At 42.1% G+C, this 72089-nt stretch overlaps 1 protein-coding gene and 1 long non-coding RNA gene across 2 annotated transcripts; both read left to right on the plus strand.

The window, feature by feature from the left end:
* The first annotated feature begins 10479 nt into the window (after positions 1-10479).
* LOC141166247 (uncharacterized) lies at positions 10480-11327 on the plus strand. Its single transcript, XR_012251267.1, has 2 exons — positions 10480-10539; positions 11193-11327. It is a non-coding gene; the product is annotated as an uncharacterized lncRNA (long non-coding RNA).
* A 1932-nt stretch (positions 11328-13259) lies between these two features.
* Positions 13260-48998, plus strand: LOC141252834 (annexin A1-like). Its single transcript, XM_073670594.1, has 13 exons — positions 13260-13405; positions 20253-20331; positions 23148-23247; positions 23486-23580; positions 26331-26444; positions 26796-26886; positions 29190-29269; positions 37394-37450; positions 37560-37653; positions 38866-38961; positions 45123-45181; positions 47947-48069; positions 48747-48998. Exons 2-13 carry the CDS (start codon positions 20257-20259, stop codon positions 48804-48806), a joined length of 1044 nt encoding a protein of 347 aa, XP_073526695.1. The 5' UTR covers positions 13260-13405; positions 20253-20256; the 3' UTR covers positions 48807-48998.
* The last annotated feature ends 23091 nt before the right edge of the window (positions 48999-72089 follow it).

Here is a 72089-nt window from a genome sequence, read left to right on the forward strand (position 1 = left end):
CTGGACCATCCTCCGGTCCAAATCCTCCAGCCCAGCCCGGAGGAATTCACGGTCCTCTCCGGGGAGCTGGGCCATCAGCTCCATGAGGCTGCACGGAGCTGCTTCGGCCTGCAGCAGGTCACTGGTAAGGGTACTGGGTCTGGCGCTCCCCGCCATCTCCGGGTGTGGTCTGCCAAGACTGATCCAAACCACACCCTGCCCTTCGGTATTCTTTCCCTTCTGCCCCTGTTTGGGGTGGTCCCGGGGCAACCTGCTGGCAATCACTCTCAGGGGCAGCCCCCCCACATTGATGGACATCTCTACAGCCTCACTCATGGCCATTGGGGGTGGGCTCCGCCTTTGGCGCCATTTTGGGACCTGGCCCACGATGGGAGGTGGCTTCTTGTTGTCTTTTGGCGCGCACATAATGGCGCCCGTTCTTCTGGGGCGGGCGCCACATTCAATACAGTGAAACAGTCTCTAGGCACACAATACCCGATGATAACGGGTTGGTTTCGAATCCTGCCGACTACGCCAAAGTTGACGTGTCCCCTGGGCCGTGTGTGGGGGAGTACCTGGAGCCGGGTCTCTGTGTAATGCTAGGGGTTGTAGTCTCTGTGGCGGCGACCCGGTCCCGTGGCTCAGGGTGGTCAAACCAGTGGCGGATCTGTTTATTTGGTTTTTAATGTTTAAATGTTCGACTACGCTACCCGTGGATTGCGGTCACTGAGAACCGCCGCTGCGGGGCAGACCGCTGAGGCTGATGTTGTGTGCGCAGCAGAGGGTGGTATAACTCCCCACGGGAGGAGTATAGCCTCAGGGCAGTGAGTGCAGATGGTGGGGGTGATGGTGCACGGGAGCAACAGTAATGACTCAGAGTCCAGTGATGCAGTCCAGGGTCTTTACTCACAGTTTTACACTCCAAGCCACTTCTGCAGGTAATGGCTGCCCACGTCGTACTGTGCTCACCAGGTGAGGGGCTCGGCCAACTCCCAGGTACCTTTGGAATGCTTTTCAGGACCCCCTTCATGTGTCCTTTCTCTGGCCCGTCGTACCCCACAATTGACCACGTTTCTGTCCAGTTGCCTCGGGCCTTGGCGGGCAAACGTATGTTCCGTTTCCCTGGGCCCTATATGGTGCCTTCCTAATGGGTGCAGTGAGGGGCCGTAACACGTGCAATGCCATGGCCTCTGGTTACTAGCTGAGGGTAGTTTCTCTCCTCCACTAGATGAGGTATCCGGTTACCTTTCTTGGCCTGACCCCCCTACTCTGGTAGCGGCGGGCGTACGGTGGCGACTGGCCGGTCCACACCCCTGGGGTCCCTTCACTAGACTCCTGGAGCCTCCTCCGTTCCTCTCCTCTCTGACTGCACTCAGCAGCTCTTCTCTTCTCTAGGCTCAGGCCTTGAGACTTGTCCTCCCTGCGGAGCAGAGCCCGTACAGTGCCCCTGCTCCCAGTCTTCTTCTCTCTTTTTTCTCTCTTCTCCCTGGCTCCAAGATGGTGCCCACCTTATATACTCCTCCTTCCAGTGCACCCTGGATCTACTCTCCCCACCCACACACTACCGGGTTCCCCCTTTCTAGGTGTAGTGCATGTGGGTGTTATGGTCCTGAGCCACACTCCATCCTTACCTGGAAGTGAGATATCACACCTCTGGGTGAGATGCAATACCTCTGTAGTGACCGAACCCTCGGGGCACTACATTTGTCACACAAAAAAATAATTTTTGGACTGAAAGCAGGTGAAGTTCAACGCCACTAAAATAGTATCTGGCTTTTAGCAGACTGGATCACCTTTGCCACACTAAAAAAACTTTTGTGGACTCTGCCTGCCGACCAAAAAAATATATTTGTTTTTTGCATTTCACTCAGCCAAAAAAGGAAAAACTGGGCTAACACAGCTTGCACTATCACATTAGCAAGAGAAAAAAAAAGGTTTTTGTGCTCGGCAATCAGAAGCTCTGCAGACTCTGCATAGAGCAGAATTTCAAACCCACAAAATGAAAAGGTGGGCTGCGCTTGCTTGCTTGATCACATTAGCGAGTGCAAGAATAGATTGAAAGTATACTCAAGCATGGAACTCAATACAAGCGGTACACAATACTATTGAATGGCATGGGCCCTCTCTTTCTGTATAAATCTCAGTACTTGCACAAGAAAACAAAAAATGTGCTGAACCATTGATTGAACAGGTACACAGGCCAGCAATTATCTACACTATCTGACTTCCACATAAGCGCCCATCTAGCTAGCTAATATCTGTCATTACACAGGAGAACACTGAGCTGCGTCTGTCTCCCCAGCATTTACATGGATAGAATGGCGCTGAGGGAACATGGCCGGTTTTAATATGGAGAGGACGTGATTTCAGCAGCCAATTGCACAAGCCCATTTGTCTGGACAGTGTGGATGCTTCCTGTGCTCTGATTGGCTGGCCGCGCTTTCCTGACTTGAAGTTGCAGCCTACCGGAAAAAAAAAAAAGCGCCCCGCTGATCTGACCTGTTCTAAGCCCTCCACAGCCCCCACACTCACCTACAACGTCTCCCCGCTCAACATACACTTGCACTATGCTACCAAAACTGTTCAAAACTCTGTGGTTGCCCCGTATTCGTGTTACCTTGCTTATTCGTCGAACAATTTCAGATTTTAAGAAATTTCGCTCGCCTTTCCGATTACAAATCTGAATGGGCCATATTCGTGTCGAATTTGAAACTTTAGAACATTCGTCGAGCAAATTCGCTCATAGTTTTTTTACTTTACAGTTGCATTCCCTTAACAGTTTTCCCACTGCAAAGAAAAAAACTTAAAGGGGATGCAGTTATAAAGCTCTCATCAAAACAGTGATATCCTAACGATATGCCCTCACTTTCTTTGCTGTGTAAAGCCCTTTATTTAATGAAAGAAAAAAAAAAACATGGAAGAACATAATAAAAAATAAATACCTAGAAAATCCCATATCACATCAACCCAATGACACTAATTGGAACACTGTTGTAAATGTAAGTAATTCTTAATAACATTTCAACCCAGAATATTTTTAGACATTTGAACAAAGAGCCAAGTATAAATTTATTTAGTTTAGGACTTTCCAGCCTTTTAACTTTTTGTCTCCCACAATTTGACGTAACTGTATGTCTGGACTGCAAGTAGATTACCACAATCTTCTATATAATTAAGTCTCTCAAATGGCATAGGCAAAGGAGTTGTATCGGCAGCATGAGCCAAGTTGTATAGACAGCTAAGCTCCTCATGCATGTGTTGGGACTGGTCCTAGCTTCGACTATAGCACATTAACCCCTCAATAGTGATAGCGCCATGTGACAAGTTTGACAGAAAGAAATTGCTCCTTCTTCCAGCCAATCGGCACCCCTGCAGCATGATCGCGGGTTGCCAATGTTTTCTATGGCAACAAAGAGGCTTAACAATAGCCTCCATATCTGTCATATCCCTCAGCCTAAGCTCCTGCTGAAGAAAGGGTATAATAGATGACCTGTTAGTCACTTACAGGTTATTTAATGCACTGCACTACATAAGGAGTACTTGTAGTATCACATATTACTGTATGTTCAAGTCTACCTGAGGGGTTAGAAAGTTTTGAAAGAAAAAAAATGTAAGTGTAAAACAAAATATAAACAAAACACAATCCAAATCCCAGTTTTGATAATAATTTACTTGTGAATAAAAATAACACACATTTGTTATTGAGACATTCATAATGAACTATACAAATATAATTATATTATTATTTATCAAAATGGTGTAAAAAAAGAAAAAGAAAAACAACACCAGAATTACTGATTTTGCTGATCTTGTCTCACAAAAAAAATGAAATGAATAAGTGATCAAAATGTCATATGTATCTCAAAATGGTGCCAATAAAAACTTCTGCTCTTTATACAACAAACAAGTCATCATACAACTGCATACATGCAGCTCCAAACAAAAACATGAAAAAGTTAGATTTCTCAAAATATGACAACCAAAAATAAGTGTTTTTTTAACAGCTTTCTTGTTCAAAAATAATAATACATATAAATACGAGAGTAGTATTTAAATTGGGTGTGAAACCTCAAAATAACGTTAACATGTAAATTACGCTGTACACAAAAGCATAAAGCTAAAAACTATTTATACTTCAGTTTTTTGTTTGTGCCTCCTACCAAAATATGAATTAAACAGTGATTAAAAAATATGTAGGTTCCTATAAAACGCTGTCCGCAAAAACTTTTAAAAAAAACGGTTTCTTCTAAAAATAAAAAAGTTACGGGTAACAGAATATGGTGAGCAAAAAGAATTGTAAAACTTGCTAGGACATCAACTAAAGAATTTTCAGAATGCTAAAAACAATGTGGAAATACTTCCTGAACAATTACAGAAATACGGTTGCTGAAATCAGGAGTTATTTTAGGTGTTCCTTTATTGTTTCTTAGTTCCACCCATAATCTCACAACCCCAAATAAATGGCATTATTGCAGATTAGAACTTCATTTTTGAAACTGGTTCTTAAAAACTCTTAGGAAGTAGAAATTTGCAGGGTTTCTATATATACCTTATTGGAAGATTAGAAATATTAAATTTCATTTACAGCTGCAGTCCTGCTCATCGGTATTGGCACCCATGAAGTTTCAGTACATAATGTGGAATATCTCCTGAAAAAAATGAATCAATTTAAACAGTATTTTTGTATAGAGCACTCGTGTTAAATACAAGAGAGCAAATAATAAACAATAATTTAAAACGAAAAACAATGGGAGGGAAAACTAGAAAAACATAAAGCTTGCTGTGTCACTGGTATTGGCACCCTTTGCATTAATTAGTATGGAAACACATTTTGACTAGCCTGTGGTAAATCACAAAAGAGATTTTCCTGTGATTAGTTGTTGGTGCCCATGTGACATGAATTAACCAATGAATGATGATTTCAGTGTTTTACAAAGCCACATGGTAGGCCCTGTTCCTTTGTCACAATGGTGAAGACAAAGAAGCTGTCTGAGGACATCAGAACTGCTATTATTAGCAAACACAAGACTTCCAAAGGGTATAAGGCCATCTCCAAAGACCTTGGTATCCCAGTTTCCTTCAGCATTACGCAATGTTATTAAGACGTTTGCTAAGCATGGAACCGTCAAGAACCTCCCTGGACATGGGGTAAAGAGGAAAATTGACAAGAGATGTCTTCGAAGGTTGGTGCAAATGGTGGAAAAAATACCATGTCAAACATCCAAAGAACTCAAGGTCAACTTGGAACAGTCTTGGGTCATGGTTTCAACTAGTACCATACACCGCACACTAAACCAAGCAGAGCTTTAAGAACAAAGGCCAAGGAAGAAACCATTGCTAAAGAAAAGACATAAAAAAGAACGACTGATCTTTGCCAAAGAGTACCTTGACAAACCACAATTCTTCTGGGAAAATGTTCTGTGGACAGATGAAACAGAAATAGAGCTTTTTGGCAATGCAAAGCAATAGTTTGTTTACAGACTATAAAATATTATCCCCATTCACTACAATAGCGATGAGTTACTGTAACACAAATAACCTAAACACAGGTGTGGCGCTGTTTTTGGAATGTTTTTCTAATCTAGTTCTCAACAAATTAAAATGTTTCCTTCTTTCTGTAAATAAGTTAACATGGATGTCATAAGAGCGGGAGCTCCATGAGCACAAGCAGGAAGAGTTATTTGTAGGGGGTACACACTGCTTTGTTTACAAATTTCAGATGGGTGTAATGAACATTAAATAATGTGCTCTATCAGTGTTTTGGGCATTTAATGCTTGGATTCAATGTAGGTTTCGGCCCTATTTCATTAAGACCGGCAATTTTTTTTCCAGTCTTGATAAGGAGGTGTATTAGAGTCAGATACATTGAGAAGTGATTGCTTAAGAGGTGTACATAGTAATACATATAAATAGTATTCAAATTGGGTATCAAACCACAGAATCAAGTTAACATGTCCTTTAAAGGTATGCATGCAGCTCACCAGGTTGGCCACACCTGGATGTTGTTTCTCCCCCATGCGTTATGTAACATACCTGGCGGCGTCCTTGCATAGTGGTCCATCTCCCACTGTGCAATAGCGCGCACTTGATCTCCAGTTCAGAATGTCTCTTTGGCTTCCCTCCATGCTGTCTGTTTGTGTCTGTTTCTGCTGCTTAAGGGCGGCGCCCGATCACTTCCTGCTTTTTGTACCTGCTGCAGGCACACCCCTTGTGCGTCCTCAGCCTATTGCTGTCTGTCACCTGGTATTTAAACCAGCTGCTCCAATTAACCCATGCCTGAGCATCTTGCCCTGTCAGTTGGCTTTTGTCTCTGACATGCCAGGTCCTGTCTATGTTACCTGTCTTGCAGTATCTGTTCCCATGTCTGTACTGTGTCCTATCTGTGTACCTTAACCTGCAGTCTGTACTCGTTCCTTGCCTGTTCGTTCCGCCTTCCTGGAGGCTGTATTTCCAGGCCAGTCTGAACACGCTCCTTGCCTGTTCGTCCCGCCTCTCTGGGGGCCGTAATCCCAGACCCGCTCCTGTATCCCGCTGCAGTGTCGGTCTCCTCCGTACACTCAGTTCCAGTCTGAACTCTCTCCTATCTTTTACCTGTTTTTTCTCTATGTCCGTTCCTTTCCTTTTTCTGCAGAGTCTGAACTCGTACCTACTCCTGCTCGTTGTCACTGTACTTTCGTTTGTGAGTTTGTGGTCCACTCGCTACTTCTTTGCAAGTACCCTGTGGGTATCTGGTTCTGCCTTTCCCTTCTAGTCTGTTCCGTGTGAACAGAGCCCTGTTCCCTCCGCGTCTGCGCTTTTCGCTTTGCTCAGCTCAGTCCACCGCGTCTGCGGTTTTCGCTTTGCTCTGCTCTGTCCGCCGCGTCTGCGGTTTTCGCTTTGCTCAGCTCTGTCCGCCGCGTCTGCGGTTTTCTCTTTGCTCAGCTCTGTCCGCCGCGTCTGCGGTTTTCGCTTTGCTCAGCTCTGTCCGCCGCGTCTGCGGTTTTCGCTTTGCTCAGCTCTGTCCGCCGCGTCTGCGGTTTTCGCTTTGCTCAGCTCTGTCCGCCGCGTCTGCGGTTTTCGCTTTGCTCAGCTCTGTCCACCGCGTCTGCGGTTTTCGCTTTGCTCAGCTCTGTCCACCGCGTTGCGGTTTTCGCTTTGCTCAGCTTTGTCCACCGCGTCTGCGGTTTTCGCTTTGCTCAGCTCTGTCCACCGCGTCTGCGGTTTTCGCTTTGCTCAGCTCTGTCCACCGCGTCTGCGGTTTTCGCTTTGCTCAGCTCTGTCCACCGCGTCTGCGGTTTTCGCTTTGCTCAGCTCTGTCTACCGCGTCTGCGGTTTCGAATTTGTCTCCCAGTCTGTACTGGACCCTACCCAGCCTGTGCTCTAGTCTGCCTGTTCCTGTTTTCCCCGGTGTGGGTCAACAGCCGTGTCCGGAGTCTGACCTGGAGTAGACCCTGGTTCCTCTGCTCGGTTCCTCCCTGGTGCACTGGCGTCGTATGCCGTCGTGCAACCTTGGTCGGATCGGGCAGATACTTAGTTACGCCCCTCCAGGCACTCTCCGGTTCATGGCACAGTGGAATCACTACATAAACACGCACACGCCAGTCAGTCCGGGCGTGTGCATTACAGCATGCTCAGGCCCTTTGCTCGCTGCTCCGGCAGCCTCGTTCTGCTCTGACTCTTTGCTCTGCTCCTGGCGGCCTCGTCTTGCTCTCAACCTGCTGTGTTTGTATACCGCTTCTGCGGTTCTGTTCCAGAAGTCCCAGTCTGTACTGGGTTCTATCCTCTCTGTGCTCCAACCTGTTGTACCTGCCAGTACCTCCCCGTCTGCATACCAGTGTGCCAGCCTAAACCTTCCAGTTCCTGTATTCCCCGGTGTGGGCCAACAGCCGTGTCCGGAGTCTGACCTGGAGTAGACCCTGGTACCTCTGCTCGGTTCCTCCCTGGTGCACTGGCGTCGTATGCCGTCGTGCGATCTTGGTCGGATCGGGCAGACACTTAGTTACGCCCCTCCAGGCACTCTCCGGTACGGTACAGTGGAATCACTACAATCACACGCACACGCCGCTCAGCCCGGGCGTGTGCATTACACGTTATATGGAATTGTGCTCTAAATTGCACAATCACACTAGTTTTTCATATTTTTCTCTCTTGATTTTCACTTTTTATCTATTTACCATTACTATGCTCAGATAGCGCTGCTATGTCTCCCCCTTTTTTCCTAAGGAAAATCTCTCCTCATATTGACTAAGAGATTATTGTGAAGATGCACACCAAGATATCATTTCAACAGAGGGATAAACAAGTATTTATCAGATTGAAAGAGCTGTTTCTCTGTCTTTACATTAAGATGCTGGTATAGTGCAACTATTGTTTAATTGCATTTTGGACCTTTAGTTGCTGTATAATGTTCATATTGAACTGTATATCTGAGACAATTACCTATTACATAAAAGTAGAAGTTTTGTTAGAACGATCAGGTAGATTGCAAAATAAGAAAACTGTGAGTTCTGTGTTTGTGTAACTTTTTTATGACTAGCAATTAGTCATTTTTATGTGGGTCTAAAGACTCTGAAAAATTGGCAGAAAAAAAAAGTTTTGAGACAGACGTCAGTGTAAAAGTCCAACCAAAGGTCTTCTGACCCTAAATTGACAGACTGATAGGAATATATGAGACTGTCAAAGTCAAATCAGGAGACCAGCTACCAGTTGGTGTATCATGGTCCTTACACGGACATCTAAATGAGGCTTAAAACAGAATCTCTTTTATAGACGTTCTTATATAAAGGAGTCTACAAATGAATTCGATAAGGTGGTAAATAATAGATGTATAATATTAATAATTTTGCATCAATGTACATTTTGTTACTACTACTTGCAGTGTTTGACTGGAGTACTACAGGCCCAGTAAAGTTAATGTTTCAAAGGCCCAAATTCTATTTATACAGAATATATGCACATTAGCTTTTACAAACACTGAGCACACAGAATGTATTATCAATGAGGTCAAATACAGTTGTGATAAAAAATTATTCAGCCCCACAGTGCATTTACATTTTGTAGTTTTTTTTAGTAACTGAGAATCATAACAAAACCTTGCATAATTCTGCTTCATTTTGGGCCACACCTGTTTCACGATGAGTGGATATTGATTCACCTCTGATTTAAACAATACTATCCATTGAATGTTTCCATTTCCTGTATTTCTAATGATAGTCTTTATCAATTCTGATGTAACAATCAAAATATTTTTTAGGACAAACTTGATATCTTAGCCTTTAAATGAAACCTGTCACCATGAAAATGCAGTATAATCTGCAGGCATCATGTTATAAAGCAGAGGGAGCTCAGCAGATTGATGTATAGTGTTGTGAGAAAAAACTAGGTATAACCTGTATTTTCATCATTTAATCCTCTGCTGTTTCTGGAATTTTTGGTCCAGTGGGCGGGGCTATCAATAACTGACAGCTATCTTTATATAAGTGTGTATACAGAAATAACTGTCAGTCTCTGATAGGACCGCCCACTGGACCGGAAATACCAGAAATACCAGAGGTACAATGGGGAAAAAAAAGTATTTAGTCAAACACCAATTGTGCAAGTTCTCCCACTTAAAAAGATGAGAGAGGCCTGTAATTGATATCATAGGTAGACCTCAACTATGAGAGACAAAATGAAAAATCAAATCCTGAATTATATTTATCTGAAAATGTACAAACTTTCTGCTATTTGCAATAAGCTAATTAAACAAGAACAATTTAAGGAATTCAGCACACCTAATATAACAAGTGGGTTCTCCAAATTAAATACAAAATGTCACTTTTAATGACTTCTGCAGTCTCAAAATTATAAGTGTATTTAGTGCTTAGTAGAATACCGTTTGGCTGTTATGACCTGCTGCAAACATCATGCATAGCCATACACCAGATTTTAGCAGCGTTCCTTAGGAATCTTAGTCCATTCCTCATGGGCAATCGCCTCCAGTACACTAATATTCTTGGGTTGTCAAGAGTAGTTTAAAAGTTATGAGAAGAGATAATTTCCTTACGCAAAGAAGGAAAAGGATATAAAAGAATAGCAAAGGCATTGAATGTTCCTAGAAGTACAGTTGCAAGTTGGCTAAAATATATTAAAAAACACATAAATAAACCAGAGAACTTTTGGGATGCTGTCCTGTGGAGTAATAAAAATAACTAGAATTTTCAGGCCTGCCAATCAGCAGAATGGCTGGTGTAGGAATAATGAATTATACTCAGATATGGAGACGAAGACACAGGAATTCTATTGGAGAGAGTGTGAAGAGATGACAATATTGGGGGGAGTAGGTAAATGTGTGAAGAGACAACAGTATGTGGGGGAGTGGGTAAATATGGGAGGAGACAACAGTATGGGGGGAGTGGCTATATGTGCCAGGAGATGACAGTATGGGGGGGAATTGGTAAATATGTGGGGAGATTACAGTATGGGGAGGGGGTAAATGTGTGAGGAGATGAGAGTATGGGGGAAGGGTAAATGTGTGAGTAAATGACAGTATCGGTGGTAAATGTGAGAGAAGGTGACAGTGTGAGTCGAGTTGGTCAATATGTGAGGAGACAGTATGGTGAGCAGGGGTAGGATGGGGGAAATGTGTGAGGAGACAATATGTGGAGTGGGGGGGTGGAATATGTGAGGAGACAAGACAAGGAATGTGTGCAAAAACAGTATGAGGAGTGGGGGGATAATGTGTGATAAGACAGTATGGGGAGCAAGGGGTAATGTGTGAAGAAACAGTATGGGAAGGGAGGAAGAAATGGGTGAGTAGACAGTATGTGGAAAGAGAGGAAAAATGTGTGAGTAGATAATATAGGAAAGGTGGGGGTAATGTGTGAGGTAACAGTAGGGGGGAGAAATGCATGAGGTGTTAGTAGGGCAAAGCATGAGAATACAGTATGTGAGAGAAATGTGTGAGGGGATAGTATGGGGAAAAAAAGTGTGAAAGGGCACAGTATAGTAACTGTGTAGTGTGAAGGTCAGTAAAGAGAGGGGGAAGCATGGGACAGTGTTATGGCACAGTATACATGGGACAGTATGTAAGGGGGTGGAATGTTAGGAGGGGTATAGTACACAGACTGGACAGTAAAGTGGTACATAGTGTGAGGGGAAAGTTTGAGGAGGGGGCCCAGTATGAAAAGGAAAGGACAGTGTGTAGGGCAGATATTTTAATTCAGGAGCATTATAATCACCCTGTTATTTTTAAGGGCACTCTGTCGAGATGTCCTTCAGAGGACTGGAGAAGATAAAAGCCTGCAGAAATGAGCTGTAGATATGAAAAGCACATCATGGTGGCTGGTCAAGATGGTGAAGAAAATTAAGAGATTGATGTCACATATAAGGTACCTGAATATAAATGTTTATTTGTGGAATTGCCTGCGTCTCGGCAATACTGTGGTTCCTGTTTAGTCTGCAGCCTGATGATGGCTGGTAACAACAATTCCCAGTATTTCTTTACCATTGTTAAGGACATTCTGGGAATTATAGGTTTATGCATTACAATTGTAAGTTTAATTATGTAGTCAAGTACTGATGGTGGTTCTGGTGCTGTATTCTTATACTGATTGTGGTTCTGATGATATATTTCTGTAATGATTGTGGATCTGGTGATGTATTCCTGTACTGGTGATGGTTATGATGATGTATATCTATACTAATGGGTATTTTGGTGATGTTTTTCTGTATTAATGGTTGTTCAGGTGATATATTTCTTTACTAATGGTGGTTTTGGTGATGTATCTCTTTACTGATAGTAGTTCTGTACCATGTACTGATGGTGGTTCTATTGATGCATTTCTGTATTGATGATGATTCTGATTATGTGTTTCTGTATTGATGGTGATTATTTATGTATTTATGTTGTGATAGTGGTTCTGGTGATGTATTTCTGTACTGATGTTGGTCCTGGTGCTGTATTCTTGTGCTGTTATTGGTTCTAATTCTGTACACATGTAGCAAGCCATAACTTGTAAGAGTACATCATACATGGCCATGTTGATAAATTTTTGTGTTTTCTGACAAATTAAGGTTTATTACATTTGTATTTTTGTTGGGAGCATTAAAGGGGTTGTCCAAATTTGTGATAAAAGTCTGCGCATGCTGGCACAGAATTTAAATAAGGAAGAAAATAGACAGCAGAGAGGATATGGCAGAGCCAAAAACCCTACCCACAGTCCTGTCCTGATTCACGGAGACCAAAACTGATTTTATTAAAACCAGGCTATGGATTTCTTCACTGAAAGTTTATATTAAAGATGTATAGTATAATGGCTCCCACATTAGATGTCCCCATATTAGCTCCTGTACTGTATAAAAGGCCCCACATTAGCCCCCAAACTATATAATGTGCCGCACTTTAGGTCCTATACTGGATAATGGGCCCTCATTAGCTCCTGTACTGTATAATGGGCCCCACATTTGCCCCCAAACTAAATAATAGGCCCCACACTTTATGAGGGCCCTCAAAGTACTCCTTATAATGTATGAGGGCCCTGCTCTACTGGGGTGATTAACTGTATAGGTGCACTGCGGACACCAATACAGTTAAGGGTAGCATAGCTCCGGGTAGGCTCCTCTGAGCGCAGTGCCTGGGGAGACTGCACCCTCTGCCTCCCCCCAGTAGCTACACTACTGCCTACCAACATAGCTCATCGTCAATCCTCTGCTGTCTTCCTATGTTGCTGGTGCCAGTTAAGCCTCAATGTATGTTATGATATCATGACATGCGCTACCAATGTCATTGCATGGGCACATTAGGAGATTGTTACCTCAGAATGTAAGTCAAGGCCTAGCCAGTGCCTCAATTGTAAGGAAATATGAATAGGAGTTTAGCACCGGATGAAGGTAAGCAGAAAACCTATGGGGAACTGTTGCAGTAGAGAAAGGTGAGAGGATAGGTAAGAATAATATTTTATTGTTTTTTTAACCCCCATATGAATCCAGAGAAATGGTGCCCGGCTAGCTACCTTGTTTCCAAAAATTCTGATTCACTTGAATCCATTAATTTTGAGAAATTCTGAACAAACTCAATTAGTAAAGAATGAGTTTAATCATCTGTAGCCAACGGGCATATAGTGGAAAATTAAAATCTATTCTTCTCAATTAAATGTTCATTTAGCGCACTTTCATGTAATGCATTTATATACACACACAACATTACGTTTATTTAATTTTAGAAGATATCTACAACAAAAAATGCCTACAGGTAAGAACCACTTCAGTTGATCTACTCTTCCAGTGTTACAGCAAACAATAGGAATTGGCACTTTTCTGCTCGAACATGTTTTCTACCATGTGTTATTACTAAAGCATCATAGGTGTGGCTCATAAAAGTTATAAAAACTCAGCTCTTCACAGAATGCCATAACATTTGTCCAGCTGACACCTAACACAGAAGACAGAAGCCTACTGTTATAGAAAGGTTGGTTTAATGCATGTATTACCATAAGATTAGTTCATTTTTGATGTTTTTAAATGGATTAGGTATTTACAACCCTTTTCTTGGTAATTGTATATTGATACACTAACAATGGATTCATTAGTATTAAACATAGTGTAAGAAATACATTACTGGATAGGACCTTACCTACCAAGCAGCCAAGTATCTTGTGTTTTCTAGGAGCCTTCTGTTGAGAATCGCCAAAATTACAGGAGTAAGCATGGTTACGTTACCCTTTCAGAAGGAATTGGGAGGTTTCTTGGATTACACAGGGTTTGGGGACATTTTTTCACTGATTTTCATAAGGTTAAAAGGTTAAAGACAAATGGAATATGTGAACTTTTCTAATTTGTGAATATTTTCCAATATACCTAATATTATGGTTAGCAATTTTGTATGTAAATAATGTATCTTCAGGGTTTGGACAGTGACAGCTAAGGACCAAAGCGTGAATTACAGTAGCTCAACTGTGACCATCCTTCATTTTTATTTATTGGAAAATATAGAGGAAAGAGGTTCTGAGTCTTCATCACATCTCCCCTACTTTCCCTTTATTTTTATTTTTTTTTACTTTCAAATGACATATGTTGTCAAATCTAGTCATTCAGTAAAGTAGTGAGATTATTTTTTCATATTTCATAGGTATATGAAATTAAGAAATATATATAGATATTGATATACTGTATATCTTAATTTATATTTATATATGTCTATATATAAATTGTAATATGTGTGATGCAAAATAAAATAAAAAATATTAAATGAAACAAGGGAAAAGTTGAGTAGTAATGCTTAAAAAGTGAATTAAGACTGAAGTGACTCATGCTGGGGTGTAGTGGATAAAATCACATAATTACTTGTGCAATATATTTTGCATCATACTTTACATATAATGGAGCTTATAGAACTTCAAAGAAAGCTTGTATTATACAGAAAACAGGTTCTGGGAATATCTTGTGTAGGTGACTAGATTAACGTGCGCTTTAGGGTGGCAATAAAAGCTACTAGAGACGCCTCAACAAGCTAATGCATGATGTGTCTTTGTGTTTGTTAAAGAAAAAACTAATTAGGGGGATGTCCATTCTATCTTTATTTTAAACCCTTCACTACGGGGCCAATTTCCGCTTTTGCGTTTCCGTTTTTTTCCTCCCCTTCTTCTCAGAGCAATAACTCATTTATTTTTCTGTCTACATAGACATACGAATGGTAAAATGACCTGGCAATATGATTCTCCTCATCAATATGATTATGGCAATACCCAATGCGTCCAGATTTTTTTATTATTTTAGTGGTGAAAAAATAAATCAGAGAAGTTTGCAAATTTTTTCGGGTTGTGTTGACATTTTCCACGACCGGTAACAGTTTTATTTTTCGGGTGATGGAGCTGTGTGATGGCTTATTTTTTTGCAGGGTGTGAGAATGTTTTTATTAATACTATTTTTGGATAGATGTGAACTTTTGATCGCTTATTGCAACCTTTTTTGTTGAATTGCAGTGACCAAAAAAACGTAATTTTGTCATTCTTGAATTTTTTTCATTTACAGTGTTTACCGATAAGGGTTAATTATTTTCATATTTTGATAGATCAGACTTTTCTGAACATGGCAATGCCACATATGTATATTTTTTAATACAATCCAAGAAAATGGAAGCAGCACGCCATCTCAAAAGATGAAAAAATTACCTTTTAATAGCCCATTTTGACAAAGTTTCAGCTCTAGATGTGAGCCTGTCTCAAGTATCCACCTAGAACCAAAACATCACCAGCGCTGTCAGAGATTGACAGGCTGTTAACAGGTTAACATCGCTCCCCCACGATTGTTAGCGGCAGGTCATGGCTCTATTACACAACCATCACCTGCTACGTAAGGGGCAGGATCATTGGGTGCGCCCGCTACAAGCACCCTGTTAAGGGGACGGTTGCAAACAACTTTATTAAATAATGGAAAGCAACCGAACTCAGGGTCCGCGATGCAGCCTAGAGGACAGCGGCCGAACACCTTCCGGGTAAGAAGGTAAAGCAACCAACTAATGCATAAATCCCTCCAGTGTTACTTCACTCCGGGAAGGGAAAAGGAATTCGCACTATCTCCACTAACTGCACGAGAGATGTGCGACAAATAACGTAGCCGTAGCCCTGTTAACTGCACAGCTACGCAGCAGGCGCTAGGAAGTGTGTGTGACTCACGCCGGCGTGTACGTGCTCCCAGCCGGTGTGCGACCGGACTGCGGAGTAACTCTCCAGGTGACTAACAGGCGGTACCAGGGATATGGAGCCCGCAGTCTGCTCGGGATGTATAGCGACCCCCTTGAAGGAGCCAGACTGTCAAATGGAAACTACCTGCCTTCCTCCAACTAAGACTGCCTATCCCCAGCTAAACTTGCCTGTCCGAAGCTAGGCCTGCCTAAGCGACCTGTGCTAAACAGCCAAGCGAACTCTGGCATCGGCAGGTCACGGAGAGAGCAGCTAGAGAGCACTTGGAGCCGAAACAGACAAGCGTCCACACAGGAACACAACCTTAGCTCAATGATCAGAGCGCGCTGCCATGCTTGTGGGCGGTCTATTTAAAGACTAAGCCCTGCCCACTGTCGCATTATTGGTCGCACTACTGATGACCTCACCCGGGGCCAATCAGGCGGTGCCAGGTCACCGGATCAGCTGACACCAAAGCACCAATCACGGTCCGCCATGTCACGGGCATGCTCAGTGCAGTGCATCCTGGACTTAGGCTGTAGCAGCCCTTGTTCCCCTCCGCAACCTATGCTTAACACTACTAGGAACAAAGACACAAGAGACAGCCTGTACTTCTTGTGCACTGGCTAGGTGTTGGGACTGATTGTGATGCTAAGCAGCATCCACCCTGGCTGGACTAGAATGAGAGACCACACATGATTCTGACCCAATTTCAGGTCCAGCAACCACCTGATGCCTAACTCACCCATTTCCAACTTGTGCTGTACATATATGGCGGATGTTGTGAAGGAGTTAAGAAATATATTGTGGACATTCTTTTGTGTCACTTACTAATATATAATTACTACAGATTCTCCTCCTGTAATTCTTAATGCTGTTTCCTCTCACCTGTCCACAAAATGAGTGTTGGTGGAGGAACATGTGACCAGATCTGTCCATCAATCTCCTCCAATTGAAAAACACCTCACATGAGAAAGTTGTTTTTCAAATGGAGGAGGCTGATGGACTTGTCTGGTCACATGCTCTCCCGCTACCCATTATCTGGACAGGAGAGCTGTGGGTGTGTGCGGGAAAACTGCACAAACATGTGGAGGAGGAGAACCTGTAATAGGTATATATTAGTAAAGTGACACAAAACAATGTTCCTAACATATTTCCTAAACTAAATATAAAGTGAACAACTCTTTTTATTTATTCCTTTAAATATTCCTTTTGCTTTCGTGTTGTGTTTTTTATTGCATGATAGGGACACCACACCACTGTTTTTTTTATTGCAGCGCTGGAGTGGTGCTACTAATCTAAGTTCCCCAACACTAGTATTATATTTAAAAGCTGTCGTCTTCAGGTCTTCCAAGCACCGCTCTGGTCTCAGTCCACCATCTTGTGACCACAACTTCTGACTGACCAGAAGTCAGAGGTAACTGTCACAGGCTCTCAATGTAAGCCTATGAGAGCCTTGTTCAGGCCTCGTTCTGACCTCATTCTGGCCTCGTTCTGACCTTGTTCAGGCTCTTATAGATGTACATTGAGTTGTTACTTCTGGATCATGCCAATAAAAAGATGTAGTGATCTGGCAGGTGACAAACTGCTGGAGACCGACCGGAGAGGTGCCAATAACAGAATAAGATGGCGGCTGATGAGTATGAGACTAAGACTAGCATCACTCCAGTGCTGCAGTAAAAAATGCTGGACTGGTGCTTTAAGGCGTTAACAATGATATAACAAAAAAGAAAGGAAAAATATACCAGACAAAGAAATAGAAAACAAACCTTTATTACATTATATATGAAAAGATTATAATTATAATAAAAAAGGACACCATAAATATACCAGGCGTATGAAAAATGTATCTGGTTGGGTAAATAGAGTAAATAGCTCTCATAATACAGAAAAAAACATAAGATGCATGTGACATAGAGACTATCAAAAATAGTAATAAAGGACTGAATCTCCAAACTAGTTACTCCCACCCCTCCAAAAAAAATATGCACCATTCAGCAATTGCCAGTAAAGTAGCTGTCATGATGGAAATCATAGAAAGGGATCCAAGCACATGTGAAGCGAATAGTGAAGTAGTAATAGTCTAAAGATCCACAGTTGCTTTACTACACATGTACACATGGGTATATAAGGGGCATGATCAAAAAATGAAATAGCATTAATATTGTTTAGTTCAGTGAGTTATTAAAATATGGAAAACTCAGCAACCAAAAGGAAGATAATGAAAATGTTTACGGATAGAAAATGTATCCACACCAAATATTATACATATACCCACCTAGGAAAAACACACCCGACGCTCAGTTTGCTGAGGCTTTGTCTTCGTCTATTCATGTCATGATACACACAGTTTTCTCCAGAACAGGGAGATCCATATTCTTATTGATTGAGAAGTACAAATTCATGCCTTTGGCAGAAATTGCATCATTTATACAAATTTTCCACCATGGGGCTATACATTTACTATCCATAGTCACTATACCTAATGTCCTCTGTTCTGCTGGCTATGTTTGTCAGATTGGTGCTCTGCTATCCTGATCTATAACATGTCCACAACATGGGGAGCACTGTGGAAACTCTGAACCATGCCTCCCCTGATTTTTAATATAAAATGGACCAGCTGCAATAATTACTGTGCTGCATCCATCCAAGGGCAGAAAATGGAATGGAAGGCGTATTTGAGACCTTTGACAGTGCTCCTCATGCCTCTGTGGCAACTATTTTGGAGGCAAAGAAAACAGGCTACTTGTTTGATAGGTATGGTGATTATACAGGGGAAACTGTATAGTCACATTTATTACAAGCGGTGAGAAGTCACTTTAATCCCTTAAGGACCAGGCAATTTTTCATTTTTGCTTTCGTTCCCACCCTCCCCCTTTATTTCAAGAGCCATAACTTTTATATTTTTCCATCAACATAGCCGTCTAAGAACTTGCTTTTTGCGAGATGAGTTGTACTTTTGAATGACACCATCCATTTTATCATTCGATGTACTGGAAAGAGGGAAAAAAATTCCAAGTTTGGCAAAATTTTGTAATTGTTCTTTTTTTTATTATTTATATCATTCATTTCATGGTAAAAATTACCTGACAGCATGATATTCTGGGTCAGTACGATTATGGAGATACCAAACATGCATAGTTTCTTTTTATTTAGGTGGTGAAAAAAATTCAGAAATCACAAATTTGTAAAACAAAAAAAAAAATTTGCTTGTAATGCCAATTTCTGAGAGCCGTAATGTTTTCAATTCCCGGGATATGAAACTGTGTGAGGGCTTGTTTTTTTGTGCACAGAACCAATATTTTTATTGCTATCACTTTGGGGTACATACAATGTTTTGATTGCCTCTTATTAAATTTTTTTGTGTTGTTGTGGCAACTGAAAAAACTAAATTCTGGCGTTTTGAGTTTTTTTCTTGTTCAGCCATTTATCGATCAGATTAATTTTTTTTTATTTTGATAGATTGAACTTTTACAAACAGAACGATATCAAATATGTGTATTTTTGAACGTTTATATTTTTTTCAGATTTTTTAAAACATTTTTTTTTACTTTTTACTGTATTTGTTTATGCCCTCAGGGGACTTGAACCTGCAATCATCCGATCTCTTGTACTGAATACAGCAATACTACAGTATTGCTGTGTATAGCAAAAATCAAAGTCTCCTATGAATGCCAGCCACGGGCTGGCTTTCACAAGAGTACAGTCATGACAAACACAGGGATCTTCAGCAGGCCCCTGGCTATCAGGGCAACCCATCGGCGACCTGTGACCACATCACAAATGTGCCGATGGGAGCATAGAACAGCACGGCTTCTTCCCGGCACACTGTAAACACAATCGGCAACAGCGGCATTTCACAGGTTGACAACAGTGGGCGCAACTGTGCTCCGCCAACAGCTCTTGTAGGCTGATGATGGCTGATTATCACAAAGGAAAATGTTAAAAAATTACAGACTAATGGTATAAAAGCATGTCTGCTATCCTGAGGCATTAAACAAAATTAAAATGGACAATTCTAAATGCAGCAAATGTATTAAGGGTCAGAGATCTTTTAGGGTATGGGCACACGATCCGTATTTGCAGTGTTTTCGATGCAGATCACCTGCGCAGTTTCCAAAATGCTGCATTCTACATTATAAACACAGTGGATGGGATTTATAGAAATCCCATTCCCACTGTGCTTCTATTTGATGCTGCGCAAACTCACCCATGGCACGGCTTTACAAGCCACAGCTTGCCAATTTCACAACAGAAATTTCCCCAATAGAATATATTGGATGCGTTAACTCCGCATGTGTTCAATGAACACATACGGATTTACCTGCATGATCGGACACAGCGATTTGAACGTAGCGGAAATACACTGGGTCCAAAGTGCTGCTATAGCCTGACTGTGCTCACATACCCTTAAATTCTCTGGGACTCTGACTTTGAATTGTAATTATGCCTCCCTTCCTGTAAAAGAGCGATTGAGGTTAATTAAATTGTTAAACTAGATTGGCCTGAATGTTTGGCTTTTTTTCTCTTTGTTGTGGTGTTATGTTTTGACATGTCTCTATGTTATAATTTTTGTAATTATATGATATCCTAATACAAACACTAATAAATGTTAAATATTTTTTGCTACTTTAGAAAAATGGAGGAACAAAAGTATTCTATAGTTCAACAAATGCTGCAAGCGGCCCAGCAGACATCACAGGAGAGCTGTACTGTAAGTTTTATTATAACACACTACACTTTTACTACAAAGATTTCAAAAGTAATAATAAAAGCTACTACTTGCTTTACTTTAAAATTAATCTGTCACCAGATTATTACTTGAACAAATTACTATATACAGTGGGGAAAATAAATATTTGATACACTGCCGATTTAGCAAGTTTATCCACCTAGATAAATGGAGAGATCTGTAATTTTTATCGTAGGTACACTTCAGGTGTGACAGACAGAATCTAAAAAAAATCCAGAGAATCACATTGCATGATTTTTACATAATTAATTTGCATTTTTTTGCATGAAATAAGTATTTGATTCTGGTCATTGTCATGCTGGAAGACCCAACCACGACCCATCTTCAATGCTCTTACTGAGGGAAGGAGGCTGTAGGTCAAAATCTCCCGATACATGACTCCATCCATCCTCCTTTCAATACGATGCAGTTTTCCTGTCCCCTTTGCAGAAAAGCACCCCAAATTATGATGTTTCCCCCACCATGCCTCACGGTTGTGACATTGTTCTTGGGGTTGTACTCGTCTTTCTACTTCCTCTAAACATGGTGAGTGGAGTTGACACCAAAAGGTTCTATATTGGTCTCATCTGACCAAATGACAGGGTCTTATGATCGGCAGGGTCCTCTTTCCCTTTTCTGTAGAGGATAAGCTCTTATGGTCAGTAGGGTTCTCTCTCTTGTAAAGTGTATGCTATTATGGTCAGCAGGGTTCTCTCTCTCTACTCTCCCCCACTTGTTTTTTACGAGTAATTACAAGATTTCCAATACTGAGATTTGAGCAAATTTATTCGCCCTGAATCGATTTTTGGCGAAAATTCGACTAAGTCGGTTAATTCGAATTTAAAAAGATCTGATTATGACGTGCTCTCTAGGTATCTGACCCTAGAACATTTGACTACACTGCCTCACGGCTTGTCCATGAGTAGTGATTAGCGTCACATTACTACTGGCCATATACTTTTTTTTCCCCACAAATGGATCCAGTTAGTACACTCTGTGATTACATGGCAAATCTGACCCAGATGGTCCAGGATTTGGCCAGGGAGCACCAGAAGATAGAATCTCACAGTCCCAGCTGCAGGGTAAGTTTTCTAGTACTATGGGTGTTTCCCAAAGCTCTAGGCTAGGTAGGCAGAGATTGAGTTTAAACTACCGCAAAGGATTATTCATTTTTCTAACATGATTTTTTTTAAGTAAATACATCAGCCTCATCAGGGTTAAGAGATACTATTTGTTTATATATGCAGTTTGTACTGTAAAATCTACTGATAGATCCACTTTAAAGCTATCTTGCAGTTCACAATATCAATTTCAATACAAATAAAAACTACCCAGTTTCTGTCCCTGCCTCTTTCTCTTAATTTCTGTAAAATAACAATGTCTTTGACTACTCTCTATATATTGTGTTTTACATTTCCCCCTGTTCTTGAATGCATTGGCTGAGAGCGGGGAAAAGTGTTTCAGACTACCAAAGACTACTAAAGCACAATGTGCAGAGAGAAGTCTGAGAAGTTGGAAGCTATTTTACAGGAATAAAAATGGGAAGAACCACGCCAGAAAGCTTAAAGGGAGTCTGTCACACTAAAAATCATTATTAAATGATTTACACAGTCTTGTAGTGGACATGGCCCTTGTAATAATCATACTAGGACTGTACCTGTTAGTGATTCCGTGCCTGGGAAAAATACTTGTAATTCCCATACAAATAAGGGGGCTTGGGACACCATTGGCATGGCCAAGAGCTCGGTGCACTATTACACCCTCTCATTTTACATGTTGATGGCTTTCGCCTCCACTTCTAATTGACAATACTAGCTTGCCAAAGTGAGCACTCAGCCCATATGTGTGCGCATGTGCACTGTCATGATCATGAGTGTGGCTGCGCACACAGTCACGGTGCTTTTCCCCTCCTTTGCTTCTCTTTACCGAAGATTAGTGAGTGACATATGCAAAGAAGAGCCCAGGAGGAGAACGTACCCACCCTCACTGTGTGCGTACCAGCGCTGCAACTGTGTACATGGCCAGGCTCAGGCAGATTACTGTGCATAGGAAAAAAGACTCCAGTTCACCGTTAATAGTTCCAGTGCTGTTTAGAGTACGGAGCCTGAATATTTATCCTTCCTTGCAGTCTAGTGCGCATGCACACACACCAGCTGAGTTCCGACTGGGCTCACTCTGGGATGCAAGCACTGACAATCAGAAGATAGGGAAGGCCCTCTACATGCAAAATGAGGGAGAGTAACATTGCATCAAGCTCTTGGCTGCATCAATGGTGCACCAAAGCCGCCTCATTTGCATGCACATTAAAAGTATTTTTCTCATGCACTGTAAAATAACATCTACAGTGCTAGAATAATTATTATAGGGGCTTGATTTTGGGGTTGACAGACTCAACTTAAAAAGGACAGCATCATGTAGTTTTGCTATGCATTATTCATTTAAAGTATAATTTTCATTGTCAACCAGTGGGTTGTCTTAAAGTGCTTCAGAAGTTATTCAGTACCATGGAGTACCATGTCAAAAAACTTCTAAAAAATACCTAAACCCACTGAAAGCCATGTTGAAAAAATATCCCATATGTCCTAAATGTAAAATGATTTGAAGTGTGTGTGAAAATAACAATAAAAGTAAAAATCAAATGTCGTTCATGGGTATATCCTACACCACAAAAACAGATGCAGGTTTATTTTATTCCTTTTTCATGTAAACTTTATTTAAAAATAAACATCATTACAAGATATGTCTATTATTTTATTTAGCAAAACTGATGTTTGTATGTATTATATGTATATTCTTAGGAAGCCACAGGAGTACAAGGAGGAGCAGATTTGAAACCTCGTCCAAGGTTTAACTCTGCAGATGATGTAAATGCTTTGGAAAAGGCTATAACTGCAAAAGGTATGAGGATAATATTCATGATAATGTAATTATTCACTGATAAAGGTCTGTTGTAGAATGTTAATATTGAATTTATGATGATAAGTAGAATAGATATTAATTTCTGTGGATATTTCCCATGAACACATATTTACCATAGTTAATTTCTATGATCTTGTCCTTGAAATAATCTGACAGTTTATTATATGTGCTACCATAGTAAAATACAGATGTCATTTGTAATAATTTTGTCCCTTAGAAATTGATGAAGGAACTATTATCGATATCCTAACTAAGAGAAACAATGGACAGCGCCAGGAGATAAAAGCAGCTTATCAAAAACAAACAGGAAAGGTAAGAACATTTTGTTACATTTTTTTTCATAGACACTTTGGTTTTGACAGGGTGTGGTTTCTCATGGTTAGTTATGTGTGAGGTTTGTTGGGCCATGACTTACCGTGTAGATGGGTGAATACACATTTTTTCATGAAAATTTCCCGAGGAAGATAACCTCAAAAATTCAAACTCCAGATCAGACTCCATAATTCGGACCTTCAGGTCATTCCCCTGATTAGATCCCAATAGTCAAACCTCAGACCCGATAATACAGTCTTCAGACCAAATGCAAATATTCAGACCTTTGATTATGTACCCTAAAATACTAACTCCAGATCTCACAATTTATACCCCACATTTCAAGAATTCAGATCCCAGATCAGATTAATTTAAATACTTACATCTTCTATTTCGAAGCATCTTTTTTGGAGACAAGGCTGCTGATCAGGTCCAGGTGCAACATGATGTTCTCACAATCGTCAGGATCAGAATATCAAGCATTCTACTATGCACAATGCTCCTGACTCCAGCCAGCTTTGGATGTCATGTGCAGTGATACCTGAAGCCAAATAGGAGCCAGGCCTGCAGAGAAGGAGCAAGGCCTGCAGAGAAGAAGCCAGGAGGAAGGAGACAGTAATGGTTGAATTAAAGAAATTCCATTTCCATATTTGATGAACAATGGTTAGAAGAAATATTTAAATTGCCCTTAAAAAACAGGGACAGCCTTGACAACTTATAGACTGCTGGAAATTGCATATATATGAATCTCTGAGTAATCTTTGTGTATGTAGTACATACTGGTTTTTTTACATAAATTATATGTGAATCTAAAGAAACAATTTTAAAAAACATCTATTTTTATACTGAACAGAACTGAGAAGGTCTCACAAAATGATTTTTACATCGCATGTTAGTAGTTACTTTTAGTTAATAAAAGTTTACGAAAAAAAAATCAGTTTGCAATCCTCCGTCATTCATTTTACATTCTTTTATTCATTCATTCATTTTTAGACCTTATAGACCTCATATGATATTTGCATCTTTATCCAAGTTTCAGATTTTTCTGTTGTAAAGTATCCCTCCTAGTAAAATAGGCTTGATGTGGCTCTTTGTCTAGGGAGTTGCCCATATATCAGCATACTGTAGCTTTTATTCTGCACTTATTTTCCCTTAAGCTTTTCTCATTTTCTGCAGTGTTTTCTCTGCCTTGTTTAAGACTTACAAACCAAACCAAGAAAAAACAAAAAAGGAGCCCACAGTATTGCAAAAATAATGTATATCAAGATTTATTAATACATAAGTGATCAGACAGATACAGGAATCAGTGCGGAAAACTGATGAGGCATTAAAACCCGCAACAACCCTCTACACATGGCAAACTCCAATTCAGGACTCAAAAGGTACGAAATTGTATATATAAATTTAAAATATCCAAATAATCAAAAGATCATCGCCATACAGAAAATAGTATTGTCTATCCTCTCTATAAAATTTACAGAGAGGGTAATATATAGATACATAATTTCATAGTACAGCATGTATACTGAACTGCCCACACTGTCCAATGCGTGCTGGGTACAAATTCCCTATCACGTGCTGGATATAACTGTGAGTGACTTGCTGGAGTCACTACTATATACGTACCAGGGATATCAATCTTCAGCACGGAACATCAGGGAACCATCGAAACGCGCGTCGGGGCATCCCTGCTCTGCATGTACCGACCCCAGACGGACCTCTAAACTTCTGACTATCCCCTGACTGTTCCGTGCTGAAGTTTGATATCCCTGGTACGTATACAGTAGTGACTCCAGCAAGTCACTCACAGTTATATCCAGCACGTGATAGGGAATTTGTACCCAGCACGCATAGGACAGTATCGACAGTTCAGTATACACGCTGTACTATGAAATTATGTATCTATATATTACCCTCTCTGTAAATTTTATAGAGAGGATAGACAATACTATTTTCTGTATGGCGATGATCTTTTGATTATTTGGATATTTTAACTATATATACAATTTTGTACCTTTTGAGTCCTGAATTGGAGTTTGCCATGTGTAGAGGGTTGTTGCGGGTTTTAATGCCTCATCAGTTTTCCGCACTGATTCCTGTATCTGTCTGATCATTTATGTATTAATAAATCTTGATATACATTATTTTTGCAATACTGTGGGGTCCTTTTTCGTTTTTTCTTGGTTTGGTTTGTAAATTTATGGCGATGGAGTCTTATGATGTCCGTAATAGGGTAGTATTGAATATAGTAATATTTTACGTTTATAAACACTTGGTATGATATACATTACCTGCTCATGATTAGTATGTACTATACATGTTTAAGAGTTACATGCTTTCTTCCCTGCCCTCATTGCCGCTTACAATTCCTACCCCACACTGCTGCTAACGCTAACCCTGAGAGAAGGGGCAATGAGAGCAGAGTGTGTGGTCAGAACTAAGCAGGAACTTTGATGGATTTGTAACATTTACATAACGATCTTATAGATACTCTAATTTTGCAGTTGGAAGCAAATAAACAAAGAGAATTCTATACAAAGGAGTACATAGCCTGTAAGCGTTATCTGGCTAGACTATCTGCTGTAAGACAAATGTAATATATCATACTGTTAGAATAAATGTCTGTCCATGTAATACATAGATGATTTAGGACATCCATACATCCTGATACAGCACATAAACTGGGGTTGTTTTCAGTACACACTATACTGTACAATTGTCTTTTATACAATTTTTCTTGTATTTTCTAGTCCCTGGAAGAAGCACTAAAGAAAGTATTGAGTGGTAAACTTGAAGATGTGATACTGGATATGTTGAAAACTCCAGCTCAATTTGATGCCTCAGAGCTGAAAGCCGCAACAAAGGTATTGTACAGCGCTGTTGTGTTGTCCCTTGAGATATAAAGAGTTAAGCCTTTTTATTTAGATATTTCCACTTTTTTGTATTTCATCTTAAATGTTCCAAAATCACTTTTACATGCTCTTTTCATACCACAATCTTCATTATTATAAGTTTTCACTATTGGAAAAAAATGTGCAAAAAAGAACATTTTGTAATTGCAAGGTTGTCATGTGCAAAAACACAAGAAGATATAGAAAAGTCGTTTTTGATAAATTCTAATACAGTATCTTACGACAATGAAATTGTACTACTTGTATTTCATGACCTATGACACAATGAACAGCAATTCATTATATTATGTACCACTTTTAAAGGGTCTTGGAACAAATGAGGACACAATCATTGAAATTTTGGCGACACGGTCTAATCAACAAATCAAACAGATTAAGGAAGCCTACAAAGCAGGTATCTAGTCAATTAACAAAGCTTTAAGTAATTGTCATTGCTGAACTGTTTTAGGGTAATTAATTTTCACACTAGGCAGTTCAAGCCCATTTTTATTTTTTTATTTATTAATTTACTCATTCAACCATTCATTCATTTATTCAAAGCTATTATTAGACCCCCAAAGTGGGGGACATTTTTAGGCGTACATGATTCTACATAGAAGGATGGAGTAACATAAATAGGCATAGCAATGATATAACCTACAGCAGGATAGCTGCCCTGATGATGCCAATCCCACTATGTAGTTTTATGTATTTTCACACTCTGATCCATATAGCACAATAATGTGACTAAATAACAATAAGTCAGGTTAGTTTGCTACTGTACTAACAATACATGGACACAGTAATGGACCAGATATGGATCAAGTCAAATCATACACTCTTACACAGAAAAAATGATAATGCACTTCTCTTTGGATGTCTCCTACAAACATTTATCAGGCGACTAAACGAAGACAAGGTGAGCATTCAGTCAATAATATGTGTAAGATGAACTAAAGAGATAAAAACATGATTAGTCAAATTTGTAAAGTGCCATAGATATCAGTTACAAAGGAAATGACATTGATTTATCAATTATTAATGCTGTGAGGCCATACAATATGTATTCCTATCCAGGTGTTTAGGGGTTTGGTAGGGTACGTTCACTTCCGCGCCTGTTTGTATAACTCTGCTACTATTTGCTGAATATTACTGATTGTCACTTGTTTATATATTATTATTAAAGCATAATAAAGTTATGTTTTTTTCTGGAATATAACTAATCCTTTAATTAGTGAATCTGTCAGCTGTTTTTTTTTTTGCTATGAACCATATTTTTTGGACCATAAGATGCACTTCACCCCCTCCTCCAAATTTGGGAGGAAAATGGAGGGTGCATCTTATGGTCCAAATGTAGCTTACTGGGGAGTGGCCGTGATGGTGGAGTGGGATCACAGGAAGCAGGGTCTCTCCCTCAGGAACCCGATGGTAGCAGAAGCGGTGAGATGCTGTGTGGCCAGTGTTGGCGGTTAGGTAGAGCCGAGTGCATTACTTTTCCAGTGGCTATCTTCCTGTAGCCGTGGTCTACAGGGAAATAGCCACCCAAACCGGCACATGCACAGACTGGGATATCGGCGGCTATCTTCGTGAAGCCGTGGGCCTCAGGGAAATGGCCACCAAGATCTTAGTCTGCGCATACGCCAACTCAGGCGGCCATTTCCCTGTAGATCACGGCTTCAGCAAGATAGCCGCTGGAAAAGCAATGCTCTCCGCTCTGCCTCACTGCCGACACTGGGACTGCAGCATCTCACCGCTTCTGCAGCTACTGGGTTCCTGAGGGAGGGACCCTGCTTCCTGCAATCCCACTCCACCACCACTGCAACCACCCACTGCTGGGGCACTCCCTTCTCCCACCCAGAGCTCGTAGCAGTGCTCCTCTTCTGCCACCACTGGCTTCCTGAGGGACCATGCCCCCTGTAACACCCCCTCCACCGCCCCCGTGGTAAGATATCTATTCAGACTATAAGATGGACCCCCATCTTATAAAAAAATTTTTTCCTATTTTCCACCCCAAAATGTGGGGTGCGTCTTAAGGTCCGGTGCATCTTATAGTACGAAAAATATGGAAATCTGAGAACAGCATGATGAAGGGGTTGAGAGCCTGATTCCTGTGATGTGTCACTAATTTAGCTGTGTGTTGTTGCTTCAATAAAATCAGTGTTTTATCAGCAGGTATGTCACTTTCCTCAAGGAGAAACGTTACCCCTTAGACCTTCGTCCAGAGCCTCTCATCTAGCCAAATCAGTTCTCATACTTTGCACTGACGAAGGCCAGCAACCCGAAACACTGTGACTGCAAATTGTGATTCTGATTTTGCTTTTATCCTAAGTCTTATTGCACGACTCGTTAAAGGGTTGATTGTGACTTGTAGGATTGCTGCTTCCAATAGGTGGCGCTATAGAGTTCAAGTCCTCTTTTTCTCTGAAGAGGCAATTTGCTTGTTAAATTTCCCAGAGGAGCATTGCACGGCAAATAAACCTCCTTATCTTGACATGCCAGAGCTGGTATGTCACTCTCCACAAGAAGAAACGTTACCCCTTAGACCTGGAAATCTATGAAAATTTTTCCAACAACGCTCGAGCCTAACTGTTGAGTGTAAACATGGTGCGTTTACAAATGTTTGTGACACTCTGCAAGTTTAAAAATAAAAATTTTCATATGTATTGATTGTATTTAAATGCAAAATAATATTACTGATATGAAATTTTTCTTTTCTAGAATATAAAACTGATCTTGAAAAGGATATCACTGACGATACATCTGGAGATTTTCAGAAGGCTTTGCTGGTCCTTTTGAAGGTATAGTCTACTACTGAAAGATTACTAAATCTAATTTAGATTACTAAATAGACGTGATCACATTTTACAAATATGAGTTTTACAGGTTTGGAGAATTTTTAATGTTTTTTAATGAATAAATTCACTGCAAATCACTGATGATCCAATTTCCCTAAAAAAGATGACTATAACTCTCTGAGGTCTCCCAGGACTGTGTCCAACCACTTTCAATATCTTTATTGCAAACACAGCCTTAGTAATGTCAAAGAAACCTCATGATAGAAACGGATGTTAACCTAGTAGGAACTAATAGCCCATTAAATACAACAGACATTTCATGTTATTCAACATTTTAAAAAGTGGTCCAAAAATTATTCATTTTAGGCCTTTGTGATCAGTCAGATTGTACTGTGCAGTGCATTGACTCAAACTGACGGTGTCACTGTAAGGGCTCATACTCACTTATGAGAAAAACGGACGAGTGCAGTCCGATAAAAAATCGGATTGCACTCTGACCAAATGTTATTCAATGGGTGACATCTCATCTGCGATTTTTTTCTCAGCAGAAATCGGACTCAGAAAAAAAATCGCAGCATGCTGCGTATTGCCGCGTTTCTCGGACGAGACTCGCCAATGCAAGTTGATGGGTGCGAGAAAAAAATGGATGGCATACGGACCATCCGCATGCCATGCGATTGTTATGGATACATTACCATTCTGTAGCATAGAACACTGTAAATGGTCCTGTAAATGATTGCAGAATAAAAGTTGCAGGGAAAAAAAACGCATTGCATACGGATGTCATACGGATGCTAGGTGTGAAAAATCGCATAGTCCTCTCATGAAAAGCGCATGACACTTGCATGATACTCGTCCGTTTTTTCAGGTCCAGAAATTGAACCGTTTTTTTTTCTCACATATGGGTATGAGCCCTTAAAAGTAATATCATCCTGCATTACTGGGATGACTGATGTACCATTAATTCCATTAATGCACATAATGCTCTCTACTTCTTCCCCACTAATATGCTTGCTGGAGGCAAAGGAGGCCAATTGTAGCCCTCATTTAGCGGTAGTACTTTCCTGCTATTGTTAGCGGTTCCCATATTATTAGCTGTGGTATGTTTTCCTTTTTTTTACATTACTCCATCCATTGCCAATGCGACTTTTTCATTTACCATAAATTTCGTACAACACCATAATTAATTTTTGACAATCTCTTCACACCCAATTATTCTCTTTACAAAAAGGATGTAACAATAAATGTTAGGTTGTCAAAGTTGGACTAGTAAGACAGGTGTGCAAAAACAGACATGAACTGTTAAATGTCTAAACCAGGGGAGGAGTCCTGAGGAGATAATTTGCATATTCCCACTGCATTTTGGGGTAAGTGAAGAGTCTCCGCGAGCTCAAAGAACACTGGATTTTGGCTGTTGGAGCTGAAAAGAGGACATCGGCAAACCAGGGGAGGAGTCCTGAGGAGATAATTTGCATATTCCCACTGCATTTTGGGGTAAGTGAAGAGTCTCCGCGAGCTCAAAGAACACTGGATTTTGGCTGTTGGAGCTGAAAAGAGGACATCGGCAAACCAGGGGAGGAGTCCTGAGGAGATAATTTGCATATTCCCACTGCATTTTGGGGTAAGTGAAGAGTCTCCGCGAGCTGAAAGAACACTGGATTTTGGCTGTTGGAGCTGAAAAGAGGACATCGGCAAACCAGGGGAGGAGTCCTGAGGAGATAATTTGCATATTCCCACTGCATTTTGGGGTAAGTGAAGAGTCTCCGCGAGCTCAAAGAACACTGGATTTTGGCTGTTGGAGCTGAAAAGAGGACATCGGCAAACCAGGGGAGGAGTTCTGAGGAGATAATTTGCATATTCCCACTGCATTTTGGGGTAAGTGAAGAGTCTCCGCGAGCTCAAAGAACACTGGATTTTGGCTGTTGGAGCTGAAAAGAGGACATCGGTAAACCGCGCTTTTTTTTTAAGCTTTTTTCACTGTTTTCAGAACATTAACAATAAGAACATGGAAGAGTCCAGGAGCCATTTGGTGAGCTGCATATCCTGCTACATGTTCACAGACTTGCCAGTGGAAAAGCCAAACTTCACATGCCAGAAATGCAAGCTTGTGTCCCTGTTGGAGGAGAAGTTGCGAAATCTAGAAGAGAGGTTAACTACCTTGAAAATCATTAAGGAAGGTGAAGAGTTCTTAGACAGAGCAGAATTATCTCTTCATGATTCAGAAAGAGAAGAAATTCGAACTGCACCTGACGAAACAGAGGAATGGAAGCATGTGACCCACAGAAGCAGGAGGATCGAGAGGCAGTCAGCACCCATACTGCTCAGGAACCAGTACCAGGCTCTCACGCAGGAGAACCATGAAGAAATACAGCAAAATAAGACTTTGCCAGCAATGAATAACCTTGTAAGCCCTCAGAATCCTCCTGGATGGAGAAAGAAGAATGTTGTGAAGAAAAAACGGAGAGTGGTGGTCATGGGGGATTCCCTGTTAAGAGGAACAGAGGCCGCTATCTGCAGACCAGACATAACCTCAAGAGAAATGTGCTGTCTTCCAGGAGCAAAAATTAAAGATGTGTCTGACAGGATATCAAGACTCTTCAGACCTACAGATCACTACCCATTCCTGCTAATACATGTGGGGACAAATGACACCGCAAGAAAGGACCTGGAAACCATCTGCAGTGACTTTGAAGACTTAGGCAAGAAAGTGAAAGAATTGGGAGCGCAGGTGGTCTTCTCATCCATCCTCCCAGTGGATGGCCATGGAACAATGAGGTGGAATAAGATTCTACAGGTGAACAACTGGCTACGTCGATGGTGCCGTCAACAAGGATTTGGATTTCTGGATCACGGAATGAATTACCTATATGATGGACTACTTGCTAGAGATGGGGTGCACCTTACGAAGACTGGAAAACATGTATTTGGAAGTCGCCTTGCTACACTCATCAGAAAAGCTTTAAACTAGAACAATGTGGGAAGGGAAGCAAAAGGCCAGAAAAAGCCATACAGCTGACAAATACTATTGAGATCTCTGCTACTGGAAGTGGAAAGGAAGAACAAAGACAAAACAATTTAAATAATAAAAATATGGGAGGAAGAGAAACCAATCACAAACTAAAATGTTTTTATACAAATGCACAAAGCATGGGCAACAAACAAGGAGAATTGGAACTACTAATGCAGGAAAAGGAATATGATGTCATTGGAATCACTGAAACTTGGTGGGACGATACACATGATTGGAATAAAAGGTTAAAAGGATACAACTTATTTGCAAGAAACAGACTTGATAAACGAGGAGGAGGTGTTGCATTGTATGTTAGAAAAGCGTATATCTGCACAGAGATTGAAGCTTCAGAGACTGGGAGTTCTGTGGAAACTGTTTGGGTAAGAATACAAGGAGAGAACAACGGAAAGGACACCATTGTAGGCATTTACTACAGGCCACCTGGGCAAGCTGAAGATATGGATGAACTCTTTATGTATCAAATGACCAAGTTCTCCAAAAAATATGACGTAGTGGTCATGGGAGATTTCAACTATCCAGACATTTGTTGGGAATCTCTCTCAAGTAAAACTAACAGGTCAAGCAAATTCTTATCCTCTCTTGCTGACAACTTTATCTTCCAAAAGGTAGGGGAGAAAACAAGGGGATCTGCTACTTTGGATCTAATCCTTATAAACAGGGAGGAAATGGTTGAGGAGGTAAAGGTGGCTGGGACCCTAGGAGGCAGCGATCATGCTATTATAGAATTTTGGATAACTAGAGGAGGAAGACATGTGAAGACTCAAACTTCAAGGTTAGATTTTAGAAAGGCAGATTTTAAGAGACTCAGAAAGAGAATAGGAGGGATCCAATGGCTGGATGTCCTTAAGGACAAAAATGTCCAGGAAGGATGGGAAATTTTTAAAAATGAGATTCTCAAAGCACAATCGTTAACAATCCCGAAAAGTAGGAAGAATGGAAAGCATTTAAGGAAACCAGGATGGATGAACACAGAACTTAAACACATGCTAAAAAGAAAGAAAGAAATGTTTATTAAATGGAAAGAGGGAGGCATATCTAAAGAAGATTATAATGCAGTCTGCAGATCCTGCAGGGCACGTATCAGGTTAGCTAAAGCTGACAATGAATTAAGGCTTGCAAGAGATGTCAAAAGCAATAAAAAAGGATTTTGGGGGTATGTCAAAAGTAAAAGAAAAGTCAAAGATGCTATAGGATTTTTACAGGATGAAAATGGAGAAATGGTAAGAGAGGATGTTGAGAAGGCCGAACTTTTTAATTCCTATTTTGCATCTGTTTTCTCTCAGAAAGAAAATGTAACATCAACTGATCTTCACTGTCCTTTTAAAGGAATAGAGGAATCCAAGTTATCTGTAAACAGAAAGATTGTGAGGGAATATTTAGCTAACATAAATGAGTTCAAGTCTCCAGGTCCAGATGAATTACACCCCAGAGTACTGAAGGAGATCGTAGAAGAAATTTTAGAACCACTCTCCATAATCTTTGAAAATTCTTGGAGAACAGGAGAAGTCCTTGAAGACTGGAGAAGAGCAAATGTTGTTCCTATCTTCAAAAAGGGGAAGAAGGTGGACCCAGGGAACTATAGGCCGGTGAGTCTGACTTCTATACCAGGAAAGATCTTTGAACAAATTATTAAACAACATGTATGTAAGTACATGGATAAGAATGAAGTGATTAACCAGAGTCAGCATGGGTTTGTAACTAACAAGTCATGTCAGACTAACTTAATTTCCTTCTATGACAGAATCACTGACTGGGTGGATCAGGGAAATGCTGTAGATATAGTATATCTTGACTTCAGCAAAGCATTTGGCAAAGTATCTCACACCATCCTTATTGAAAAAATGACCAAGTATGCAATGGACCAGGCAACTGTTAGGTGGATTCATAACTGGCTTAGTGATCGGACTCAAAGGGTGGTTGTAAATGGCTTCACATCCAGCTGGATGAATGTCTCAAGTGGGGTACCACAGGGCTCCGTCCTGGGACCTGTATTGTTCAACATCTTTATCAATGATTTAGATGAAGGAATTGAGGGTAAACTGATTAAATTTGCAGATGACACAAAGCTAGGAGGGATAGCTAATACTAGAGAAGAGAGAGAGAGAGGATTCAAAAAGACCTAAATAAACTGGAGCAGTGGGCAGCAACCAACAGAATGGTTTTTAACAGGGAAAAATGCAAAGTACTACATCTGGGCAATAAAAATGAAAAAAGCATATACAGAATGGGAGGAATAGAGCTAAGCAACAGTACATGTGAAAAAGACTTAGGTATACTAATAGATCATAGACTGAACATGAGTCAACAGTGTGATGCAGCAGCAAAAAAGGCAAATACAATTCTGGGATGTATTAACAGAAGCATACAGTCTAGATCACGTGAAGTCATTATCGGTCTTTACTCCTCTTTGGTCAGACCTCATCTGGAATACTGTGTACAGTTTTGGGCACCACATTTTAAAAAAGACATAGACAAACTGGAGCAAGTTCAGAGAAGAGCGACCAGAATGGTGACTGGTCTGCAAACCATGTCCTATGAGAAACGGTTGCAGGATTTGGGAATGTTTAGCTTGCAAAAAAGAAGACTGAGAGGAGACTTAATAGCTGTCTACAAATATGTCAAGGGCTGTCACATTGTAGAAGGATCATCTTTATTCTCATTTGCACAAGGAAAGACTAGAAGCAATGGGATGAAACTGAATGGGAGGAGACACAGATTAGATATTAGAAAAAAATTTTGACAGTGAGGGTGATCAATGAGTGGAACAGGTGAGTTCCCCTTCAATGGACGTCTTCAGACAGAGGCTGGACAGACATCTGTCTGAGATGATTTAGTGAATCCTGCTTTGAGCAGGGGGTTGGACCAGATGACCCAGGAGGTCCCTTCCAACTCTACCATTCTATGATTCTATGATTCTATGATTCTACATTATTTTTTTCTATTTTTTTAATGAAACACTTTCCCCAAAAAATGACATTATAAGAAATGCTAGTTAGGTGCATGACCAAAAAGATAGCACCTGTAACAGGGCAATGTATTGCTGTGGAGTGCACAGATGTAAAATTTGACTAGTAAAACAGATGTGCAAAATTAAAAAAATATTTACCATACATACACTTTGAGAGATAGACAGTCACAATTATATATTTACAATTTGGGACATTTTCTGCTGTATTTTTAGTGACCTATTATTTCCCCCTTCTCAATAACTACTGTATTGCAAAAAAAATTCAAAAATTCAGTAGGGTTGCTTGTGACAATCAAGTACACTGTCTGACACTAATATTAGATTTTTATACTGTAGAAACAATTGTGCCATTTTGCTTCTGTTATTTCGTGCATTAATAATGAATAAAAAATATATAATTGTAATTCAAATGCAGCAGGATGGATGCCAGGTATAGCATATCACTGATCAATGACAATGAGGCTGACACTATGTTCATCTTCTGTGCTGTAGGTGTATAATACATTAATATCTGGAGTATTTGTCCAATGTTATGGGGCTTTCTCCATCTTTCTCTACTGCTGAGCTAATGTCCTCTCACTATCCTAAAATCACCCTAAAATGACTGCTACAATCACTGCTTAGGCTTTTATACAGGCTATGATAGTTCCTCTTGGTTGGCTGTTCTATACCATGTGATGTGATAGCTGCAAGGCATTACGGAGACGTTCACGTGGGCAAGCCTGAGGTTTTGTCAGCCATCTGTAGATGGTTCAATCCTCTGAAATGTGTAAAAAAGTTTCAGTCATTTTTCTAGCAACTCGTCCTTGTCCTAATCGAATTGCAATTTATTAAAATTCACTGAGACCTGCGAATTTCATAAAATTAGACTCAAACTCAATTAACATTAAATTGATGTGATCATTTCTATTGCCAATATATTCATTACAAATCACTACAGGCAATAAGCTTGATTCTTTAGTGTTTTTAAACATACTAAATTTCTAGTTTAATACCATAATACTTGAAAATGAGTTTACATATATGTTAACTATTAAAACCAAACAGAAATAATTAAAAAATAGACAAAAAAAGAACAGCATACAGCATACATTTTAATTAATAGATCTTTAGACCATAATAAGCTCCTCAATTGGATGTGTTAAAAAATGTTCCTATGCTGAGATAACCTTATAAATGTGCTCCTGCTATGTTCTGTGTAATGTCAGTGTCTGATCATGCAGTAGCAAGGTCTGAATGTACCACATCTGCTGGCCAAGGAACAAAACTTAAATGGGTTGCCCTGTATGTAATGAAAAGTCTACAGTCACTCTATGTGATTGCAGATTTGTGAACCCCTCTATTAGGCACCGCAGTCTAGTGGGCTGAGCCCACTAGATGGGTTCTTCTCAGGATAATACATATCACATACTTAACCGCCATTCACAGTGTGTGCGCTGGGAGGATTCACAAGTCTGCAGTCACATAGAGCGACTGCAAACTTTTCATTTTAGACCTGAAAGCCTTATAAGTCATTAATGATAAAGTGAATACACCGATGAAACAGCAGGGGCTCACAGTCATTGCTTTCTGAGGTAACACATTTCCATGCTTGGGGTAACACAGGTTTGAGTGTTTCTTCCACATCTACTGTTCCCTGAGCTCATCATAAATCAAGTCAGTGACATATGAGCTCAACGGCAGCTGGAGCTCCTACCTCACAGATTTAATTTATCATGAGCTCAAGGGACTAGAGATCTGGCAGAAACATGCACTCTTTTGTTACCTCAGGCAGGAAAAAAAGTCTTACCTCAGGTAAGGAAATGTGCTAACTCAGAAATAGTAGTTGCGAGTCCTTGCTGTTTCATCTGTATACTCACTTATTATAAGTGACTTATGCATCTTTCCCTGGACAGCAGCTGTGGTATGTTCTGACCATGAACTGGAGCAACTCTGCATGGTCAGACACATCCATTACACAGTACACAGCAGGGGCACATTTATAAGATTATCTCAGCACAGGAACATTTGTTTAACACATCCAATTGTGGAATGTTTTACTATTCCAAGATCTATGGATTAAATTGTACTTTGTACTAGTGCATAGTACTTTGGGACAATGACTTCAACTTCCTTCCTTTGTTTTCAGGCGGATCGTAGTGAAGATTGCTATGTTAATGAAGATCTTGCTGACAAAGATGCCAAGGTAAATTATATAGTAAATTTAATTTCTATTGAATATATTTATAGTATTCTAATTTCATTTGTATGATTAACAGTCCTATTATACGTAAAGTTGTTCAATATTTTACTAGGCACTTTTTGAAGCTGGAGAAAATAGCAAAAAGACTGATGTGTCTGCATTCATAAACATTCTTATGCAGAGGAGCTATGCACATTTACATCAAGGTAATAATATTAATTAGATTAATTCAGTTAAACATTTAATATGCATGCATTTCAAAAATGTAAAGGGGTTATTTTATTTGAAGCATTTTAGCTGCTCTCTGAGAACTGCGTGGGCTTTTATGGGTCGTGCTGCTCCGTTGGCTATTTCTATGAATTCTCAGGAACTTTAATAACTTCAACGACATGTTGCTCAACATCAATTTTCAGACAAATCATTCAATTACGGTAATTTGCTAACGTGCAAATATTACAGTGCCCGTCAGCAAATTACAGTAAAAAAGTCAAATTCCCTGGCCTCACTTGAGATTTTTATGTCATGCGAGCCCTGCACCCAAACAGCGCTGGCTTCACTGTACTCTTCTTCAGATGAATAAGTAGTCAAGAAGAAGTCAGAGCTGCGGCTGGCCTCTGACTTCTTGATTACTTATACGTCCGAAGGTAGGGACAGTGACGCCAGCGCTGACTGTGCGCAGTGCTCACATGACATCACAATCGCATGAGAGCCCTGTGATTGTGAGTACCCACACTTCTGGAACATCGCCAGCTTGGGATGTGAGTATAGGTGTTTAATGGGGGCAAATTGAGAAGGCGGCAGGTTGATGTACAAGTAGTGGACAACCCCTTTAATTGCTACTGCTACATTTCAGCGTGAAATTGAGGTGAATGAGGTAGCATTACAACCCCAAGAGTACTGTGATCACAACAAACAAATCACAAAAAATTTCACAAGGTCTGATTTTTTTGAGTTGCTTATCACAGTTACGTTACTCTAGGCGCACAAGGCAACCTCATTCACCTGCCTTATACTGCAATGTAGAAGTGGCACATAGAAGTACAGTCTTTTTCTATATAGACTGTACTTTTCAAAAATAAAAAATTAGTATCCCTGAGCATATTGCCACAAAAGTCAGCAATTTCTGTACACTGAGCAATCAGTAACCAGGTAAAACATCACATAATGCAGCTAGTGGTAAGTGCAAGTGTGTTTTTCTTTTCCAAAATAATTAAATGCAATGACCCAATGTGACACCACGATCTCAATGTGTCACCTTGTAGCCCTAGTCAAAAGAGGGCAGCATGCAAAAACAGCTATGTTTTTATTGCAGATAATTCAACAAGTGAAGTCGTGATAACTCACTCCTTGTTTAAAAATATTTTATTTTGCATTAATTCATTTCATTTTCTCTCCATTTTTTCACTTATTTTCTTCAGTATTTAAAGACTATGCGAAGTACAGCAAGCATGACTTAAATAAGGCACTGGATTTGAAGCTGAAAGGAGATATTGAGAGCTGTTTGGTGGCTATTGGTATGTACTGCTAGACTGTTCTGCAGATGTAGGATTGCTATTATTGTTGTTAAATTTAATAGTAAAAATACAGAACAAAAAAAAAACATTTTTCTATGTAGACACAATTTAAGATAATTTCTTAAAAATCAATTGTTCACATTATTACTTTATGAGTGTAGCCTGAACCTTAAAGGGAGTATGTCAAGTCTTTAAACACAAAGCCTTGTAGAGGTAAAGCCCCCATAAAAATTGCATCTTTAGAACTGCTTCCATTGTGCTGAAACTGAAGTTTAACCAAATTAGTGTGCTCAATGCAGCCTTAGTTTTGCCAAAAGGCACAGTGCACTATTCCACCCACTGGTTTTGTATGCTCCCACAATAATGGTTGCTCCAGGCAAACCAATGATTTCATTTACCAGTGAATAAGATGGGTGCATGCAAAGCCAGTGGGTAGAATGGTGCACTTATCCTCTTGGCCACTCCAAGGCTCCACTGAACACCATAATTAGCATATCTATTAAATATCAGTTTCTGCAAAATAAAAGAAGTCATCAGAACAATAATGGTGAGATATTTATAAGGACTATATACCATACAAGACTATGTGCTTAGTTTATACTATCAGTTTAGCTTGACAAACAAGCTTTAAAGTGGTTGTCCACTGCTCGGACTACCCCTTTTCAATCCTCATGTTGATCCCTTGTAAAATAAATGGCGCCGAACATGAGTATAAGCGTTATTATTTTACTAGGTGGAAAACTTAGGATTGTCCGAGTAGTGGACAACAACTTTAACAGAAAATTACAAATTAGCTTTAGGATGAAGAAAAAATAGTAGTTTGAAGTTCAATACTAATTGTACATTCAGCAGTAACATCTGAAATCATATTTAGGAGTTTTGCACATAAACATATTACAGGTTCTTACAACCTCCAAATTCTATGGAGTCATAATTGTTATGTTCTGCTACCAAAGCTAAGGAAAGAGAGGAGATCTGTCCCTACTATAAGACTCAGCTGAATCCCTACGATGTAACAGGGAACCTGATCCTGCGATCAGACCTGCTAAAGTCCTAATCTAGTCTGTACGGAGACCTATAGATGTGAGGAGGGAATCCCTACAAGTACTAAGGACTGGGAGGAATATGGGACACCTCCTAACAGAAATAGTAGCAGACAGACGAACAAACAAAATAGATAGAACATAGAGGTCCGTAGACCAAGAAAACTAACAGAGTTAGATACAGAGCACAGGCTAGCTAGAAAGTAGATATACAATGAAGTCCAGCAAAGCCAGAAGGGCGGAGCAGGATTAAATAGGCCAACAAGGTCATGTGACCAGCAAAGGAAAAAAAACCTAACAGCAAGGTTCTAACAGTACCCCCCCTTCTAAGAGGATCCTCCGGATCCCCTAGGACCAGGCTTATCAGGAAATCTCCTGTGAAACGCTCTGATAAGTCTGGACGCGGAAACATCATCTGACCTCACCCAAGAGTTATCCTCGGGTCCGAAACCTTTCCAGGCCACAAGATACTGCAAACTACCTCTATACCGTCTAGAGTCAAGGATGCGAGAAATTTCATATTCCCCGTCCTCCACCACCGGAGGAACAGAGGCAGAGGCGTCACCATCTGACACAACAGCTTTTTTTAACAGAGAGACATGAAAGACCGGATTAATTCTCCAGGAGGTAGGAACCTCCAACCTAACAGCAGATTGGTTGACAACCTGAAGCACCTTAAAGGGCCCTACAAACTTGGGACCCAATTTCTTAGAAGGAATCCTCAACCGCAGATTCCTAGAGGACAACCAAACCATGTCACCAACAGCGAACAAAACCTCCTGTCGTTTCCTATCAAAGTAGTCTTTAGATTTTCTGTTGGCCTCCTGAAGATTACCACGCACATCCGTCCAAACTCTTTCCAAATCACCGGAAAAATTCTCCTCCTCAGGCACGGCAGATCCCAACTTGGAGAACGACCCAAACGACGGATGTCTCCCAGAACAACAAAAAAAAGGCGAACAACCAGCAGAAGAAGATGTATGATTGTTCAGAGCAAATTCGGCAAGTGGCAGAAACTCAGACCACCCCTCTTGATTGTCTGCCACAAAACAACGCAAGAACTGCTCAACATCCTGGTTTTTCCTTTCTGTCTGGCCATTAGATTCAGGATGATATCCGGACGAAAACGACAAATGAATTCCCAACCTGTCACAAAAGGCACGCCAAAAACGAGCCACGAACTGAGGACCCCTATCAGAAACAATGTCAGTAGGAACGCCATGAAGTCTGACAATTTCCTTGACAAAGGCCTTAGCGAGAGTTTTAGCGCAGGGCAGTTTGACGAAGGGAACCAAGTGATACATCTTGCTAAAACGGTCCACGACCACCCAGATGACAGTAAAACCCTCAGAGGAGGGAAGGTCAGTTATAAAGTCCATAGCCAAATGTGTCCAAGGAGCACTGGGGACCTCCAAAGGACAAAGCAACCCCGCAGCAGGAGTATGTGAGGACTTAGATCTAGCACATATAGTACATTGGCGCACCCACTTAATGACTTCCTTCTGCCATCCAGGCCACCAAAAACTGCGACCCACCAGTCTCTTGGTCTCAGAGATTCCGGGATGACCTGCCAACCGAGATTCGTGACACTCAACAAACAAATCTCTCCTAAAGGTCCCAGGCACAAACAACCTCCCATGAGGAGTGTTAGATGGGGCATTCTCCTGAGCTTTAAGAATCTCATCTTCCAAAACGGAGTCTAAAGCAGCTATCACAACACCTTCTTGTAAAATGTTTTCCTCTTTCTCAGCACCGACTATGGGAGAAAAAGTGCGAGACAAGGCATCCGCCTTAACATTCTTAGTACCAGGGATGTAAGTAACGGAGAAATTAAACCGCGAGAAAAACAGTGCCCACCTAGCCTGACGGGCATTCAGGCGCTTGGCAGCATCAAAATATATCAGATTTTTATGATCCGTAAGAACCTGAACGGGAAATTCCGCACCTTCCAAGAAGTGGCGCCAGTGTTCAAATGCGAGTTTAATAGCCAATAATTCCCGATTACCAATATCGTAATTCAGTTCAGTCTCCGAAAATTTTTTTTAAAAAAAGGCACAGGGATGTAATCCATCCCCGTTATCCTGAGACAATACTGCGCCAACCCCCACAGAGGAAGCATCAACCTCAACCAAAAACGGCCTAGTAACATCAGGCTGCATAAGGATGGGAGCAGAGGTGAACCTCTCCTTGAGATACACAAAAGCTTCAATGGCCTCAGAAGACCACTGAACCGCATCAGCACCTTTCCTGGTGAGATCAGTCAGAGGTTTGACAATACTAGAAAAATTTTTTATGAATTTTCTGTAGTAATTGGCGAAACCCAAAAACCTCTGTATCGATTTCAAACCAATAGGCCTAGGCCATTCCTGCACAGCCTGAACCTTAACCGGATCCATCTCAAAACCTTTGCTGGAGATAATGTAGCCCAAAAAACTAATTCTCTGTACAGCGAACTCACATTTCTCCAGCTTAGCAAAAAGCGAATTGTCCATTAATAACTGTAATACCTCACGCACGCTCCGCCAATGAGACTCCAGATCTGGCGAATAAATCAAAATGTCATCCAAATACACAACCACATTTTTACCGATCAAAGGTCTAAGGATGTCATTAATCAGATTCTGAAAAAATGCAGGAGCATTAGTAAGACCAAAAGGCATAACCAGATTCTCAAAATGACCCACAGGAGTGTTAAAAGCAGTCTTCCATTCATCACCCTCCTTCATGCGCAACAGATTGTATGCCCCCTTAAGGTCAATTTTAGAGAACCACTTGGCCCCCAATAACTGGTTAAACAGATCAGGAATCAATGGCAGTGGGTAAGGATTGCGTACCGTAATTTTGTTAATCTCACGAAAATCCAGACAAGGACGTAAACCGCCGTCCTTTTTTTTTTACAAAAAAAAATCCAACCGCCACAGGAGACTTAGAGGGCCTAATGTGACCGGCGGCCAAACTTGTCTGTATGTATTCCTCCAAAGCCTTCCTCTCAGGAATGGTAAGGTTAAATAAACGACTTTTAGGAAGAGTCGCTCCAGGGACAAATTCAATAGAACAATCATAGTCTCTATGGGGAGGCAAAACCTGCGATTCCTTCTCAGAAAAAACTCTCCAAAAATCCTGAATAGGAACAGGCAATTCTCCCCTATCCAAAGCTGCAATACGCCCGTTACAACACTTGTCATAACATTTATGGCTCCAGGATTTAATTTCACTGGTAGACCAATCCAGTACAGGATTGTGAAATTTTAACCAGGGCAAACCCAATATTACTGGAGAAGGCAAGTTATTCAACACTACCAAATCCAATTTCTCATGGTGAACACCATTAATAGTGAGAGGAAATTCACTGACCTTGAGAGTAATATTCTTCAAAGGGGAGCCATCCACAGAAACCACAGCAATGGGGGATGATAAAGGTTCAGGTTTTAAATTGAGTTTTTCCACGAATCCCCCATCAATAACATTCAGTGTAGACCCGCAATCAACAAACACCCGAAATTCCATTAATTTTTCCTGAGCAATCGTGGAAGCAGCTAAAAATATACCCTTGGAATTTAAACAGGCAATACGGGCGTGACTGACCATTTTTTTTTCTTTCTTCATACGAAGCTCACAGCCTTTAATCAAATGACCAGATTTTCCGCAATAGAAACACAAGCCTTCTGAAAAACGACGGTCTTTTTCTTGAGAGCGAGGTGCCACCGATCCAATCTCCATCGGTTCACCACTGTTAGTACACACATTATCATAACCAGAAACTGACATAGCAGAGGATTTGCTCTCATTAACCCTTGCACGCAGTCTCCTATCCACCCGTATAGCTAATTGCATAGCCTGTTGCAAATCCTCAGGTGTAGGATAAGCAATTAGCAGGTCTTTAACCCTTTCACTGAGCCCAGCAAGAAATAGACTTTTCAGAGCAGAATCGTTCCACCCTGTTTGAGTGGACCAACGACGAAAATGAGTACAATATTTTTCGACATTACCTGATCCTTGTTTTAAACGTCTCAACTCAGTCTCAGCTGATGCCACACGGTCAGGATCATCATATAATAGTCCTAAAGCAGAAAAAAAACTATCCACTGATCTGAAGCATGTATCACTAGGTTGCAAAGAAAAGGCCCACTCCTGAGGCTCTTTGCGCAAAAGTGACATTATGAACCCTACGCGCTGGGATTCATCCCCAGAGGACTTGGGTCTCAAACGAAAATACAATAAGCAAGCATTTTTAAATGAAAAAAATTCTCGATGTTCACCAAAAAATAAATCCGGCAAACATACCTTAGGCTCCAAGAAATATGCTCCAGGACAGTTACTCACGTGCTGACGGAGCTCGGCCACTTCCAGAGAGAGTCCCTGCAGGTGTTTAGCCAAATCCTGAACCGACACCATGATGGAACAAAAAAAAAAAAAAAAAATCTTTCCTTAGAGAATTTGCAGGCTGGACTTACTGTTATGTTCTGCTACCAAAGCTAAGGAAAGAGAGGAGATCTGTCCCTACTATAAGACTCAGCTGAATCCCTACGATGTAACAGGGAACCTGATCCTGCGATCAGACCTGCTAAAGTCCTAATCTAGTCTGTACGGAGACCTATAGATGTGAGGAGGGAATCCCTACAAGTACTAAGGACTGGGAGGAATATGGGACACCTCCTAACAGAAATAGTAGCAGACAGACGAACAAACAAAATAGATAGAACATAGAGGTCCGTAGACCAAGAAAACTAACAGAGTTAGATACAGAGCACAGGCTAGCTAGAAAGTAGATATACAATGAAGTCCAGCAAAGCCAGAAGGGCGGAGCAGGATTAAATAGGCCAACAAGGTCATGTGACCAGCAAAGGAAAAAAAACCTAACAGCAAGGTTCTAACAATAATTCCCTATCCACTGATTTCCATGGGTCCTACTACATCTCCATAAGCTTCCACTTCCAACTTTGGTGGCATATGGAATTTTTTTCTATTGGATTCTGTGTCAAGTTGATAGAAAAAATAACATACCCCATCACTTGTTTTGTAACACACGTAGTCTACTCTTTATTCAATTCAGATTTTTGGTGTATACTGTTGTTTTTAATGGAGGATAAGATAATAATTCATATCTGTTATATGTAGCAAAAGTTGCTGTAAGCAAACCAGGATACTTTGCTGAAAAGTTGCACCTTGCAATGAAGGTAAGTCAAATACATAACATTTGAAAATATTAATTAACTTTTTATTGTAAAAATTAATCAACAGTCGTATTTAATAGTGTATAAATACAAAAGTACATATATCTTAACTTTTGAAGAAGAGAAAGAGGAACAGAATATGAAACTGCAAATTTTAGGAAATTCAACTCAAACTGTACTCAGCATACAGTACAGACCAAAAGTTTGGACACACCTTCTCATTTAAAGATTTTTCTGTATTTTCATGACTATGAAAATTGTACATTCACACTGAAGGCATCAAAACTATGAATTAACACATGAATAAACACACCTCCAGGCTGTGTAAGGGCTTTTTGACCAAGAAGGAGCGTGATGGGGTGCTACGCAAGATGACCTGGCCTCCACAGTCACCAGACCTGAACCCAATCGAGATGGTTTGGGGTGAGCTGGACCGCAGAGTGAAGGCAAAAGGGCCAACAAGTGCTAAGCATCTCTGGGAACTCCTTCAAGATTGTTGGAAGACCATTTCCAGTGACTACCTCTTGAAGCTCCTCTAGAGAATGCCAAGAGTGTGCAAAGCAGTCATCAAAGCAAAAGGTGGCTACTTTGAAGAACCTAGAATATAAGACATATTTTCAGTTGTTTCACACTTTTTTGTTAAGTATATAATTCCACATGTGTTAATTCATAGTTTTGATGCCTTCAGTGTGAATGTACAATTTTCATAGTCATGAAAATACAGAAAAATCTTTAAATGAGAAGGTGTGTCCAAACTTTTGGTCTGTACTGTATGTCATCATGCTTCCAATCTTTCAAAGAAGAGAAAGAGGGACATATTTTAAGCCATGGCCTTAGCCACACCCACAGCCACACCTATTTTATTTACCATTTTATTCTCCCCTGGCCACATTAAGAAAAATTTAGAAAGTGATGGACAACCCCTTAAAGGCTGTGTTCACCCTTCTCCTAAACCTTTTTGTTCTCCAGTCCATAATAAGATCAGAACATTCGAAAGCAGCTGGGGATGGATTTGTCCTTGAATACACAGCAGAGCCTAACCACCCCCACTGACTACAATGAACTTTGTCAACTTTCTGTCCAGGTGTCCATCACATTTCAAACCTAAGTTCTTGTTCCTGTCAGTCCACACTGAGGCTATTTCCTCCTCCTACTCTCTGTCTTCAAGCTTTCTCCTCAGCGCTCCTCTCTGCTCTTAGGCCATCTCCTCAGCACTCCTCTCTGCCATCAAGTTTTCCTTAATATTACTCTCTGCCCTCTGGCCATCTTCTCAATGTTTCTCTCTAACTTCAGGTCATCTCACAACTGGAACAGCTCAGCAGGTCTCTAGGGAACGTATGTTTATTTTTTCTTTGCTATGCTATCTGCATATTTTCCACTGTAGCTGAGATATTGCTAGGGCTAGGAGCCTCAGTTACATGGAAAATATCCAGTGACTTGTCACTGGCAGAGATGATCTGAGTTAGCTAGGATCCAGCTGTTCTGTATCAGGCAAAGACCGAATGATCATTTGACCGCTGGGTCTGATGGAAGATTTGTTTGTGCCGAAGCTTCTATTTTGCACACTTCTGTCTTTTTAGGGGTCACTCTGACCAGCTGAGCTCACACTGTGCTGCTCTGTGTTCACGCTGCACAGTGCTAAACTGACGATGGTAAAGCAGGAAACCTTGGCTCACTGACAAGGACAGTTGGACAGAGACCCAAATCCAGAACTGTCCAGCTAGATCCGGGACAGTTGGGAGATATACATAAGGATACCACTAAGAAGCCTGAACATCTCATCTAGTTGCAATAGATTGTTGATGAACTGACTAAACAATTCAGTGAAGGAATACTCTACAGTAGAAATTAAAAGGGTTTTCCCAAAATTTACATCTATCACCTATCCACAGGCTAGTTGATAAATATTTGAGTAGAGAGGTGCCCACGTTTCAATATAACAAGGGTCCTGTAGCTATATTTCATCCTTGCTACCACAATAAGAAGAAGTATAAATAGAATGTTCACAAATATGTCCTGTCACTCGATTCAGTACCTATGAGTAGCAACAGCCAAGTGCTGTATTATGTTACCACCAGCGTCATAGACTTGGATTGACACCACAGGGTACATAAAAGATCACCCCTGCATTTAAGCTCCTCCTCAGTGCCAAGTGAGGGCTCAATACCCTTATATAACAATCATAGGGTCTCAGAGATGGATCCTCAATCAAACGAACATTTATTACTTATTCTGTAGATAAGTGATAAATGTCCATTGTGAGAGAACCCTTTGAAGTGAACCTTTCTATTTTTTTACTCTAATATATTTATAGTGTAAAAAATAAATAAATTGTTTTTCATTAAAAATGTATATCTGTTTTAATTTTGCAACTTTGATACATTACAATCATTGCAGTCTGCTATGTGTCATTAAGTGTCAATTGCAACTGTGGCGATCCAAGTCAATCACAGTCTCTAGCATCTTCTAAGCACCTTTTGCTTTCTTCTGATAGATCTAAGCTCAGTTCTGTTCATATCAAATAAAAATTGATCTTATACTTATTCAGAAGACAGAATTGGCTGGAGATTGAGCCATCAAAGTCCCTAGCTATCCAACCTGCTACTGAATAGCATCATGCAGCTTGCAATGTATTGTAATGTATGCAAGCTGCATAAGCAACATATAACAATTTTTATTCTAAATCATCTTTCCTCAGGATAAGTCATCAATATCAGAAAAGCTTAGAGATATGTCTTCTTAACCTTATTAATGTCCTATTCACATAGGGTTTGGGAACTCGAGAAAAAATACTCAACAGGATAATGGTTTCACGGCATGAGATTGACATGAAAGCCATTAAAACTCAGTTCAAGCAGCTCACTGGCAAACCCCTACGTGATGCTATTATGGTATGCATTCTAGGTTTTTTCTTTATTGTGTATTCACTGAATGTAAAGTTGCCAATATACTTGCTCATGAAAACTAAAGATGCCCATGGAAGTTACATTTGTCAGCAAATCTCACCAATTTTGGTTTTATCTGACCAACAATCTAATGTCTTAGGGGGCATTCACATATTTCCTTAAAGTGTACCTGTCACTTTGAAAAAATGTTCCAAGATTTTAGACCCTCACGTATCGCTGAAGCAAAGGAGTGTAAGTGCTCACCCGAGTGCTACTTTACTCATAGACTTTAGATGGGTTCCATAGACTTTCTTTTGATACTATATTGAGTGCTGGAGGAGAGCAGTACTCTGAACGTTTCTACTTTTTTCTTTTAGCAATTGGTGGAGTTTCAGCGCCCTAATTCCCACAAGTCAAAATATTTAAGACATGCTAACAGTTTTTCAAATTGACCGATAACCTTTAATGTCACAGGATGATTTGTTTTCTTTTGTTTTGCTTGGAGATAAGCATCATCTATAGCCAATCTTTTTAAATAGTATGCACATTCAGCTAAATAGTGATAGCTAATAACTGCATGTTAAGCAAAGAAAGGAAAGAAACAATTACCAGCATGTCATCATAAATGCTATGTTTTTAGCAAGCATGATTTTTTGAAATTGATCTTTTTCTTTTCCTTTTAGGAGGAAACAAAAGGGAAGTATGAGACTGTTCTTGTTTCCCTCGCTGGCTATGACGAGTAATCATATGATATAAATGGATGAAAGAAAATTCTTTATTATCTTCAATATAATCTAGTAATGTGAAGAAAGTTATTCATATAAATATGTTATTAATCTTTGCAAGCTCTTTTCAACAAAAGAAAGTACTGAATGGAATCTTTAATGGATACTTGGATTTCCTTTATGTATAATAAAGTTTATACTTTATTAACACATCTGCTTTTATATGTATTGTGACCAAGCAACACAGATTTCTAGCATAATTTGAGAGCCTCTCCATATTTGCTTCCACTAGAGGTTGGTCACTTATATATCTAGATTGACTTCCGTAAGGGCTCTATAGATAATGTACATTTGCTGTGGGAGATGCTGGCAACAAGAACATTATTAATTAAGTAACATTATTTTATGGATTTCTGAAATTTACTTGTTCTCAGTGTGTTCTGTATTGTGGCACTGTATTGATATTGGTTTTAGGGATTCATTATGTTAACACCGTGAAATGAAGGCCCCTTTGCTGTCACTGTAATATAATTGCCTGTGGGTATTCTCATATTATAAAATTGCTTTACTAAGTTAGGCAACATGAAAATAAGCAACTTTTCAATTGTTTTGCTTTTTCTATTTGTTGTCATTCTCCTGAAATGAGAGCTTTTATCTTAAATATTGTGCAGCTTATTTCTAGGAAGCTTGACCACCAGAGCCTGTGAGTCTGCACATTAGTTGCATTCTAGGAGAGTAGTTACCACCTAACATCCCAGTCAGATGTCTCCTGCCTATTGATTTCTATGCAGCAGTTAGCTGCTCACCTCACCCTCCCCTTCCTTTCAGCTCCTTAGCTGTTATCAGTCCTGTAGAATTGCAATCTACTGGCCCTCAGCATCAGCAGATTCCAGAGCAGTTTTCCTAACCATAGCACTCATTTTCCTGAGCTATGTGTTTGTTCAAATGCACAGTTATTGCTATATGTAAATATAGTGGTAACATTTCAGACTCAGAACAGACACTTGCAGACCATTAATGTGTTGAAGCAGGATGGAACTCCAGACCAGAACTGTCACTCAAGGAGGAGTGACCGCTCACCCAAGCAACAAGAAAGTAAGGAGACTGCATAGCTCTGACCTTCTAAAGAAGCAACTTAAGAATACCCATTTAAGCCCTGTGATTACATGCACATAAAAAATATTGTGCAAAGAATCCCAATTCTTTTCAAAGACCTTGATGACATATCCATAGTATACTGACTCGCCCCCTGGGCCTGTGCTGGGAACCCGGAACCGGGCCTGTTGTAAGATGCTGGGGGTTGTAGTCTCCGTGTGGCGGTGACCCGGTCCGTGCCCAGGGTGGTCAAACCAGTGGCAGTCTATTTGTATTGTAATTGTCCGACTACGCCACCAGTGGATTGCGGTCAGTGGGGACCGCCGCTGCAAGGCAGACCGCTGGGGCTGATGGTATACGCAGCTTAGGTAGTGTGACTCCCCTCAGGAAGAGTGCAGCCCCAGGGCAGTTAGTGTGAGAGATAATGGGAGTGATGGTGCAAGCGTCCCAGTACTAATGGTGCTGGTGCGGCGATGAAACACAGAGACGTGCGGTTGCAGTTTCCAATGCTTTACTCACAGTTGTTATTCGTGTCAATGCTGCAGGCGATGACTGCCCAAGCCGTGCTGCGTCCACCAGGTGAAGGACTCGGTCAACTCCCAGGCAATTCCAGAGCGTGGCACAGAACTCCCTTCTCTTCCCTTCTCTGGCCGTCCCCACCAGTGACCCACCTTTGTCCAGCTTCCTTGGGCCTTCTGTTGGCGAAACGTCTCTCCGGTTTCCCTGACCCTATGTGGTATGCTTTCCTGGTGGATGTAGTGAAGGGTCGCACCAAGATGTGGTCACAACCTCCGGTTTTGGCTGAGGATTAGTCGCCTCCACCAATTTGGGTTCCGGTACCCTGCTCTGCCAACCCTTCACCCGTTATCTCGTGGGTTCTTAGGGTTCCTTCTTCACTCGTGTCTCTGGGCCTTTCTCTGTGTTCCTGTTCCTTGCTTCCTTTCTTACTTTCCTTTCTGTTCCTTCTCCTTTCTCTCTCTCAGGCTCCGACCTCCTGACAAGGCCTGCCTGCGGAGCAGAGCCCATGCAGAGGCTCTGCTTCCTGTCTTCTCCTCTCACTGCACTGAACTCTGATCTAAGATGGTGCCCACCTTATATACCTCCTTCTGACACCCGAGCCCAGGTGACTAGCAACCAATGGGCTCCTACCTATGCCCAGAGACCCACCCTTATCTGCTCCTACACCACTGTGTGTACTTTCCCCTCCCCACTCCAGCCAGGGACAGATGCTGTCGTGCCTGCACTTCTGTCTAGTGGGAGCACCGTTGAGCTGTCCCTCGGAAATGGGGTGTGTGTGGTGCATGCAGCCTACCGAGTCCTGGTCCACAATCCATCCTTACCCGGGAGTGGAATATCACACCTCTGGTTTGAGGTGCAATACCCCTGTAGCAGCCGAGCCCTCGGGGTGCTACAATACGACATGTCTTATTTATTGGTTACCTCTGACGATCCTAATAATGTGGCCAGAGTATGTTACCATGGCTCAGAGAGCGAAGCCCTGGAATATCATGTCATAAACAAGGGTAATTTGATATCTAACAACATAAGTACATGGCTTGTGCGATGTTAAGTTATCTTAAAGGGAACGCATCAGCTTCCTCAGGCCCCCTGTTTTGTCCTCACTACATGGTACCATGAAGTGTGTGAGTAGTCTGACAGGCAGCTAAACCGATCTACTGTAGTCCAATAAGAAGACTGTTTCCTGAAGTTTTTGCAGTTTATTGAACATTAGTAAATGTATTTTGTGAAACTAGGAGCACTGAAATAACAAGGAATCAGTACATGCATGTAAGTAACCCAGAAATAGATATGGCAAATGGCTGAACTGCTTATAAACAACATGTTAAACCAGCCTTCTATTCAGTCTTATAAATGCAACTTACTAATGCAGGGGTAAGAGTCTTAGGTATCTTGTGGCTGCAAACAAGTACCACATAATCCTTCTTATCAGCGATGCTATCACAAAGGGGAGTAAAATGGTGGATGTCCTCTGAACACCATTCTGTGAGGTAAAGAGCTTCTTTTTACCAAAATGCAGCACTACAGAGCAAGGTATAGGAAGAGCACAGGGACAAAAAGCTAGTGTCAATAAATAAATTTAGCCACTAGATGGAGCCTGTGTACTGTATATAAAACTCAACAATGAATTTTAATGCTGGAGGCATGACACTCCCCGCCTGGCATCAATGGATCCTAGGCTTTAATGGGTATTTGTTCAAATATTAGTCTGAGGAACATCTTGGATTCGTCTCTTCTGGTCATCTTCACTTCTACTTTGTGGACAGTTCTGTCTTTGCTAGGGAATGTTGCGGTGAATAAACCAAGTGGCCACTGGTTTTTGTGGGTTTCACAGTCTTTCACAAGAGCAAGGTCACCGACGTTGCGATTGGGCCTAGTAGACTGCCACTTATTATGTGGTTGCAGTGTAGTTAAGTATTGCTTGCACCACCTGTCTCAAAACATGTTTGCAAGATTTTGTACCTGTCTCCATTGTCACTTGTAGACTTCTTTGACATCAAATTCTCCAGGAGGAGTGCTGAATAGTCTTGTTTTCTGGGTAATGAGAGTGGCTGGAGTCAATAATAAAGGCTGTTCAGGGTCATTCAAAATTGGAGCTGGTGTTTATTATAGCTACAGCTTCGGCCATGAAGTTTATTAAGCTTTCATGAGTGAGCCTTCCTGTGCCTGCTCGTAAAAGAGTGGAGTCGAGAATTCTCCGAACAACACCAATCATTCTTTCCCAAAATCCTCCCATGTGAGAACAGTGAGGTGGGTTGAATGTCCATATACAATTCTAGTCGCTAAGGAAACTCTCAATAGTTTGGCGGTCCAGATTTGAAGAAATCCCTAATTCTTTTGATGCACAAAGTTAGTACCTCTGTCTGAATATATCTGTTTCATAGGACCTTGGATTTCAATAAATCATCTGAGAGCATTGATGAAACTTGAAGAGTCTAGGGACTCAATAACTTCTATGCGGACAGCCCTGATAGACATACAGGTGAATATTACTATTCAACCTTTACTATTGGCTTTACCGATTCTAGTATGTCGTGTAACAACTGGCCAAGGTCCAAAACATCAAGACTAATGCTGGTAAAGGGAGGGTCCAGGCTGAGTCTATACACTGTTAGGTCGGCCATATTTTAAATTTGAGTCGAATCGCGGAGTATGCGATAGGGAATACATTTAAAGATGACACTGCTGACGAGTTTCTTTGCACCGACACTTCATAGGCCGGCAGTTCTTATGGCCCCTTCGGTAAATAGTCTTCCCTGGTGTTTGACTTGATTGTGATAGTGCTGCACAACTAAATAAGTGACATGACACTTTCTGGGAACTATGAGAGGGAATTTCTCCATAAACTTCATTTTGGATTCTTATAAGTTGGCCCCCTATTCTCAGCATGCCGCTGTTGTCGATAAATGGATCAAGTTTTCTCAACATGCTGTTTACTGGTATTGAGGTTTTGTTCCTAAAGCATTGGATTTCTCTGAAGTATGCTACACTTTGAACAGTAAGGATAATGTGATTTCTAGAAGAATTGTAGTCTGAGGTAGCAGGTATTTTTACAATGCTGCCAGCCTTTACATCTGTCTACATCACGAGTTCTGGTGTCTCTAAGCAAGGGAGCTATATGGGAGATGAAGATTTAGCTCAGATAAGTAACTTCCAATTTGAGAGCTTGCCTAATCTGTGGAATCCCAGTTGGATATTAGAGGTTGTCGTGTGAAGTGTAGACACCTGAGGGCGGATTTCAGCATCTGAGTCACCTCCTAAGGCTATGTGCCCACGTTGCGGAACTGAAGCATATTTTTTACGTTTCTCCCTGGCGGGAAAATCGCATGCGGATTTTACATGTGGTTTTCCCGCCAGGTAGAAGCGTTTGTGAGGCGTCTTTGCAGCATATTTGCATGCATTTCCGCATGCGGGTTATCAAGCACTTCTCCAAGTGATTTAAGCATCACTTGGAAAAGTGCTTGACAACTTGTTCACACTATATAAATCCATGCAACCGGCATGGATTTATATAGTGTGACCAGTAATAGTTAAAAAAAAAGAATCAGAATGGTAAAAAATAAAAAAATAAAGTTTATACTCACCTTCTGATGCATTCTCTGTCCCGTCCGGAGTCTTGAGCGGCTCACGCTGTTGTATGCAGGACCTGCGGTGACGTCATTGAGTCATGTGATGGGTCACATGACTCATGACGTGGCAGGTCCTTCACACAGCAGCGCGACGGCGGGAAAACATCAGAAGTGTTATGTTCTGCTACCAGAGCTAAGGAAAGAGAGGAGATCTGTCCCTACGATAGAACTCAGCTTTATCCCTACGATGTAACAGGGGACCTGATCCTGCGATCAGACCTGCTAAAGTCCTAAGCTAGTCTGTACGGAGACCTATAGATGTGGGGAAGGAATCCCTACAAGTACTAAGGACTGGGAGGAAAATGGGACACCTCCTAACAGAAATAGTAGCAGACAGACAAACAAACAAAATATATAGAACACTGAGGTCCGTAGACCAAGCAAACTAACAGAGTTAGATACAGAGCACAGGCTAGCTAGAAAGTAGTTATACAATGAAGTCCAGCAAAGCCAGAAGGGCGGAGCAGGATTAAATAGGCCAACAAGGTCATGTGACCAGCAAAGGAAAAAACCTAAGAGCAAGGTTCTAACAAGAAGATAAGTATAAACTTATTCTTTTTTTTACAGGTTCTTTGGTACCAAGGTCTGGATGAGAGTCTCCTCTCCTCCAGACTTGGGTACCATCCGCACATTGATTCCACATGCGGAAACGCAAAATTAATGAACATGCTGCGGATTTTTGACCGCAGCATATACGCTGCGGAAAAATCCGCAGCATGGGCATTGACATTGGGGACCATGGGGTGCGGATATACATGCGTTTTACAAGCGTTTACGCTGCGGAAATTCCGCAGCATATACGCTTGTAATACGCAACGTGGACACGCAGCCTAATAGTTTGAAGGTTTCCAGGAATTGTTCTTCACTATGTAACAGTTTTGGTTCTGAGAGTTATGTTGTGCTTTCTAGCTGAATTGCATCAACTGCTGTAGTATTGTGATCTACAGGATTCTGATCTGTAGATACGTAGTGCTACTGGGTGGACAGACCTTCTAATTCAAAGAACGCTGTCGTTAAAATAGACATAGAACTGCCTTGTGTATATAACCTAGGACTACATTACTGTCTGTATAGAACTCTGTCTTTTTTAGGTCAATGTATATTTCAGATGTAATGAATTTAGCTAGCTCAACAGCTAATACAACAGCACAAAGCTCTGGGAGCGGTGCAAATTTGACTTTCCACATGATGAATTCAGTGTGACTCAGAGTCCACAGTCTAAAGGTAGGCAACAGCAGCTATTGCTTTGACAGAAGCATCTGATAATACATAGAGTTTATTGTTTCATATCTCTGTTGATGGCAAAAAGGCGTATGGTCCTGGCACGTTCAGTTTCGACTGCGCTGCTAGAGAATTTATCCATCCCTCCAACAAGATCTTCTTATTGGGTGGTAGAGGTGAATCCCAGTCAGATGTTTCACAAGTTAAGTCTCTTAATAAGGCCTATCCTTGTACTGTAATGGGAGCTGCAAATCTTAAGGGATTGTACAAGCTGTTGATGGTGGATAGAACACCTCTATGTGTGAAGGGTTTCTCTTCCTTGCTGACTTGAAAGGTGAAGGCATCTGACTTTAAATTCCAGAGAAGTCTGAGCCTGTGCTGCATTGTTACAGAGTCTGACCCCAAGTCTAAGTCTCTCTGACCATTGCATAAGCCCTGAGAAGGGAATGCTTCCATAACTTCTTGGTTGTTTGAGGCTATTTTGTGAAGCCTTAGGTTTGAGCAGGCAAGCATCTCTTGGGCTCTCTTGAGAAGACTGATGGCAGTCTCATTTGAAGGCATGGCTTTCAGACAGTCATCAACATAAAAGTCATTCTGTTAGAATTGTTTGACATCTGATCCATATTCTGCTTATCCTTCTTGAGCAGACCTTTTGAGTCCATAAAGGACTGTTGCCAAAGACGTGTACTCTCAAGGGATACTCTGTGACGTCTTTAGAACGATCATTGTCTCTGTACCAAAGGAACGTTAAGAAATTCCTATCCGTTTCCTTTACAAGGAAGTAGTGGAACATTTACTGAATATCAGCGACAAAGGCAATGGCATCTTTATATAAATAATTTAAAATAACGGAGTGAGTTCCCCCCATCTTTGACAACCAGCCAAGCTAAAACAGACAGCTAGGGGCTGGTATTCTCAGGCTGGGAATGGGCCATGGATATTGGCCCTACCCAGCCTATAAATAGCAGCCCTCAGCCTGTTCTATTAGATGCGCCAATTTTGGTGCTTCACATTACCAAATTGCCCAGTGGGTAAAAAAAACTAATTTTAGGGATGCATTAAAACATGACCTTTATTTTGTACTTTTAAAAGTGGTAACTCTGTATAATCATATGTTCATCATGACTGCAGTTAATCATGACTAACACATCATGACTAACACATAGCCACATAGGGGTGCTCTTAGAAGCACTAGGGGTACCAGTGCATATGTTAGCAACAGTAATTCAGCTGAATCAATTCACAATTCATAAACTGCAGTCATGATGAACATATGATTATATAGAATCTGAATCAGTATGCTTAATGAATAATATAGATCTAACTGATCATATACAGTATAGTATAGAAGAAATGCTGGCACACTAGTGTGTTTTTAAATTTATTTACCACTTTTAAAAGTACAAAATAAAAGTCATGTTTTAATGCATCCCTAAATTAGGGTTTTTTTACCCTCTGGGTAATTTGGTAATGTAAATATGTCATCCCTATAGGGGTATATACACCTCTTCCCACTTGCCCTGGAGCGGTGGCAAGTAGGGTAATATTTGTGGGGTTGATGTCAGCTTTGTAATGTCAGCTGACATCAAGCCCAGGTTTTAGTAAGGTAGAGGCATCTGTCAGACACTCCCATTAATAACCCCGTATTGAAAATTAAATAAAGACACACAGAAAAAGTACTTTAATTGAAATAAACACACAGAAAAAAATCCTTCATTTGAAATAAACACTCCCCATCCTCTTTCATCCATCTAATATGGTCTCATCATGCCACCATTCAGCAATGCACCCATACCGTGGGTACGGAAAGTATTCAGACCCCTTTAAATTTTTCACTCTTTGTTTCATTGCAGCCATTTGGTAAATTCTAAAAAAGTTAATTTTTTTCTCATTAAAGTACACTCTGCACCCCATCTTTACTGAAAAAAAAAACAGAAATGTAGGAATTTTTGCAAATTTATTAAAAAAGAAAAACTGAAATATCACATGGTCATAAGTATTCAGACCCTTTGCTCGGACTCTCATTTTTAAGTCACATGCTGTCCGTTTCCTTGTGATCCTCCTTGAGATGGTTCTACTCCTCCGACATATGGATTATCAGTGGACAGGTGAGGAATATGGTGTTTTATTATTTTTATTTTTACATTAATAAATGGGTAACAGAGGGTGGGGAATGTTTATTTCAAATAAAGGAGTTTTTTCTGTGTGTTTTGTTCAATTAAAGGACTTTTTTTTCGTGTGTGTTTTTTAACTTAAACTTATGGGGATATTAATGGGGGCATCTGATAGACGCCTCTCCATTACTAACCCCTGGGTTTGATGTCAGCTGATGACATCAATCCCAAAAATATTATCCCACTTGCCACTGCACCAGGGCAAGTGGAAAAAGCCGGGCAAAGTGCCAGAATTGGCTCATCTAATAGATGCGCCATTTCTGGAGCGGCTGGGGGCTGCTATTTTTAGGTTGATTATGGCCAATATTCATGGCCCCTTCCCAGCCTGAGAATACCAGCCCCCATCTGTCTGCTTTAGCTTGGCTGGCTGTCAAAAATATGGGGGGATGCCACGCCATTTTTTAAAATTATTTGTTTAAATAATTTAAAAAAACAATGTGGGACCCCTCTATTTTTGATAACAAGCCAAGCTAACGCCAATAGCTGGGGGCTACAGCCCTGTCAGTTTTGCCTGTGCTGGTTATCAATAATAGACGAGACCGCGTGTCTTTTTTTTTTAAACAGTGTATTTGCGAATCACAGCCATGCTGATACTTGACATGGCTGTGATTGAGCCAGAAGTGCCCACACAGGAAAGCTTGCTGATTGGCTGCGCTGCAGGCTTTCAACAAGCTTTGTTCGGGTTGTCGAACCTGAACAGTAACACGGACTTCCTGAAGAAGTCCATGTTCAGGGTTCGTGCACGCTCACTAGGTGTTCGCTACGGACCACAAATTTTACCTTTCATGTTCGCCCATCCATAGTTTTAACACTTGATCTCTGTTATTTGGTAGGCGTGGTCAGTGGATTCTGAAGGGAAGAGGTACGACACAGCTTTTAGTTTCATCTTTAACAAGTTCCTTGTCCATTATCTACAAGAACAACTTGTCTTCCATTGACATTGCCACCTGATTGTCTTGTTTTGTTCTCTGGAAGACGGTATACCCTAACTGATCCTCATAGCTATCGGATAATATACTGCTGTCACAAGTAGAGTCCATTAGAGGGTTGGATAGTTGGCTGATGTGTGGCAGTTCCTTGACATGGAAATTATTGTCACAGGGTTGAAACAGAGATCGACGACCATTCTCCAGGGTGTTTGTAAGCATGCTTTGCATGGAGGAAGGAGAAAGCATGCGTCCAAGGCATACGTCTCCTATTATGACCCATCCTAGGTCTAGCCTTTGAGCATAGGGGGCATCGTAAAGCCCATTGATGTGACGTCCCAGTTTATGAACTTGCAGGATATCTTTTCCCAAGAGGAGTATTATATGGGCCTGGTGGTCAAGTTCTGGTAAAAGGTGTGCTATATGTTTTGAGTTAACTTTTGGGTGTTAGCAGGTAACAGATCATACATGGAGAAGTACAAACCCCTAGTGAAAACTGTTTAATAACACCCACTTGAACATAAAAGAAAGTTAACTCATTAGGTGCCAAATACTTTGATTGATAATATCTCAGCAAGGAAGAGGCAAAACAGAAAAAAAAGAAAAACAAAACAAAAAAACATGTTTTTATTCTACTTCGCAGCCAGTATTAACTCATGTGGCCAGTTTAATGTAAACATTTAGTGAATGGTCCGGTTTAAAGGTGTTATTAAGTTCGATTAATAGATCTTGGAATAATAAGTTCCACAATTGGATGTGTTTAAAAAAAATGTTCCTGTGTTGAGATAATGTTATAAATGTTTCCCTGCTATGTACTGTGTAAGACTACGGCCCCACTATCAGTATTTGGTTAGTATTTTCTCTCAGTATTTGTAAACCAAAACCAGGTGAGGAACACTCACCTCACTCCCTTGCAAATCAGCCAAGATCTGAATCTGCTGGCTGGAGTTCAGAGGCCCATCCACTTGGCCCTGCCTGAGAAATGGAACAGACTGAGTGCACAGATGCCCAACCACTTGTTCGGTTGAAGGATGAGAACGTGGGAGGGCTAGTGTAAACAGTCAGTCGATCACCGCAGCACATGTCAGAGGATGATGAAACACAGTTGCCAACTGCAGCAGCTTTCTGCAGTGTGCAGGCTGGCAAGGAGGGCAGGGGTGAGGAGTGGGTGAAACATGATGTGGGGGATGATGAGGTCCTCAATGCCACATGGAGCGGAGGCCATCCTAGAGACTTATGCAATTTAAAGGAAGAGAAGGTGGCCACGCTGCCCCAGCAGCACAGGAAAAGAGGGAGCAGGGTGCAAAGGCACAGCGGGCGACCCCTAGGCAGTACATCGGCTGCTACTGACCACCACGCTGCTGAAATCAGCACACCAAAGCCAGCTAAAAAGACCTCCCTGGCGTGACATTTCTTCAGGGAATGTACTGATGCCAAGTGATGGGTGATTTGCACGCTGTGCCATCAGAGCCTGAAGTGAGGCATACATCTACTGAACCTGAGCAACACCTGTATGATGAGGCATCTGAATTACAAGCATGAGGTGCAGTGGAGTACACACCTTAAAAAGCATGACAGATCTGAGCCTCCTTCTGCTCCCTCTCCTGCTGCAGTCTAGGCCTCTACCTCTCGCTCATGATCAATAGGGCCACCTGCCTCCTCGCAAAGAGAGGATATGACAGCACCACTACCAGTGTCACCGAGCATTTCCACACCGTCCCATGCAAGTGTCAGCTTTCTATTCCCCAAACCCACGAGAGAAAGATGAGATACCCCCTTACCCACCCATGAGCCATGGTCCTGAAAGGCAGCATTTCCAAATTACCAGCCTTTCAAATGCTGCCATTCCGGCTGGTGGAGATGGATAGTTAAAAAAAACTGATGGTGGTGACTGTCCAGCAGTACAGTACGTTCTTCCCAGCCGCCACTACTTTTCCAGGCTGGTCATCCCTACCCTGCACACACATGTTGCCACAAAATAAGGTGGCCACTGTGCAACACCATCATTGGCAAGATCCACATAACCACCAATACGTGGACCAGTAAGCATGGCCAAGGACTTTACATCTCCCTAACTGCCCACTGGGTAAATATAATGGTGGCTGGGACAGAGGCGGAAGGTGTTCTAGCCCATGTCCTACCACTACTGAGGATTGCTGGATATTTATCTGTCCAGGTTGCCTCCTACTCCGCTTCATCATCAACCTCCTCATCCGGTCACAGTAAGACCTGCACCACCAATTTCAGCACAGAAAGGGGGAAACTACAGCAGTCTGACCTTAAACTTCTCTGTTTGGGGGACAAATCCCACACCACAAAAGAGCTGTGGATGGGGATCAAACAGCAGACAGATGAGTGGTTGGTGCCAGTGAATCTCAAGCCCAGCCTGGTGGTGTGCGATAACGGACAAAATCTCATAGCAGCTCTGGGCTTAGCCGGTTTGACACACACGTTACCTGGCACATGTGCTAAATTTGGTGGTGCAGAGCTTCCTGAATAACCACGCACTTATGTCAGAGCTGTTGCTGAAAGTGCAGGCAGTGCGTGTGCGCTTTCAGCATTCTTACCCTGATGCTACTCACCTGTCTGCGTGGCAGCGTCATTTCTGCCTTCCTGCTCACCGCCTCATATGCGATGTACCAACAAGGTGGAACTCCACCGTGCATATTCTGGAGAGACTTTGCGAGCTGCGCCATGCAATAGTGGAGTTTAAACTCTGCAGAACAACACCACTTCACCACCAATGAGTGGGCCTCCATGTGGGACTTGTGTGCCATGTTGTGCAGCTTTGAATACTCCACCAATATGGCCAGCGCTGATGACGCCATATGGCCATCGCTGATAATGCCATCATCAGTGTTACTATAGTACTTATATACCTGCTGGAAAAAGCAATTCAGGTGATGATGGATGAGGTGAGGGCAAATTTACACTGTTATCAGGCCTGGCGTCCACACATAGCTCAGAGGGTGGCTTACTTTCCCAACAGTGGCCAAGAACCCAACTGTAGAGCCAGGGGACAGTTTGGGAGGATGAGGGGGAGGAACAACCATGTTCACTTCAGGATAGCACTCAGTGCAGCTCACAGGCATCACTGGAGCGTGGCTGGGGGGATACAGAGTACAAATACGATACACCTCCCACCGAGGACAGCTTGTCGTTACATCTGGGCAGCCTGGCACACATGAGCCAATACATGCTGCTGTGCCTGTGCAACTATAGCTGAGTTGCCCGTATTCTTACCAGTGCAGATTATGAGGCCACTTTGCTGGATCCCCACTACAAAGTCAACGTCCCTTCATTACTTCTGTCATTGGAGCGGAATCGCAAAATGCATGAACACAAGCACACGCTGGTAGAGAAACTACTGACAGCTTTCCCACCTGAGAGTGGGAGCTCAGTGGAAGAAAATGGCGAAGGCTGAGGAGCACGTCGCCAATGCAGCTGGGGCTGCACCATCACCTCCGAAGGCAGGGTTAGCATGGCCAAAACTTTATGTGCACGCCACAACATCTGGCACCACCATCTGATGCCGTATGTGTTAGCAAGAGGCAACATTACAACAACATGGTGTACCAGTGCACATGTCTCCACACACTAACTGATGGCTCTGCCCCATTTAACTTCTGGGTCTCCAAAGAAGACACATGGCCTTAGCTTGCCCTTTATGCCTTGGAGGTGCTGGCCTGCTCTGCTGCAAGCGCACGGTCGGAACTTGTGTTTAGCACAGCAGGAGCTGTGATCACAGACAGGTGCTAACATTTCTTAAAATGAAACAGGCGTGGATCCCATATGACTTGTATATACCTTTGGATGACTAGACAACTATACTAGCTGCACCCAGCCAGTCTCCAACTCTATTTGGCATTTGTTTCATTTGGGTGCCTCCTTCCAAATCAAAAACCCTAAAGACTGTGTTCTTCCTCCGCCTCTTCCACATACATTGCCACACATTCATGAATATGATTAAAATTTGAAAAGGAAATGATTATATTCCACAAGGGAGACGAGCACACATGATTCAATGGCAAGTACATAGAGAAAGAGCAAAAAAGAATAAAAAATTCCGTATTTTAGATAGACTACACATAATGATATATTCATTTCACATTCTTTCCAAAATGTGTCCATGTCTGGAGCAAGTAAATCCACCAGGATTCTCAATTTAAGTTTTCTATGGTGGTCTCCTCCCCGATGGGGTTTATAAACCCTCTCAATTCTTGTTAACCTACATTGGGTCATATGTCCATTATGATGTATAGAGAAATGTTTTGATGCTGCAGAGCACTTAAAAATTAATTTATTGGCGGCATCGGACAGGTGTCTTCTAATTCTGGTCTTTAAAGTACCTGTCGTGCAACTTACATACTGGATATTGCATGTTAAACAAGCACCATATTTTTCGGACTATAAGACGCACCTAGGTTTTAGAGGAGGAAAATAGAAACAAAAATTTAAGCAAAAAATGTGGTCATGATGCCCTGTTAAGGGGGAGGGGGTCTGCTGCTGACACTGTTGAAGGGGTAATGTCCCATATTTCTGTTAATATTCCCCATTCTGGTATATATGGCCCCCTCCTTCCTGTTATATGTGGCTCTCATCCCCATCCTGATATGCATGGCACCCCAATCCCCTATCCTGGTATGCATGGCCCCCTCATCCCTCTTCCTGGTATGTATGGCACCCTTCATCCTGTTATATATAGCCCCCCTCACACCCATCCTGGTATGTATGGCACCTTAATCCCTCTTCCTGTTATGTATGACACTCTTCATCCCTGTATGTATGGTCCCCTCATCCTGGTATGTATGGCCCCCTTCATCCCTGTATGTATGGCTCCTCTCATGCCTCATCCCTTAATGTATGGCCCCCCTCATGCCTCATGCCTGTATGTATGGTCCCCTCATCCTGGTATGCTTGGCACCCCCTGATCCCGGTGATGCTGCACAGAAAAAAAATAAACACTCATACTCGCCTCCTCTCTCCAGCGCTGTGTCACTCTCTCTGCCGGAATAGTCACTGATCCCCTCGCCGGTACTGCGTGCATGGGGAGCTGTGACCATTCATTCTCCCTGATAGCGCGCACACTTTAGACGCAGCGCTACAGGGATGAGGCATAAGGCGGAACATACAGTAAATGAAGTTCTTAATTTTATATGTTTTGTTACTAGCAGTAGATAATAAATTCATTTGTATTGGTTATATGTTTACAGCAGGTGCAGATTTTAAGTCTACATTTAAAAAAGCCAGTAGTATGGAGCCAGGTATTTTGTGTTTGTCTTTCATTCAGATAAAGACTTAGAGAGAGAATATTGCCCAAAGTGGGCACTCAGGAAGCAGAAAAATATATTGCATCTGTAAGAACGGTCCTCAGTTTTTTGCCTTGCTGTAACATGGGGAGATGTTTATTAATAATACGTTTTATATCTGCAAATTGAGGACTAAATTGGGATACAAAGGTAATTGGATTATTCATACGATCAATAACATGTGGTTTATCCTTCAAAATATCCTGTCTATTAGTATTTTCCGCTATATTCATGGCTCTATTGATCATCCAATAGAAATATTTTCGACTACACAGTCTATGTTGTGCTGCGCTCGCACCCGGACTGACTGGCATGAGCGTGATTAGTGATGCCACTGTACTATGAACCGAGAAGTGCCTAGAGGGGCGAAACTAAGTATCAACCCGATCCGACCAAGGTCGCACGGCAGCTCAGTCGACTCCGTGAACCAAGGAGGAACCGAGCAGAGGGACCAGGTGCTATTCCAGGTCAGACCCCGGTCACAGTTGTTGACCCACACTGGGGAATGCAAGAACAGGCAGGATAGACTGGCATGTAGACAGGTGGGTACTGGGAAACACAGCTGGTATGCAGACAGGTGGGCACAGGCAGGCACGGCTGACATGCAGAGAGGCGGGTACTGGCAGGTAGAAATGTAGGCAGGATAGGGACCTGTACAGACTGGGACACAGGAACGGAGCTGCAGGTGCAGTAGACAGGCAGAGCAGAGCAAAACCCGCAGATGCGGTAGACAAGCTGAGCAGAGCAAAATCCGCACATGCGGTAGACAAGCTGAGCAGAGCAAAACCCACAGATGAGGTATTCAAGCTGAGCAGAGCAAAACCCGCAGATGCAGTAGACAAGCTCAGCAGAGCAAAACCCGCAGATGCGGTAGACAAGCTGAGCAGAGCAAAAGCCGCAGATGCGGTGAACAAGCAAAGCAGAGTAAAACCGCAGGTGCGGTAGACAAGCAAAGCAGAGCAAAACCTGCAGATGCGGTGAACAAGCAAAGCATAGCAAAACCCGCAATTTTTGCCCGTAAAAAATAAATAATAGTGTCTCCTGATTGTTCAGACACAAATATATCTGTTGAAAATAGTCTTGTATACACCAGTAAATTATAACTGTGGTTTTGCTGTTCCACGGTAAAAAATCTCAATTATTCAGCTTTTGGTATTTTTTCTGAAAAGAACAACAGTAATAGTTTCTCCCTGATTGTTCAGATTGTTTAAAAGAGTCGGGTGTAGGCCAGAGAAATAGAACTGTGGTTTTCCTCTTCCATGGTTCTAATCTACTTTTTATTATCCTTTTTCCATTGATAGTGCGAGTGTAAGCTATATTACTTCCTTTACAATGGGGAAGGCGCGTGGCAAGGGACGTGGAAGTGGAGTGCTGGTGATGGTGCGTGCAGAGGACGGGGCCGTGGCCAAGGTGAAAATGTGCCACAAATTACTAGGGAAGCACAGAACAACACCAGTATTGCGAACTGATCAGTGTGAACAGGTTATTAATTGGATAGTTACCTGGGCACCACCACCTCCGGCTTGTCTTCCACACGGTCGACACTTAGTAGCCGTGACTCTCGACCGCATACTCCTCCTCACCCTGATGCTCCTTCCTCCCACCATGCCGGTTGTCGTCAGACAGCAACTGATCCCACACTTGGACACTCTGAAGAGCTGTTCACTGGTCCATTTCCAGATTTGTGCCCCTCGCCTGCTCCGCTGGAAGTGGTGGAAGAGGAGATCCCATGTAGCGATGCACAAATATTTGAACAGCCACGGCCACAGGAAGTCGACGCTGGCAATTTGTCACAAGAGGTGGACGATGACGAGACACAATTGCCAGGAAGTGAGGAGGAGGATCGTGGTGCGCAAGTGGAAGAGGAGGAGGTGGTGGATGATCTAGTAACTGACCCAACATGGCAGGAGGACATGCAGAGTGAGGCCAGCAGCACACAGGGGGAGGGAGGCAGAGTACCCCAACAGGCAGGAAGAAGCAGTGTGGTGGCTGCAGACAGAAGGCGGGCAACCGTTTCCCGTAACACCAACACGAGGGACTTTGCCAGTACAAGCGGTAGGTCTTCCAGAGTCTGGAAATTTTTTAAAGACTCTGCCGATAACCCCAAAAAGGCCATTTGTACCACCTGTCATGCCAGCATCACCAGGGGTGACAAAACTACCAGCCTGACCACCACCAGCATGATCAGGCACATGGCAGCAAAGTTCCCGACTTTGTGGGGCGAACCCCAGGGTCCACGACCAGTGTCAGCGGGTGTCACCACTGATTCTTCCGCTGTTGTGCGTGCAATAGAACCCCCTGTTGTGTGTGCAAGGCAATCCCCTGTCCATACTGCATGCAAAGATGCCCCCTCCTCTCAGTCTTCACTTGTTATGGCAGTTTCTCAAGAAACAGCATCAACGTCCACGTCCACGTCCCACCGCAGCGTTCGATTGTCCATATCCCAGACCTTTGAACGAAAGCGGAAATTCGCAGCTAACGACCCACAGGCCACAGTCCTAAATTCGCACATTTCACTACTGCTTCTGTTGGAAATGCTGCCTTTTAGGCTGGTGGAGATGGAATCCTTCCGCAACCTTATGGCGGTGGATGTCCCTTGGTACTCAGTCCCCAGCCGACACTATTTTGCCCGGTGTGCTATCCCTGCACTACACAAGCACATGTCCCAAAACATCCGCCGTGCCCTCAACAACGCAGTTACTGGGAGAGTCCACTTGACAACGGACACGTGGACAAGTGCTTGTGGCCAGGGACGGTACATCTCCCTGGCGGCACACTGGGTAAACATAGTGGAAGCCGGGACCCAGTGGGACCTTGGGACGGAACACATCCTCCCCACACCGAGGATTGTGGGCCCTATGTCAGTCAGAGTTGCCACCACAGTGTACAGCTCCTGCGCATCATCATCCTCCTCCTCCTCATGTTCAGTCTCCATCTCAGATATCAACACATCAGTTACAAGCTGGAAGCACTGCAGTACTGCGTCCGCCAAGCGGCAACAGGCTGTGCTGAAACTCATAATCTTAGGTGATAAACCTCACACTGCTTGTGAGTTGTGGACAGCTGTGAAAGAGCAGGCAGATCTGTGGCTGAGACCTCTGAACCTACATCCAGGTATGGTCGTGTGTGACAATGGCCGTAACCTGTTGGCGGCTCTGAGGCAAGGCGAGATCACACACGTACCATGCCCGGCTCATGTGCTTAACCTCGTGGTTCAGCGGTTTCTTAAATCGTACCCCGAGTTGTCAGATCTTCTCGTCAAAGTACGCCGCCTGTCAGCTCATTTTCGCAAGTCGGCTACAGATTCCGCCGCCCTTGCTGTGTTGCAGCAGCGTTTGCAGCTTCCGTCACACCGACTGGTGTGTGATGTCCCCACACGTTGGAACTCTACCCTCCACATGTTGCAAAGGATTTGTGAGCAGAAGAGAGCAGTTGTGGAGTACCAGCTGCAACAAGGCCGTCGATATTCAGGTCAGACTCCACACATAAGACCTCAGGAGTGGACCTGGATGTCTGACATCTGTACCATCTTGACAAACTTTGAGGAGTCCACCCAGATGGTGAGTGGTGATGATGCCATCATTAGCCTCAGCATTCCACTTGTCTGTCTTTTGCAAAGCTCTCTGCAGAGAATTAAAGAGGAGGCATTGCAGCCAGAGTATGATGAGATGGATCAAGAAGCCATGGCGGTCGATTACACACAGCCCAGCCTCATCTCATCCCAACGTGCATTGGGGGACAATGAGGGAGAGGAGGAGGAGGAAGAAGAACAGGAGCTTGTGTCATGTGCTGTAGACGGTAGTACCTGTACATCTGTCATACCGTTGATTCAGCGTGGGTGGCCTGAGGACAGGGGGGTGGATGAGGAGGAGCAGAGCATGGTCAGTCGTCATCTTCGTGAGGACACGGAAGTCTTGCCCGTTGCCAGTCTGGCACGCATGGCTGACTTTATGTTATGCTGCCTTAACCATGACCCTCACGTTGTCAAAATGTTGGGTGACAGTCATTACTGGTTGGTGACACTTTTAGACCCCCACTACAAGGAGAACTTTCACTCTCTTATTCCTGAGGTGGAGAGGTCTACAAAAATGGGGCTGTACCAGAAGGCCCTTGCTGCAGAACTGTTAAAAAAGTTCCCATCTGAACACGCTAGCGGCAGAAGTCACAGTTCGTTGACCAACCAAGGTGTACAAGCGAGAGAGAGGCAACTCCAATCCAGCAGAGGCAGGGGAACACTGTCAACGTTCTGGGAAAGTTTTCTGAGACCCGCCCAGCTTACGGGCCCTGAGGCGCGGGGTACTCTCACAAGGAGTGGAAAGTTTCAAAAGATGGTGAGGGAGTACCTTGTTGACCGTACCAGAGTCCTCCGTGATTCCTCTGTGCCTTTTAATTATTGGGTATCCAAGCTGGACACTTGGAATGAACTCGTTCTGTACGCCTTGGAGGTCCTGGCCTGCCCTGCCGCTAGCGTGTTATCGGAGCGTGTTTTTAGTGCCGCTGGGGGAATTATAACTAATAAGTGCACTCGCCTGTCAACTGACAATGCTGCCAAGCTGACCCTTATCAAAATGAACAAGGGCTGGATTGGGCCAGACTTCTCATCACCACCAAATGACAGCAGAGTAACATAAAGTCAAATCCACTGTGTTTTTTCGGGAGGTGTATTCACATGCACCGCTTCACACCCACACATGGGTATACGCTTCCTCATTTCGGCTGTTTTATGTTCTTCTCCTTATCCTCAGCCTCCACCACCACTATACCACCAGGGTCACCGTGGTCCGTGTTGCCATTATTGAAAGTTCCTCCGTCCTTATTTTTGTCAGCTTTTGCTTGCAAGGCATAAGCAAAGACTGTGGGAGACCCACTCCCCAATAATGGGAATAATATTTTTAAGATGCTGCACTGTATGGCTCTTGTAAGGGGCATTGAAAGTTCCTCCATCCCAATTTTTGGCAGCTTTTGCTTGGAAGGCATAAGCAAATTTTATGGGAGACCCAATCCATAATCATGAAAATAATGTTTGTAATATGCTGTACTGCATGGCTCTTGTAAGGGGCATTGCAAGTTCCTCCATCCTTATTTTTGGCAGCTTTTGCTTGGAAGGCATAAGCAAAGACTATGGGAGACCCACTCCCCAATAATGGGAATAATGTTTGTAATATGCTGTACTGTATGTCTCTTGTATGGGACATTGCAAGTTCCTCCATCCTAATTTTTGGCAGCTTTTGCTTGGAAGGCATAAGCAAATACTATGGGAGACCCACTCTCCAATCATGGGAATAATGTTTGTAATATGCTGTACTGCATGGCTCTTGTAAGGGGCATTGCAAGTTCCTCCGTCCTAATTTTTGGCAGCTTTTGCTTGGAAGTCATAAGCAAAGACTATGGGAGACCCACTCCCCAATAATGGGAATAATGTTTGTAATATGCTGTACTGCATGGCTCTTGTAAGGGGCATGAAAAGCGTCTTCTTAGGCTACTGTGACCTCCACCACTTTTCCGAGGGGCATTAAAAGCGTCTTCTTAAGCTACTGGGACCTACACATCTCTTCTGAGGGGCATTAAAAGCGTCTTGTTAAGCTACTGGGACCTCCACCACTTTTCCGAGGGGCATTAAAAGCGTCTTGTTAAGCTACTGGGACCTCCACGTCTCTTCTTAGGGGCATTAAAAGCATGTTGTTATACCACTCTGACCTCTACGTGTCTTCCAAGGGGCATTAAAACCGTCTTGTTATACCACTCTGACCTCCACGTCTCTTCTGAGGGGCATTAAAAGCATCTTGTTTAAGCTACTGCGACCTCCATGTCTCTTCTGAGGGGCATTAAAACCGTCTTGTTATACCACTCTGACCTCCACGTCTCTTCTGAGGGGCATTAAAAGCGTCTTGTTTAAGCTACTGCGACCTCCATGTCTCTTCCGAGGGGCATTAAAACCGTCTTGTTATACCACTCTGACCTCCACGTCTCTTCTGAGGGGCATTAAAAGCGTGTTGTTATACCACTCTGACCTACACGTCTCTGCTGAGGGGCATTAAAAGCATGTTGTTATACCACTCTGACCTCCACGTCTCTTCTGAGGGGCATTAAAACTGTCTTGTTATACAACTCTGACCTACACGTCTCTTCTGAGGGGCATTAAAAGCATGTAGTTATACCACTCTGTCCTCCACGTCTCTTCTGAGGGGCATTAAAAGCGTCTTGTTAAGCTACTGCGACCTCCACGTCTCTATGAGGGGCATTAAAAGCGTCTTGTTATACCACTCTGACCTACACGTCTCTTCTTAGGGGCATTAAAAGCGTGTTGTTATACCACTCTGACCTCCATGTCTCTTCTGAGGGGCATTAAAAGCGTCTTTTTATACCACTCTGACCTCCACTTCTCTTCTGAGGGGCATTAAAAGCATCTTGTTAAGCTACTGCGACCTCCACGTCTCTTCTGAGGGGCATTAAAAGTGTGTTGTTATACCACTCTGACCTCCTCTTCTCCTCTGAGGGGCATTAAATGCGTGTTGTTATACCACTCTGACCTCCATGTCTCTTCTGAGGGGCATTAAAAGCGTCTTGTTATACCACTCTGACCTCCACGTCTCTTCTGAGGGGCATTAAAAGCGTCTTATTAAGCTACAGCGACCTCCACATCTCTTCTGAGGGGCATTAAAACAGTCTTGTTATACCACTCTGACCTACACGTCTCTTCTGAGGGGCATTAAAAGAGTGTTGTTATACCACTCTGACCTCCATGTCTCTTCTGAGGGGCATTAAAAGCGTCTTGTTAAGCTACTGCGACCTCCACGTCTCTTCTGAGGAGCATTAAAAGTGTGTTGTTATACCACTCTGACCTCCACGTCTCTTCTGAGAGGCATTAAAAGCGTGTTGTTATACCACTCTGACCTACACGTCTCTTCTGAAGGGCATTAAAAGCATCTTTTTATACCACTCTGACCTCCACGTCTCTTCTGAGGGGCATTAAAAGCGTGTTGTTATACCACTCTGACCTCCACGTCTCTTCTGAGGGGCATTAAAAGCGTGTTGTTATACCACTCTGACCTCCATGTCGCTTCTGAGGGGCATTAAAAGCATCTTGTTATACCACTCTGACCTCCATGTCTCTTCTGAGGGGCATTAAAAGCGTCTTGTTAAGCTACTGCAACCTCCACGTCTCTTCTGAGGGGCATTAAAAGTGTGTTGCTATACCACTCTGACCTCCACATCTCTTCTGAGGGGCATTAAAAGCGTGTTGTTATACCACTCTGACCTACACGTCTCTTCTGAAGGGCATTAAAAGCGTCTTTTTATACCACTCTGACCTCCACGTCTCTTCTGAGGGGCATTAAAAGCATTTTGTTAAGCTACTGCGACCTCCACGTCTCTTCTGAGGGGCATTAAAACCGTCTTGTTAAGCTACTGCGACCTCCACCACTATTCCAAGGGGCATTAAAAGCGTCTTGTTATGCTACTGCGACCTCCACGTCTCTTCCGAGGGGCATTAAAACCGTCTTGGTAAGCTACTGCAACCTCCACGTCTCTTCCAAGGGGCATTAAAAGCGTCTTGTTAAGCTACTGTGACCTCCACCACTTTTTCAAGGGGCATTAAAATCGTCTTGTTAAGCTACTGTGACCTCCACGTCTCTTCCGAGGGGCATTGAAATGTTTTTTTTTAATTACCTCTAACTTCCACGACTCTTCCAACGGGCATTGCATTTCCTCCTAATTTTAGTCAGCTTTTGCTTTTCAATGCAAAGGCAAAAACTAACGGAGACCCACTCCCCAATAATGGGGAACTTATTATAAGTGTAAGGAGGACTTTATACTAACCAGACAGCAGATGGCGATAGTGTGTAAAGTTATATGCTTGCTGTAATGGGGGAGGAACGCTCTCAATTGTTGGTTGTTTTTACTTCCTGTGTTTCTTTCTTTCCTGAATGTGTTATGTCAGCAGCACATGGACTGTGTGACACTGAATTGTATCTCATGTTTAACCAGTATGAAGTAAATACTGTTTACTCAAGATACCTTGCTGATTGAAGCTCTCGTAAGTACAGTGGTGACTATAAGAAGATACACTCTGTGACAGGTTATGGGCCCAGGCCGGAATCCAGACACTAAAACCCAGACACTACAGGCCTGCACTACAAAAGGATCCTGGTTTATAACCCCAGATAATGGAGCACACAGATAAGCTCTGTAAACAGAAGGAAATAAATCCAGATACAGAGTGACAGAGAAATTCATGATCCCAGGAGCTGGATATAATTACAGAGAATTCAACACAGGCAGGACATACAGGAACTATCAGCAAGAAGAAAAAAACAGGAGAATATCTTCAGTACAACTCTCTAAACAAGTAAGACTATATAAAGATGATGAGTAACACAGAACTGAAATTCACAGTAGCTAAACTGAATAGTGAAAATGATCAGTTATG

This window comes from Phyllobates terribilis, unplaced genomic scaffold (genome assembly GCF_046119375.1).
Source record: "Phyllobates terribilis strain yellow unplaced genomic scaffold, ASM4611937v1 Scaffold_1__5_contigs__length_1240528914, whole genome shotgun sequence".
NCBI classification, from domain to species: Eukaryota; Metazoa; Chordata; class Amphibia; order Anura; family Dendrobatidae; genus Phyllobates; species Phyllobates terribilis.

Excerpts from the sequence above, each read along its gene's own strand:
- LOC141252834 (XM_073670594.1), top strand. The coding sequence starts at position 20,257 with ATGGAGGAACAAAAGTATTCTATAGTTCAACAAATGCTGCAAGCGGCC. Across the intron at positions 26,887-29,189 it reads TAAGGAAGCCTACAAAGCAG|AATATAAAACTGATCTTGAA; the intron begins GTATCTAGTCAA and ends TTTCTTTTCTAG. Across the intron at positions 48,070-48,746 it reads CCCTACGTGATGCTATTATG|GAGGAAACAAAAGGGAAGTA; the intron begins GTATGCATTCTA and ends TTTTCCTTTTAG.